We start from the raw sequence: 72,089 nt of genomic DNA, 5'->3' as shown, positions 1-72,089 counted from the left end.
TTTAGGGAATTTTAACAAACACTTGGTGGGCAAGGGTTTTAGGTAAAACAGATAAGAAAATCTTTAAGAATAGGTGACCTCTTGCAATAAAACACGATAATTGGAGTTCAAAACAACTCAATAATCCATTAAGAAGCACTATTTTAACCTACATTTTATAAAATCACCAAGTGGAAGGATTTTAGGTTTTACCTCTAAAGTGTTGAAATAGGCAAAATCTTCAAGCAAAGTTGAGCAAATCTTGTGGAAATAAAGTGTGAAGGTGGGGAAAGCCCAATATGAAGAAATTTGGAGAGGATTTGAGAGATTTTCGAAGAAAAATTAGGTTTTGAGTTTGTGTTTGAAAAACTAGTGTAGGTACCTAAAAACAGCCGTTGGTATCGATATTCCTGTATGAGTATTGATATTTCTATAAAAGTATCGATATTTTTAAAATGGTATTGATACCAATTTGTGATTTTGTTTTCCAAGTGCATTGAAAAATGAAAAAATCGAAATTTTTGAGTTTTTAAAGGCTCTAAGGGCCCTAAAATGACTTTCAGTATATTCCTCAATGTTTCATATGCATGGAAGTGCAAGATACAAGATGATGCATATAATCTATAAATCAAACTTAGATTTTAGAGAAAATGCCTAAATTAGTGAGAATATAACTAATTCAATGATACAAAAACAACATAAAAGCAATTCAAGCTAGAAAAATAAGGTTAAATGAGACCAAATTCTCACATAAAACTCTCCCTATCTTTTTGTATATAAGAGCCATGAACATCATACTTATCAAGCTTTCTGCACAAAAAAAAAGTAAATGGAAAAATTTAACACAAAGTCAAGGCAAGGTGGTCAAACCTAGTTCTCTCCTATGTGTCCAAAATCTTTCCTTATCTAAAGGTTTTGTAAAAATATCAGCTAATTGATTTAATGTGTCTACTATTATAGAACAATTTCACCTTTTGGAGATGATCTTTAATAAAATGATGTTTAATTTCAATATGTTTACTCCTATAATGTTGAATGGTATTTTTAGAGAGACAAATAGCAATAGTATTGTCACATTTGATAGGAACGGTAGCTACATTAATTCCATAGTCCTTAAGTGTTGTTTCATCCATAAAACTTGATCACAACAACTACCAGCAGAAATATATTTTGCTTTGATGGTGGACAATGCAACACTATTTTGTTTATTTGAAAAGCATGAAATTAGTATGTTACCTAGGAATTGGCAAATACCGAAGGTGATTTTCCTATCTAATTTGTAACCTCTAAAATTCGTATTTGAGTATGCATGCAAGCTAAAGGATAAGTCTCTTGAATACCGAAGTCTTAATTTTAAAGTGTCTATAAGGTATCTAAAGATTATCTTAAGGACTTGTAAATGTGATTCCTTAGGACAAGATTTATATCTAGCACACAAGCATACACTAAACATAATGTTGAGTCTACTTGCAGTAAGATAAAGCAAAGAACCAATCATTAACCTATATAATTTTAAATTAACACATTTACCTTCCTCATCTTTATCAAGCTTTATAGAAGAGATCATAGGAGTACCTTCCTCATATTTATCAAGCGTTTTCTTTTCTTGATTTGGAGTCCTAAAAAGAAATTTAGTTCTCCCATCATGCTCATCTCAAACTCACCTTGCATTAGTTTAGAAAATTCTTGACAAAAAAGATCAGTAGTAGAACCAAAAATGATATCATCAACATAAATTTAAACTACCAATAAATTTTTCTTTTCTTTTAATAAAAAGTGTCGTGTCAACTTTCCCTTTATAAAAACTTTTTTCAATAAGAAAATTTGATAATCTTTCATACCAAGCTCTACGAGCTTGTTTCAGACCATATAAAGCTTTCGAAAGTTTGAAAACATGGTTTGAAAATTTTGGATCTTCAAAAACTGGTGGTTGTTCAACATACACTTCTTCATTTATAAAACTATCTAAAAAAGAACTTCTTACATCCATTTGATATAATTTGAAACCATTAAAGAATGCAAAACCTAAAAGCATTCTAATGGCTTCCATCTTAGCTACAAGAGCATAAGTTTCATCATAATCTAGTCCTTCCTCTTGAGTGTAACCTTGAGCAACAAGTCTAGCCTTGTTCCTCACTATGTTACCACTCTCATCTAGTTTGTTCCTAAAAACTCATTTAGTACTTATAGTAGATTTATCACTAGGTCTATCAACTAGGGTCTATACTTTACTTCTCTCAAATTGATTTAACTTTTCTTGCATGGTCAATATCCAATATACATCATTTAATGCTTCTTTGATATTTTTAGGCTCAATGCATGAGATAAATGCAACATACTTACAAGTATTTCTAAGAAAAGATCTACTAATTACCCCTTAGGATGGATCTCCCAAAATCATACCATCCTTCACATAGTTGAACTCTCTTGGATGAGTGACTTCCTTTTCCTTAATTGAAAGTTCTTCTAGAGAATCTTGTGTTTGTTCTTGAATTTTGTCATTTGATGATTGATCCTCTTTATCATTGTTAAAAAATTATGCATTATCATAATCAACACAAGAATCCTTTCTAAGATAAAGATTGCAATCATCAAAAATAACATGTATAGACTCTTCTGCTACTAAAGTTATTTTGTTAAAAACTCGATAAGCTTTAGAATTTAAATAATAACCAAGAAAATTTTCTTCATCACTTTTTGCACCAAATTTACCAAGATTTTCTTTTTCATTATTTAAAACAAAACATTTGTATCTAAAGGGATGAAAATAGCTAATGTTAGACTTTTTATTTTTGAAAAGTTCATATGGAGTTTTCTTTAAAATAGGCCTAATCATTACTCTATTAACAATATAACAAGAATTGTTCGTATCTTCCACCCCAAAATATTTTGTTAAGTTATTTTCGCAAAGCATGGTTCTAGCCATTTCTTCTAAAGTTCTATTTTTCCTCTCAACAACACCATTTTGTTGAAGAGTTCTAGGTGCAAAAAATTATGGCTAATTCCATTTGAGTTGCAAAAATTTTTAAAACCAAGCTTTTGGAATTCGTTTCCATGGTCACTTCTAACACTAGGATGAGTAACTTTTTTCATTTTGATTTATTTTTGAAAATGTGATGAATTTTTCTAAAGCTTCATCTTTAATACTTAAGAAAAGAACCCAAATAAATCTAGAATAGTTATCAACACGCACAAATGCATAATGTTTTCCACCCAAGCTAGTTGTCCTAATTGGACCAAACAAGTCTATGTGAATTAGTTGAAGAACTCTACTAGCTGATACATCATTAATAGGTTTAAAAGAAACTCTTTTATGTTTACCCTTAACACATGCATCACAAATTTTATCCATATAAAAATCAATTCTAGGTAATCCTCTTACTAAGCCATTTTTAAATAATTTATGCAATATGCTTATGCTAGCATGTCCTAGTTTTCTATGCCATAACAAAGAGCTATTCTTATTTTTAGCAACAAGGCATAAGTTAGAGTTTTGCATATCATCTAAATTCACCATATATTTATATTATATCATATGTCCTACAAGCACAATCTTATTAGAAGTAATGTCAATAACTTTACAACCTTTAGACTCAAATATGACATTGAAACCTTTATCACATAGTTGACTAATACTTAGATATGCTTAAGACCATTGACATATAAGACATTCTCAATAATAATTGAAGATTTTTTACCAATAGAGCCTATTCTTTCAATTTATTTTGTAGAGTTGTCACCAAACGTAACTTCATTTCTACTTTTTGGCTTCAAATTGATAAAGTGACTCTTGTCACTAATCATGTGTCTTGAGCATCCACTATTGAGGTACCATAAGTTTTTCCTTAAATAATTCACCTCAAAGCAATGCTCCTTTTCCTACAAACATAGAATTAAAGTTTGATTTTTGGTACCCAAATTCTTTTGGGTCCATAAGCATTAGTTCCTATAATTTTAGTCCATTTAGGTATCCATGTTGAAATCAAGTTCTTATCTTGTTAAGTTATAAGTCATTTAAGGACCGATATACTTTTAATGATTTTTTTCTTGTAAAAGTTTTGGGAACCTCTAAGTTTATAGAAATTAAAGTTATTTTTAACAAAGTTTTTTTTTTTTTGAATTTTCTCTTTTTTTCTAAAACTTTGTTAGAGTGAGATTTTTCACTCTTAAGCAACTCAAGTTGCTTTTCATGATCATCATGAACTTTAGAAAGTAAATTATGCAAGTCTAAATTCTTTTCTCAAGCTCATTAATTATTTCTTGCATCTTGTTTTCTTTCTCTTCAAGTTGATGATTGGTTTCAGAAAGCAAGTCAATTTCATTTTTCAAATTTAAATTATTGTTCTTATGTTTTGAATTCATGACTTCAAATTCCAAACTCAATTCATTATAGGCATTTTCCAAGTCATCAAAAGATTATATAACTTGAAATAGATGAGTTTAAAGTTACCTTAGAATCATCAATGGCAATGAGACACAAGTTGGATACTTCTTGAGTTTCTTCATCAGATGAGTCCTTATCACTCCAAGTAGTAATATTGGCCTTGTGTTTTTGTTTGCTAAACCCTTTTTTCTTCCATTGAAGACAATCAAACTTGATGCGTCTCGGTTTCTTATAATCATAACAAATGATGGGATCGTTCTCCTTGGATGATTCAATTTTGAGTCATTCATTCTTTTAGAATTTTTTTCCTTTATTGGACCTCGAGAACCTCTTGAATCTTCTTGCAAACATTGCCATCTCTTAGTCATCATCATAATTACTAAAGTCTTCATCCTTCTCATAATTTATTGATTTGAAAGCAACTCCCACTTTAGAGCTTCTTTGATTTCTTGTGCATTATGGTTGATCTTCATTTCATATGTCAACAAGGAACCGATGAGCTCATCAAAGGAGAGTAAGTTGAGATCCTTTAATTCTTCTATTACCGTCACTTTAGCTTCCCAAGACATTGGGAGACTATTCAACATCTTCTGCACCATATCCTTGTTAGTATAGGTCTTCCCAAGGGCTTTGAGACCATTGCTGATGTGGGTGAAGCGATCGAACATCTCATTAATTCCTTCTTCCAATTTTGCCTTAAACAACTCATAATCAAGGGTGAGAAGACTTATCTTAGACTCCTTGACTCTACTTGTCCCTTCATGGGTGACTTCAAGCTTCTCTCGTATTTCTTTTGCATTATCACACAAGGAGACTCTATTGTACTCATTTGAACCAAGAGCACAAAATAGAATGTGCATAGCTTTTGTGTTTAATTATACCTTCTTGCTATCATTATCATCCCATTCACTCTTTTCCTTTGGGACAATAACACCTTCGACCCTCTTTATTGGAATGGATGACCCATTAGTAATTATCCTTCAAACTTCATAATCGTTAGCTTGGATGAATAGTTTCATTATTGTTCTCCAATTTAAGCAGTTGGTGTCATTGAATAAAGGAGGCATCATGGTGGAATGCCCTTTACCTGATATGGTGAAATTTTGCTCCAATGTTATGAAGTAAATTTCTTGACTTGTGGCTTCCATCTTGGATATCTTAAGGATATTCTCTCTTGGTGGTAAGACTGTCTCTAGAGTTCTAGCTCTGATACCAATTGTTAGCTCGATGGAACAAACTGAAAATGCCAAGAGGGGGTGAATTGGCCTTTAAAAATTTTGGTGAAAGCAAAGACAAAAATGAAACAATAAACACAAAGAATTTAGAGTGATTCGGCCCTAATTGCCTACTCCACTACCTTAACTTTCCACCACTAAGGATTTTTCTAAATTCACTAATTTGTTCAACATTTGAGGAGAATGTTTAACTTTACAACTCCTTAAGATTTCTACCCTAAATCTTAAGTTACAAACCCTTTTAAAGAGATACAAATAAGAAAACAAAAAATAATCCTTACAAGATTAAGTTGTTTGCAAAATCAAGCTCAAATACAATAAACTACATTTGAGAAAAAGAATAGAGATAAAACTCACAAGTGTATGTAAGAAGAATATGAAAGTATTAAGCTCTAAGATTGTTTGATTGATGATTTTTGCTTGAAAATTTTTTTCTTGATGTTGTAAGTCTTTGGAGGATGGTATTTATACCCCCTAATATATTTCCAACTGTTTTGGTGTAGTGAATATGGACGTTGGAAATGTAAAACCAAAGCATTTATTTCACCTACAACTGCAAGTATCGATACCAAATAAAAGAGTATCGATAATTTTTGTAATAAATGTTGATTCAGTGACAGTTGGGTTTTATTAATCGATACCAAAAGATATTTTATTGATACTTTTTGAAATAGGTATCAATATAGGATCGATACTTTGTAGGGTTTATAAGAAACATAATGCTATTTTGGTATTTTTTTTAAGAAAGGTATCGATTATTTTCAGAAAGTATTGATACCGGGAAAATGGCATCAATAATTTTTAGGGTTCTTGAAAACAGAATGCATGTTGGTCTCAATTTTTCTATGGGTATCGATAATTCCAAAAATATCGATACTTGGCCAAATGGTATCTATACTTTTGGCCTGCAGCAATTCTGACTTGTTTGAAAATCATTTTGATGTCTTAAAATGAATTTAACTTAATTGAAATCATTTTGACTTGGTTAAAATCATTTTCACTCGATTTTAAAATTGTTTCAAAATTTTCTAAGAGTTTAATGTAAATATTCAAAGTTTTATTTCTTAGACTTCAAACTTAAAAATCATTTTGTCAGTTTTAACTTATAATCAAAAACACTTCAATTTGTTATATCAAAATCTTTTATCAAAAAAAGCTTGATTTAACACAATCGACAATAGTAAATTTTGGGATATTTTTGTGACTTATGGAGAAAAACAATTAAAAGAGAATCGTGCTAATAACGTATTATAAAATAAATAGACAGGGAGTAAAGAACAAAGAAAATGAGAGAGCATATTTTATTGATCAATCAGAATCTTTACAAAGCTTCTCCAAAGTCTCTATTTATAGGCATAAGAAGTATAAATAAAGTCAAGATCTACTTCTAATGACTATTAGAATTTAAAGTACATCAAAACTTATCTTGATCTTGATGGACATTCACTTAATAAGATATTCACAACACTCCCCCTTGGATGTCCATTGGTAGAAAATGTGACTCGTTAGAACCTTACTAAAATAAAAACTCTGTGGCAAAAAATTCCTAGTGAAGGAAAAAGAGTACACATATCTATAATACGCATGATATGCTGCCTCATTAAAAACCTTACCAGGAAATCCAATAGGACAAAACCTCGGTTAAGGGAAAAAGAGTACAACCCATATTTACTCCCTCATTATGAAAACAATACATACTTTCTCATACTCTACGTATTCAATCTTGAATACTAGTTTTTCAAATAACTATTTGAACGTATTTGCTAAGCATTTATATTACCATTATTTTGAAAGTTATGAGTGAGGGAAATTTGGGAGGAAATATATTTTGATCTTTTCAGGAGTTTCAACAATAATCATAGCAAATTTTAATCATGATTCTTCTATAAAAACACAAATAGATATTTTGGATCATTTTATAATCCTCCTTAAACTACTATTTACCACATATATTCAAATTATTTCAATTCATATGCTTCTAGCATCCTAAATCCTTCAAGGATTTTTAATATAAACTTTACTATATAGTTGTTCATAAAACGTTGTAACAACAACCATTAGACACAAGTTAAATCTTTTATTAATTGTCAAAATAATATATCTAAAGGTTATTGCATCCACCACAAAAGAATATTATATCTTTTTATAATCAATGCCATGACTTAGCGAAAAACTTCATATTTTTATTCCGCTTTTGCAAAACTAGTTTATTTGCACCATCACTAACTTTATACCTTTAGATATTTGGACTATTGGTCCAAAACTCCACGAATTTAATTGTACTTGAGTTCCGTCTGTCAATTTTGATCAATTTATTCCATATCTATATTTCTTAATAGATTTATTCAAGTTCCTACTTTTATTTCATTATTTTAATAATAATATTACATGCAAAATCATTGTTGACCACTTTTATTATTCAGTTCCATATTTTCTTGAATTGACATAACTTATCGAGATCTTTTATTTTCATTATTTTTATCTTCAGTTTCAGATACCTGAATCTCTTCTGGTGTTTTACTTATTAATTATGTCTTAAGTCTCTTCTGGAGCACCCCTTCCACTATATGACCATCTAGAAGAATTTTCATCTTTGGAATCGATCAATCTATTATTTATTCTAACTGATTGCCCTACTGAGACTTTGATTCAAATTAAAGTATTAGATGGTATATAACACTTGGTTATTCTCATTAAGTTTGTAAATACATCTAACAGTTAATTTTTTAATGAGTTATCCTTGTTGAACTTTTGGTTCAAATTACTCTCCCCCTAACTCACTACAAGTTATTATTTCTCTCCCCCTAATGTCAGGAAAACTATCGAATCAAAATTATAATCACAAATCATGTCATAATTGAATATCCAATACATTCAAAACATCTAATAATACAAATAAACTTGTAATTAATATAAATTCCCAACTTTCGTTAAGGATTCACCTATCTTTTTTAGTTGTGGTGGAGCAATTGAAACATATAAACACATACAAAAAGTCAAAAATGAGAAATATTTAGCTTTTGATCAAAAACCAATTGTAATAGGGAGCATTTATAACTTATTGGCTTGATGCATACAACATGTAAATCAACATAATTTCATTTTGAAATAGGAAGTTTAGTTCTCATAAGTAATGGTTTAGACATTAATTAGAGACATTAATTAGAGGAATAATTTCTTTAAACTATTATGCGCATAAATAACAAACTTTTACAAAAGTTTTTTAAACTCAATCAATAAAAGACTGAGATACAAACTCATCAATATTAGCAAGATGAATTGTCTTAATTGCATGATCTAAAATTAATTATTTAAACAAGCAAATTTGCAAATGACAGGTTGCAAGTTGATAACACATATTTGATTATTTTTTAAATACATCTACCAAAATTATATAATATTAAAATCATCCACATGGTGGATGAATGGGCCCATATTCATTTCAGAAATGAAAGACATTAAATCTCAACTTTAGCTAGTGAGTTTCTAACAATCATTTTTTATTGAAAACAAGCAACAAATGAGAATTCCTTAATGAATGTCCATATGAATTCTCAATTAATTTTCGCATCATATATGATCTAGGATGGTCTAACTGGTCACGCCAAGTAGTAAATGCATTTGTAGCAGTAAACTTCTGGTTTACTTTAACATGCGTTTCAATTGTACTAAGTTGTAACAAATTGATAATTTTTCTATCATTTCTTTTACTTTGTATCTACATATAAGTGCTATTGTGGCATTTAGTACTGGAAATGTCTAAATCAATGTGAAACTTATAATGTCACTAAGTCAATAAATACAATTTCCAAATAATTATATGCAATATTCGTTTCAGGGAATATGTCAAAATCTTAAAACGCAGGGCATTTGGTCCAGTGGTATGATTCTCGCTTCAAATGCGAGAAGCCCCAAGTTCGATTCAAAATACTTTTAAAACTCTTTTAACAAGAGTTTTGCATAATCAGTTAACTACCAATAATAACTGCCTAAGTCATGTATAGAAACAAGTCTATACTAAATATATCAATAAACGTCACATCTCAAATATAAAAATATGACACAATGAAAAACTAGCAATTTTTTTCATAAACATGCATAAAATTTAATTCAAAATCCAACCATTCAAGCTCATAGAATGTAACACCCCTTAACCAAGTCTGAGACCAGAGCTGGGCACGAGGCATTACCTGACTTAAACGCATGCATTCAATCTTTCTGAAATGTAAAAACTAGGTCAAATTAAAACTTTCCTTTCATAGTCCGTTGATTCCTAATATGGGTCTACGAGGCCCAAATCATGCTTTGGAAACGGTGTGAGATTAATTTGATCGCTTATGAAAACTTTGAAAAATATCACTTGAAACAAGGCACGCGGCCGATCATTATAACATGGCCGTGTTAATGGCCCGTATAACACACACGACCTAAGCATCTAGGGACACGCCTGTGTCCCATACCCGTGTGAATTAAATTCCAAATTTGAACCTACAGGGGTTTCCACACGGCCTGACACATGCCCATGTCTATGGCCTGTGTCCCTCACACGGCCATGACATGCCCGTGTCCCAGCCCATGCCTAAAAACCTTGACATTTTGTTTCTGATGTCAGCATCCAAATTGAGGCACACGGCCAAGGCACACGCCCGTGGCCAGAGGCCGTGTCCTCTACACTACTGAGACATATGGTCGCGTCTTTGCCCGTGTGTTTGCTACCATGCATTATGACTTACAAATTTTATGTGCAGAGGACACACAACCGAATAATAGCTCGTAAGGCTGACCGTGTGTCACACACGGCCTAGACACATGCTCGTGTGTCTACCCGTGTGGACAATATAAGGCTATCTACCAAGCCTTCGCCACCCTGAAATAAAATCTAATGCCAACCAACATATCAAGGTCTAACTAAATATGATTTCTCAACCAAAAAACCATAGCTAAGACCCCTATACATTACATATAATCAACCATGCTAACAAGTTCACATTCATGAAAGGCTAGTTTGCATTCACATAATAACTTTCAATGTTAGCCATTTTTCATGTACAAAATGAATCAAATGCTATAGTAAGTCAACATATTTGGAAAATTAACAATGACACAAAACTCAAAAGTCAAGGTCCTATACATGCCATAATTAAAATAAAAGATCTAACTATACCAAGTGCTTCGGATGATAGTGTGACTGGCTTCTCCGATGTAAGCGATGATCCTCGAGCTACTTTGGCGGTACTATAAGAAAATAGAAAGGAAATAGGGTAAGTACAAAGCTTAGTAAGTTGCATGAAAGTAAACAACAACTACTTATCATAAAGCAATATGCTCATAATCTTTCATAGTAGATTCATGAATACCATAAATGAACGTAAGTACAACTTACTCATCACCATCCCATACTACTCATATAGCATACACTGAGCCCATATCTCATACATTTCAATTAGGTACCTGTACCACTCATCACATAATCATAACCTTTCTCATTTCGATATAAATCATAACTCTTTTGTTGAACCAATTGGAATACTACCGGACACTCGGTAACCCTAACATGGGTTAAGATGCTGTCCCAGACATGGTCTTACACTGGCTTTCATATAGTGAGGCCGATGCCATGTCCTAGACAGGTCTTACACTAGCTCTCATCTATCAGTGTCGATGCCATGTCCCAGACAAGTCTTACACTGACACACAACAAGCTGACGTCATGTCCCAGACAAGTCTTACACTAGCTTGTCTATCTCGAGGCCAATGCATGTCCCAGACATGTCTTACATTAGCTCTCGTCTCAACGCCGATGCATGTCCTAGACATGTCTTATACTAGCACACATATCTCCCAATATCAAGGTACCAATATCTCAGTTTATTCCAAATATTCAACGAAAGTCCTTACTATGTTAATTTCTCAACATGTATTCTCATACTCAAATCCAAAGCAATTTATGCCATATCAGTACAATTTCACGTCATAAAGATATAGTTGCATTATTAACATACAACTTACCTCAGTAATCAAAATGTAGGTGACTAGTCGGTTTCAGTCCGCTAGCTTTGTTTTTCCCCAGTCTAGGCCCAGATTGTGTAATTCTTGATCTAAAATGATCAAAATTCATAATTTTAATCATTTTATTGATCTAGGTACTCAAAAATTCATAATTGGGCAAAATGATCATTTTGCCCCTAGAATTTCACAAAATGACCATTTTACCCCTAGACTCGAAAATCGATTTTTATCCCATTTTCTCATTAACTAAGCCTAGACGAATACTTTTCATGCTAGGAGCAGCCTACAATTCTCATTATTTCACACATTTATCACATAGTTTACAACTTATGCAAAATGGTCCTTAGTTAGGGTTTCCATGAAAACTACTTCACAAAAGTAGTTTATTTCACAACTATAACTCATATTATTCCATAAAATTTCAGAAATAAACATGTCTACTATCATGGCAAGACCATATACTTTCAACCATTTTGCAAAATAGTCCCCTTGTTAGAAAGCACATGCTACAAGGACCTCAAAAGTACAAAAATATTCAAGAAAAACCCTCAAATCACTTACTTTCAAAGGCTTTAAGTTGCTGAAATTTTTCAAGCTTCCATTACCATTTTCTTGGAGAAAAATCGGTAGAGAGGAAAGAGAGAGATGAAAAAAACTGACAACTTTTACTATTTGTTTTATTTTATTCAATTTCAACACCTAATTTCACCAAATTTTTTATTTTTGACCACCTTTGTCTCTTATGGCCTGCCATGCTATTCTAAAGGGTCTAATTTCCCTTTAAAGACCTCCAATTTAGGTTCTTTAGCTATTTGACACCCTTAGCTATCAAAATAGGACTTTTGCACTTTATGCGATTTAGTCCTTTTTCACAATTAAGCATGCAATAACTAAAATTACTTCACCAAATTTTTCATGCACTAATATAAACATGTTATAACTTAAAATTAATAATAAAATACTTTCGTTGACTTCGAATTAGTGGTCCCGAAAATACTGTTCCGACTAGGCCCAAAATCGGACTGTTACATAGAAATTTTCATTGACAATTGCTCATATCATATCTCTAAATAATTAACACATGGAATAATATAAAACGTATGAATGACTACTTTAACAATTCTTTGAACTAAATCAAATCTGAATAACCATAAAATTATTGGTTTATTAACACAAATTTGCATCTTGAATATGTTTTAATCAAATATATTATTTAATTATAAAACCTACAATAGTGACATATATAAGTCGATTATATTCATTTTCATGAAAAATAAATGCTTAAAATAATATGTAATCCATGTAATCAAAACTTAAAAGAATATCATATCAAATCTTTAAACCATATATCAAGTTGATTTAATATTTAAAGACGTACCTTTTTTTCTTTTTCTTTTTTTTTTATTCTACGTTGAGTCTTGACGATAAGAAGTAAGCAAATTAAACTTCAGTAGTAGACTTTAAATCCAATCAAAATCTATTAATAGCAAACTTTGAGAGTGGATCTTATTTTCCAAGTGTACAATAGGTATATAACCAATGACTTTTCATAAATAAATTGTCTCTCTTCTTAAAAAGTTCTTGAAAATTCTTGTTCTTTTCTTATTTTCTTCATTTTTCCACTTTTGGTGGTGAGAAAATTTATTACGACAATCCCCCATGACTATTATTATAGTGCAATTTACTACATCCGCATTAAAGATTATGTCTTTTGAATTTATTACATATTGTTACATTCTCTTCAGAGAATGGTTAGGTTTCGTGGTTAAAATTTTTTGTTCAATCATAAGTAAATATTTTTTCATGATATTGCTACCGTAGGAGCACATTTGAATCATTAAAAGTTGAATAAGTTCTCTCTTGCAAGGTTCTCATCAGCAATATTTTTCCACGTAATTTTAATTGAAAACTTATTCTGAATATTGTATAGTTATATTCAAAGTTTTAAAAAACTTGCAACTTCAGGTGCATCCAACCATAACGAGTTTTAGATAGATTTAACATATTCCATTGCTCATAAGTAGATCTTCATAGTCAAATATTTCGCTTTCAACCCCTTAACGAGAATGATTACAAAAGAATATCACAAAGATAGTCATGATCAATTCAATTTATAACAAGAGTAATAAATATAAATCAATAACACAATCCTCTTTTGATTCATATGAAATATAATTTTTTCTTCATTCACAGTCCCAATATGATATCCATTATAATGAAAATCTTTTAAAAGTAATGTATTAACCATCACAAATTTTGTGCTTTTTAGATATTAATATTTTAGCTCTTCTGGAGCTTTCCACTAATTTTGTACTATCAAGTACTGGAATAATATTTGGTTGTCTCAGTACCAAATAAGATAAATATTTTCTATTTGAAATGATAGAATTCATTACTACAATCTCATATCATTTCTTAAAGAACATTAACAGAAACAAAATATTCAAGCATACGCCACATACATGGCCAATAATGTTTCACATGACATTGATAACATAGGTTATCTTTACACATGACATTGATAACATAGGTTATCTTTACCCTTTAAAGAGTTATCTTGAGAACTCTCATTGTTCTCTTATTTATTATCATGTTCCTACTTTTTTGGTTAATGAAAGCATAATTATTTAAATATAAAATTTTACTTTTTATTATTGTTAAATACATTCATCTAGTCTTTTAATAAAATCAAAATTAGTATATATAAGTATGATCAATTTTCTTTTAAAGTATTTTTAAAATTAATAATTTTAGTAAAATTAAAACTATTATTTATAATTGTGATAAATTTTATAAATAATAAAAATATTTAAAATGCCAAAGTTAGTAATATAATGAACAACAAAATTATATTGATGTGTTCAAAAAAATTTTAAACTCGTAATTATATATTTATTATAGATTACAAATAACTTAGTGAATATATTTTTATGATTTTTGTTTGAGAAATAATTTGGTCAACAAAAATAATTTGTTAATATATAAAAAATAAGTTTGTTCTTTTTTTTTTAGAAAGTGTCATTTTCTTTTTAAAAGATTTAAATCATTTTACTAAAAATAACATTTAATGAGTAACTTCATTTTCATATAAAATGGTTATAAATCAAGTCAAATATTATTATATTAATAAATTTTTATGTTTATTGTTAAAAATTTTAAAATATCTGTATAAAATATTCAATACTATTGAAAATAATATATAATAAATTATTTAATATTAGAATGTTAATTTAATAATAAAATTTAACATTAATTAATAATTTTAAAGTTTAAATAATATAATATTTTAATAATAAAATATATTACAATTTAAAAATATTTAGTAATAAATGTTTTATAGTAAAAATATGAATATCTCTATACTATATAAAAATGACCAACTGAGTTAGTATCACGAGTTAACTCGACACTAGCTCAATTGTAAAATTATTAAAATACCCTTATTTTTAAAGGGTATTTAATATTGTTTTAATGATTTTTTATCTTTTCATATTTTTATATAATATTTAAATAAAAGAATTGAAAAACATTATTGGGATCAAACACAAAACTAACAAATTTATATGAGAATCTCTTACCACTCGCCAATAATAATTTTTAAAATAATTTTATAAATATAATTTTAATAAAAATATTTTTATTCACCCATATTCCTTCTTAACTTCATTGATTATTTTTAACTCTAATATGCCACTATTCACTCCCAAATATATAATATAAGTAATATTAAATTAAGTTTTAATCGGATATTTATTATTATTATTATTATTATTATTATTATTATTATTATTATTAATTCTATATAAGATATTAGTTAATATAAAATAAATTTCAATCGTCATAAAGAACTACTTATATAATATTTTCTATCAAATATAATTTATGTTGTATTTATTTTACTGAAAACAACTTTTAAAGAAAATATTTTAGAAAATTCCAAACAATTTTCAAATAACTTATCTAATCTAAATTTTTTATTTAAGTCTTATGGGTAAAGAAAATATCATTAAACCAACTTTGGTCCAATTTTGAGAGTCCACCTTGCTCAAGTATGAATTTAATTAAGACACATTATGTCTACCAAATATTGAAACATCTTAAAAACACAAACCTTAAGTTATGATTTAACTTATTAATTATATACATTTTCCAACGTTACTTAATTTTTTTCACTTTACTAACTAAATTCAATTTACCCAAAAGGAAAAAAAATGATAGATAGTGCCTTAAATAAAAATATGAAATTGTTATAACTTTAGTGTATTTTTTATTTTATAAGTAATTTTAAAAATTTAACATGTGTTTTTTAAAAATTGTTTTACTATACTATTATCATACATCTATCAACTCCTTAATCCTACTTGTAAAGTCTAAAAACCCCACTAATAGTATACAAAACAATTTCCCTTTCAATAAATATTGGTAATTCTGAAGATAAAATGAAACAAAAATGATAATTAAGATGTTAAAATGAGATAAAATTTAATCATGAGACGTGTGGTGGTTGCTCATCTCATCTCTTAACCATGACCACGAGGTTTGGGGTTTGATCCTTGAGAATGGAGCACATTTTATGGTGACTCGTTTATCTTTTTGGAAAGCACCTGCGGTAAAAGGATTAGTCACTGTTACCAGTGGTGGACACCTTGGTTTTGGCAAAAAAAAAATACATAATGATTTATTTGGTCCTCCAACTTTACAAAAAGAGTTATTTTAACCCTTTATTTAATTTTTCGTCTTTTTTAGCTCTTAAACTTACATTTTTTGTCGAACCACCCAAAAATGAATGAAAAAGTTAACTTTTTTTTATAACTTTGTTTACAATGCATACACGTGGATGATACATTAGTGTTTAATTAACTTTTTAAAATTTAAAATTCAAAAAATTATAAAACTATTTTTAAAATTTAAAAATATTTTTATAAGTTTAGGGTTTAGGAAAAACTTATAAAAATATTTTTTAAATTTAAAAATTAATTAAATGATGATGTGTCATCTACATGGAGATCCATATGTATGCCACATCAACAAAGTTAATAGACGTTAACTTTTCATCCATTATGGGGTGATTTGATAAAAAATGCAAGTTTAAGGGATAAAATAGGTGAAAAATTAAATGGAGGACTAAAATGACTTTTTTATAAAGTAGAAGAACCAAAAATGTCATTATGCCAAAAAGAACATAATAAAAAAAAGATTTTTTTTTAAAATACAAAAAAGAAAAGAACATAATTCGGGGCCAAATGGTTAGTAGAGAAAAAAGCCCAAAGTTGAGGGACCATTGTGTGTTTCGGTGATCCGAGCAACATAAGTCACATATGTGAGAGTGAAGTGGGGCTGCTTTGAGGAGACTATTGGGGCATAGTTCTCTCAAACTCTTGCAAAACCAGAAGATGTTCACGGCTATATAAACATACCTATGAGAACTAAAACCTTACCAGGGAAGTAGTTGTTTGAGGTATATCATCGTTTATACAAACGATAGAACAGTTCAAAGACATAACATTTACTAGTAAGCTAGTAAAGTAAATATATTTTCACAAAGGGATGGTTCAAGGGTGGATGCTTAACTATTCTATATAACTATCGATCATAGATTCTATCACCACATCGAGTTAATGTTTTTCCGTTAAAACTATCAATTTTCATTCCTGCGAGAGATTGTTGGAAAAATTGTAATTTTTGGAAACTTTAAGGCATATTCTCGATTGGTAAAGGTAGTTGTTTGAGGTATATCATCGTTTATACAAACGACATAACAGTCAAAGACATCACATCTACTAGTTAGCTAGTAAAGTAAATATTTTTTCACAAGGGAAGGTTCAAGGGTGGATGCTTAACTATTCTATACAACTATCGATCATAGATTTTATCACCACATCAAGTTAATGTTTTTTCGTTAAAACTATCAATTTTCATTCATGTAGGGGATTGTTGGAAAAATTGTAATTTTTGGAAACTTTAAGGCATATTCTCGATTGGTAAAGGTGGAGAGTTGAAATGTAAAATTATGGTTTTATATTCTACTCTATGAGACCTTTACAATGGTATATCATATGTTCAAAATGATTGAGTGATGAATAAGAAATTGATGCTCAAAGTAAGCAACTTGTGAATATTTTTTGAGGAAAAGAAAAGTTTAGATCCTACATTGGTTAAATACCAAATGTGTGATGTGTTTATATATGAGAACTCACTTAAAAAATAATTGCATGACTAAGCTTGAAACACTGTCTCGAGCGTAAAGGTTTGTATATCCAAACCCATCAAGGTTTAGGGTACCCACACGACATGGGTGACGCGAAATGTCTGGACCAGTTGGGCCCAAAATAGGCCTGTAGATATTTTCGCTCAATATAAAATTTATTTTTCTCAGCAAATATAAATACAAAATCTGATTTAAAAAGACATATATCCTTTTTAGATTTTATATTCGAAGCCGGGTTGCAACAAAAAAAGGTGCGAGTGATATATTGATATCCATACGGGTATGCACTTTGAGTGAGAGCGACACCGATTACTAGTTACTAGGAATCCTTTTGTTATTGCCAAATAAATCGATCAATAATCAATTTGAAAATGAAAACAAAAAAGAGTCTTCTTTTTTGTTTTACTTTACTCTTTTTCTTTTCATTAAACTTTCAATTTAATGATCCTGATATGAATTTAGAACATTAACAAGGTCATAATTTATGGGAACAACTAAATAAATAGAACAAAATAAAAAACAAATAGCGGTAGGGATGGATATATCACAAAATTGGACTTTTTTATTCTTCCCTAATTTTTTTGTTTGGCTTTTTGGGAAAACAAAATACAAAAAAAAGGGCATTTTAGGTTATGGCAGATTAGCGAATTATTGGGTCGAGCTGGATTTGAACCAACGTAGTCATATTGCCAACGAATTTATAGTCTATCGCCATTAACCGCTTGGGCTGATTTATTTGATTACAAACAATTTGATTTGATTTTAATCAAATTGATTTAATTGCTCCTTTAATGCAGATTTTGTATCTTTATTTATGGATATTTCCAAAATTCCTCCATATTGAATGCATATAAAAGGCCTAAGAATTCTTCTGAATTTTTACACTTACAGACTCTCAAAAACTGAATTTATTTTTGCTCTCGAAAATTCTTCTCTTTTTCTCTCAATATTTTCCAACATTCCGGTGATAGAAGGAGGTAAGGCTTGTACATTATCACTGCAAAGGTGTTACTGCTTTGATTATCGTGTTGTTGTATCCTGGAGATAGTCAACCAACGTTTCTCCAAGTACTATAGGACCAGCCGAATCTGTCTTAAGGAAACTATGTAAAACAGGCATCAACATCTAGTAAAAGTCAATTTCTAGTTTTTATAATCTTATTTATTGATTTTTCGTATCGGATATTTTAAATACAAATTATTTAATTTAATTTATTTTATATAAATAGTTGTTAATTTATATATATTTTGTCCGCTAACATATTTTGTTCAATAATCTAAAAACCCTACTAGTAGTATACAAAATAATTTCTCTTTCAATAAATATTCGTAATTCTTAAGATAAAATGAAACAAAAATGATGATGAAGATGTTAAAATGAGATAAAATTTAATCACGAGGGGTGTGGTGGTTACTTATCTCATCCCTTAACAATAACCATGAGGTTGGAGGTTTGGTCCTTGAGAATGGAGTACATCTTAAGGTCAGTTGTTTTTTGTCCTTGAGAATGGAGTACATCTTAAGGTCAGTTGTTTCCCGTTTTAGAAAGCACCTGCGATAAAGGGATTAGTCACTGTTATCAGCGGTGGACACCTTGGTTTAGATAAAAAAAAAAGGCATAATAATTTATTTGGCCCTCTAACTTTGCAAAAAAATTCATTTTAACCATCCATTTAATTTTTCACCTTTTTTAGCACTTAAACTTACATTTTTCGTCAAACCACCCTAAAATGAATGAAAAAGTTAACGTTTTTTTATAACTTTGTTTGTAATATATACAGGTGGATGATACGCCAGTGTTTACTTAATTTTTTTAAAATTTAAAAATTTGAAAAAATTATAAAAAGTATTTTTATAAGTTTAAGGTTAAGGAAAAACTTACAAAAATATTTTTAAAATTTTAAAAAATTAATTAAATGATGATGTGTCATCTACATGGAGATCCACGTGTATGCCACTTTAACAAAGCTAATAGACATTAACTTTTTCATCCATTTTAGGGTGATTTGATAAAAATGTAAAATAGTTGAAAATTAAATAAAGGACTAAAATGAATTTTTGTAAAGTTGAAGAACAAAAAGGTCATTATGCCAAAAACATAATGCAAAATTAAAAGAAAAAGAAAAAAGTGTTATAGAAAATTAATAAAACAATAAATAAAAGAGGATAAAAATACGAGAGAATTTCATTATTTTATTTTCACTTACAAGGTGCTATTGATAAGCTCCTTTACATTCAATTAATAAAGGTATTACATTGAATGAATTAAAGTTTCTTAATTACTCTATTTAATAATCTCTTGATTATAAATTAAGTAAAGAGTTTTATCTCATTACTTTAATATGCTTAAAGGGGGTTATGACATCCATTTAATTTACAACACTCCCCCTTGGATGTCTTTTAAATAAGAATGTGCCTCATTAAAACCTTTATTAGGAAAAAACCTATGGGATAAAAACCTAATGAAGGAAAAAGAGTACACAATCTCCTATTACAAGTTGCCTCGTTAAAATCCTTTAACAGGAAAACCTAGTGGGACAAAACCTTGGTTAAAGGAAAAGAGTACAACATGTTTTAGACTCCCTCTAATGGCGACGTCACATTATATCTTTGAGTCGACGCATTCCAATCTTGTTTCGTAGTCTTTCAAATGTTGAAGTTGGCAATGCCTTGGTAAAAAGATCTACTAAATTATCACCAGAACAAATTTGTTGAACTTCTATGTCACCTTTCTTCTCAAGATCATGAGTGAAGAATAATTTTGGTGAAATATGTTTCGTTCTGTCACCTTTGATATAACCACCTTTTAATTGAGCTATACATGCTGCATTATCTTCGTATAAGATAGTTGGCATATTTTCCTGTAAAGGCAAATTACATATCTTCTAGATATGTTGGGTTAATAACCTTAGCCAAACACACTCTCGGCTTGCCTCATGCATTGCAATTATTTCAGCATGATTTGAAGAAGCAGCAGCTAATGTTTGCTTTGTCGAACGCCATGATAAGGCAGTACCTCCACATGTAAATAAATATCCCGTTTGAGATCGACCTTTATGTGGATCCGATACATATCCAGCATCAGCATAACCAACTAATAGGGATTTTGAATCATTTGAATAAAATAACCCCATATCAATGGTCCCTCTAAGATATCTAAATACATGTTTAATTCCATTCCAATGTCTATGTGTTGGTGAAGAACTAAATCTTGCTAACAAGTTTATAGCAAAAGCTATATCAGGTCTTGTGTTATTTGCAAGATACATCAATGCTCCTATGGAACTTAGATATGGTACTTCAGGACCAAGAAACTCTTCATCATTCTCACAAGGACGAAATTGATCTTTATTAACATCTAAAGATCGTACAACCATCGGGGTACTCAATGGATGTGCTTTATCCATATAAAATTTATTTAAGATCTTTTTCGTATAAGTTGACTGGTGGACATGAATTCTATCTTTTAAATGCTCGATCTGCAGGCCAAGATAAAATTTTGTTTTTCCGAGATCTTTCATCTCAAATTCTTTCTTTAAATAATTTACTGCATTTTGAAGCTCTTCAGGAGTTCCAATAATATTTAGATTATCAACATAAATAGCAATTATCACAAAGTTTGATTTAGACCTTTTTATAAAAACACATGGGCAGATTGGATCATTTTTATAACCTTCTTTTAACAAATATTCACTAAGACGATTGTACCACATACGCCCAGATTGTTTTAATCCATATAAACTTTTCTTTAATCTGATTGAGCAATTTTCCCGGGAAATTCTATATCCTTCAGGGATTTTAAATCCTTCTGGGATTTTCATATAAATTTTAGTATCAAGTGTACCATACAAACAAGCTGTAACAACACCCATTAGACGCATGTAAAGTTTTTCACGTACTGCTAAACTAATAAGGTATCTAAACGTGATTGCGTCCACCACAGGAGAATATGTCTCTTCATAATCAATGCCGGGCCTTTGCGAAAATTCTTGTGCTACAAGTTGTGATTTATATGTTACGACTTCATTTTTCTCATTTCGTTTTCGCACAAATATCCATTTATATCCTACTGGCTTTACGTATTTAGGTGTTTGGACTATAGGTCCAAAAACCTCACGTTTAGAAAGTGAATTTAATTCTGCTTGAATTACGTCTTTCCATTTTGGCCAATCTTTTCTATTTCTACATTCCTCAATAGACTTAGGCTCAGGATCCTCATTTTCTTTTTCTATTTCAATAGCAACATTATAAGCAAAATTGTTGTCGGCAACTATATTTTTTCGGTTCCATCTTTTTCCTGAAGTAACATAACTTATTGAGATTTCTTCGTTATCATCATTTTCAGGTACCTGAACCTCTTCTGGGGTTTTTTGATTAGTTATATCTTTGGACTCTTCTAGGGCACTTGCCTCCACAATATTACCATCTTGAATAATTGATCCTTTCCTTTTACGAGGATTTTTATCTTTAGAACCGATTGGCCTTCCACGCTTCAGGCGTGGATTACTTTCTTTTGCACTAACAATTTGCCTTATTGGGATATCAATTCGTATTGGAGCATTTTCAGCTGGTATGTGAGATTTTGTAATTCTCTTTAGGTCAATAAATGAATCTGGCAGTTGATTGGCAATGTTTTGCAAATGTATAATCCTTTGAACTTCTTGTTCACATTGACTTGTACGAGGATCTAATTGAGATAATGATGATCCATTCCATGTAATTTCTTTAACTAGTTGTATTTTCTCTCCCCTTAATGTTGGGAATGTTGTCTCATCAAAATGACAATCAATAAATCGTGCAGTAAATAAATCTCCAGTTAATGGTTCAACATATTTAATTATAGAAGGAGATTCATAACCAACATATATTCCCAACCTCCTTTGAGGACCCATCTTTGTGCGTTGTGGTGGGGCAATTGGAACATATACTGCACATCCAAAAATTCTAAGATGGGAAATATTTGGCTCCTGACCAAAAGCCAATTGTAATGGGGAGTACTTATTATAACTTGTTGGCCTTAAGCGCACAAGTGCTGTTGCATGCAAAATAGCATATCCCCAAGCTGTAATAGGGAGTTTTGTTCTCATAAGCAATGGCCGAGCTATTAGTTGGAGGCGTTTGATAAATGATTCAGCTAAAGCATTTTGTGTATGAACATGAGCTACAGGATGTTCAACTTTTATCCCAATTGACATACAATAATCATTAAAAGCTTGGGATGTAAACTCACCAGCATTATCAAGACGAATAGTTTTGATTGCATAATCTGGAAATTGTGCTTTTAATCGAATTATTTGAGCAAGTACTCTCGCAAACGCCAAGTTGCGAGTCGATAATAAGCATACATGTGACCACCTACTAGATGCATCTATTAATACCATAAAATATCTGAATGGTCCACATGGTGGATGACTGGGCCCACATATATCACCTTGAATACATTCCAGAAATGTTGGAGATTCAATCCCAACTTTAGCTGGTGATGGTCTAATAATCAATTTTCCTTGAGAACAAGCGATACAAGATAAATCCTTAAATTCAAGAATCTTTTGGTTCTTTAATGGGTGTCCAATTGAATTCTCGATGATTTTTCGCATCATAATAGATCCGAGATGGCCTAATCGGTCATGCCAAATAGTAAAAGTATGAGCTTCTACAAACTTCTGGTTTGTAGTAACATATGATTCAATCGCACTAATATGTGCATAATATAAACCTGATGAAAAAGCAAGTAGCCTTTCCAAAATATATTTCTTTCCACATTCAACATTTATAATATATAGATATTCAACAGTTTTCTCATTCATAGTCTCAATATGATATCCATTAAGATGAATATCTTTAAAACTCAATAAATTTCTTTGAGATTTGGTGGAATATAAAGCATCATCAATGATAAATTTTGTACTTTTAGGTAATAATATAATAGCACTTCCAGAGCCTTCAATAAGTTTTAAACTACCCGATATTGTATTAACATGGGCATTACTCATTGTCAAATGAGAAAAATATTTTTTATCTTTGAGTATCGTATGTGTTGTAGCACTATCTGCAAGACACATGTCTTCATTGATTTTGGGTCTATCGAAATTTTGTTGAATATTCATATTCTTCATAAAACAAACAAAATATAATATGATAAACATTACAAATATTTATTAAATATATCAATTATTTTTTTATGCAAGAAAATCAAATATACTTAAAAAAATGTCAAAATAACATCAATTTTTCTAATGATTCTCAAAGAAATCTGCCACATCTAGATGAGTTATATTATTAAGGTCGTTAAATTTATCATCCTTGTAGGCATGGTCAGTTTTATTATTATAGTGAATATCTTCATCTTTTGCCTCTATTTCATCATTTTGGGATATAAAATTTGTCTCCATATGCTTTCCCTTCCTTTTAATGGATGCTTGATAAAGTTTCACTAAATGCTCAAACGTACGACAGGTACGTGACCAATGCCCCTTCATACCACATCGGTAGCATATATTCTTAACAATCTTTGAAGGATTATTTTGACCACTTCTTTCTTGTCTTTCATTGTTATTATTTTTCTGGTGGTTAGAAGTATCATTGTTATGACCACCATGATAACGATTACTAATACGTCCTCGACCACGTCCCCTACTACGTCCACGACCTCGTACCGTGACTTCTATATTTTCTATTTTTATAATTATTGTGTCTTGCTACATTCACTTGAGGACCGTGCGAGAACCATGGGACGAATTCCATGATTTTTCATCAATAGCTCATTATTTTGCTCACCACCAAAAGGCATGAAATCAATTGAATACCTTTTAAAACCTTTTTCACGGTATTCTTTGCTGCAAGAGCACATTAGTAGCGTGAAAGGTTGAAAATGTTTTCTAACAAGTCCTTATCGCTTATGTTTTCTCCACATAATTTTAGTTGAGAACTAATTTTGAAAAGTTCGAATTGTATTCACTTACGCCTTAAAATCTTGCAACCGTAAGTGCATCCAATCATAACGAGCTTTAGGGAGTATCACAGTTTTCTGATGGTCATATCATTCTTTCAAATTTTTCCACAACTCAAGAGGGTCTTTCACTGTGAGATATTCCACTTTTAATCCTTCATGCAGATGATGACGGATGAAAATCATTGCTTTTGCCTTGTCTTGATTAGATGCTTCTTTATTTGCTAATATAGTATTTCCTAGACCTTTAGCATCTAGGTGAATTTCAGCATCTAACACCCATGACAAATAGTTCTTGCCTGAGATGTCTAAGGCCGCAAATTCAAGTTTGGCAAGATTTGACATTATAATCACTTGAATCAAAATAAAAAAATATTAGTAAATTAATAAGTATTCTCAATCGTAAAATAATTCAATTATATATACCAAATTTGCTAAATAATAATATGTATGTCAAATATTGGCATAAAGAGGAATAGTCATGATAATAACTTAACACAAATTAAATTAATTGAAATTTCTTTTAATAAAAAATGTATATATAATTATCATTATTAGATTTTAGTTGTAAAAATAAATATGTAAATGTTACCCAAAACAAATATTTCATCTAGAAAATAAAATAAAAGAATTATGAAAATACGATACCGTATATAGTTTAACGGAGTTATACGGGTAAATTATAAAAAGTCGAAATGACGTAAACTTCACTATGAATTAAGTAGAGAAAATACGAGAAAATTTCATTATTTTATTTTCACTTACAAGATACTATTTATAAGCTCCTTTACATTCAATTAATAAAGGTATTACATTAAATGAATTAAAATTTTTAATTACTTTATTTAATAATCTCTTAATTATAAATTAAATAAAGAGTTTTATTTCATTTCTTTAATATGCTTAAAGAGGGTTTACTACGCCCATTTAATTTACAACAAAAAGGAGATTTTTTTAAATACAAAATAGAAAAGAACATAATTGGGGGCCGAATGGTAAGTGCCCAAAGTCAAGAAAATGGAGGTGAAAATCGGAGCATATCAAACTCAATACAAAATAAATTATAATAAAGAAAACCTGGAAATCTTTCCCATCTTCATCATCAATCCCTCTCTCAGTTTATAACTACAAAGACCAATTAAGATCACTCTCTTGAATCCTCCACCGTCCATTCCGTTGACTTCCCTTAAACTTCCCGAAAAGTCTAACCTCTTCTCATAACTCCCACCCATACAGGGCCCTTCTCCTCCTTTGATCCCCCATTCCCCATTTCAACAACAGAAAATTACCCATAAAAGACTTATTTTCTTTTTGGGTTTTCTTTTGGTCTTCGGATTTAGGAAATAAGAAATTTTCAAAATTGAGAAGAAGTAGAAGAAACCCTAGTGTGTCATGATCAGATGTTATCGGGTGTAAGATAAGCGACACCATGATCAACACGGCCAACGGTACGATTTCGACCTCTTCGTCCTCGGCAAACGCTCAATCGCCGGGTTTGAAGACTTATTTTAAAACTCCAGAAGGTCGATATAAGCTTCACTATGAAAAGACTCACCCTTCTAGCCTTCTTCACTATGCTCATGGCAAAACTGTTACTCAGGTAACTTCAAATTCCTAGGGTTTCCTTTTTTTTCTTAAATTATTGAAAAGAAGACTATCTTTTGGGTTACTTATTTGGGTTTTGATCAAGACCAATCATCCGATTTCACTTTAAATTACTCTCTTTTGTTTTTCTTTATTTCTTTTTATTTTAGTGTGGGTTTTCCTTTTTGTGTTTTTGATACACTAATGTTATAATTAGATAATGAGAACATTTCCAATTTATTAGTGAGAAGAGGGGTTTTTACATGTACCCATCTGTTAGAAGAACTTGAAGAACATATTTTATTAGATCATTTTGTATCATCGGTGTTTAAGCATTATTGATTACAAGTTTAAGCTTCAAAGAGTTTGAATCAATGCCCTTACTTATAAAGTCAAATTTTGATCGTTTTGCTTATACTTATGTATTATTCGTTTGTTGAGATTGTATTGATTAAGTCCGGCTGTCAGGTTACCCTAGCACATTTGAAGGAGAAGCCAGCTCCATCAACTCCGACGTCTTCATCGTCCAGCTACAGTGCCAGCAGTGGGGTCAGATCAGCAGCAGCAAGGTGGCTAGGTGCTGGGAACGGGAGCCGCACGCTTGGATTTGCTGGAGGGAATGGTGGGAGTAAAAGTATTGGTAGTACTAGTAGGATTGGGTCATTGGGTGCTTCAAGTTCTAGTAATTCAATCAATAATATGAATTTTGATGGGAAAGGCACTTATTTAATCTTTAATGTTGGTGATGCTATCTTTATAAGTGATTTGAATTCTCAGGACAAGGTAATTTAGCATTTTTTTTTGTTATGGTTTTTGATGTAAGAGAAGCCATCTGTGGTTTTTGAGAATATTGGTGTTTAATGTAGGATCCAATAAAGTCTATCAATTTCAGTAATTCGAACCCTATCTGCCACGCATTTGATCAAGATGCCAAAGATGGCCATGATTTGCTTATCGGGTTGAATTCTGGTGATGGTAATTCTTCTTAGCTTATTCTAATTTGCAATTTTAGCTCAAGGGTTTAAACTCTGCAAATTTATCAGTTCTGTGTGTATTACTGTAGTTTACTCTGTGTCACTGAGACAGCAGTTACAGGATGTTGGAAAGAAGCTTGTTGGGGCGCAGCATTACAACAAAGATGGTTCTGTCAATAACAGGCAAGTTTTACATTACTACATCCATTATACATTTCCTAACCTTTCTTCGCCATTCGAGTATACTTTTTAAAAATTTCGAGTTTCAAATGTTTTGTCTTAGGTCTTCATGCATGTGATTTGTAGAATTTTGTGCTTTAGAGGCTAAACTAGTACATGATGGTGTAAAGATAAATTGTGGTACCCAATGGCTTGGAGCTGGATAATTTCTATGACATCTTATATAGATTTGTTTTTCTTTTAAATGATGCATATTAAGCTTACGCCACTTTATGATATCATTTTCTTGAATCTGTTTTGGTGTAAAGATAAATTGTGGTACCCAATGGCTTGGAGCTGGATAATTTCTATGACATCTTATATAGATTTGTTTTTCTTTTAAATGATGCATATTAAGCTTACGCCACTTTATGATATCATTTTCTTGAATCTGTTTTTGTTATTTTAATGGGGCAATATTGTCGCAATTTTTTTTCTATCCACCTAGAGACCTTGCTGCAGAGCGGCTTTGTTTGTTTTCTCTTTAACTTTCAATATTTTTAAGGTATCAATAGTACCAAATATAAGGCCAGCAAGAAAGCAACTGACTTGGTCTCTCGCTGGGTTGATTTTTAAACCCGCTAGCAATATTCAACTTGTCATCTGCTGCAACTTATAGAATTTGCTTTTCTCTCAGGCTTCCCCTTAGGATGATGAAAGGGGCACTGACTTTTGTTTCTAATTGACCTTTATGCTGAATTGATGTTTTAATTTGGTTGACTCAGCTGCCGATCTTATATATTCTTGTTATTTCCAGCAGTCGCTGTACTGGTATTGCATGGGTTCCCGGAGGTGATGGTGTTTTTATGGTGGCTCATGCTGATGGAAACATGTACGTGTATGAAAAGGCAAGTTTCTGATAATTAAAGAAGGATTTTATTTATTTTTTATATTTTTTAACTTCTGGAGGTATAACTTACAAATTTCATTATGTTCAATGCATCAAGCTTTTTTTTAAGCTTTTTTCTTTCTTTCTTTTTGTGTCATCTAGAACAAGGAAGGAGCTGGTGATTCTTCATTCCCTGTTGTAAAAGACCAAACTCAATTTTCAGTTTCACATGCACGTTACAGTAAGGTACTGGTCAGTGTTTTATTTTGGGGTAAAAAGAGCTATTTTAGGCTTTCTTATTTGTGTATGTTTCCTAAAATTGGTGGTGTTTACCTTTGTTGTATAATGTAAAGCCATTAATGATTCATGTGTAAATTTATAGTAGGTGCTGCATGGCTTCTCACTATTCTAGTTTCTAGCCAAACGGTTATCTGTTTAAATTAGATGATGCATGTGTTGCTGCATTTTGCATGATCTAGATTGTCAAAAATGGGATTTGACACCCAAATTTCTCAGAGAGCTGCAGGAAAGTTTGCACATGTCTTCTTTTCTTCCTTCCTTCCTAAACCTTTACTGAATGCATTTAGATGTGGTCTTGTGCTTGCCTTCTGGTTTATATGCCCATGGTTATATATATTTCCTTTTTTTGTTACAGTTAATGCCATGATATTCTTGATATCTGGCAAGATAGAGCATGCCTTAGCAACAGAAAATGTTTTTGGTCTGACTGTTCTTTGACATCAATGCGGAACCATATAATTTTTCTATTTTTCCTTGTTTTGGTTTTCATTTACTTGCCATTATTTCCTTGCAGAGTAACCCAATAGCAAGATGGCATGTTTGTCAAGGTTCAATTAATAGCATTGCTTTCTCCCATGATGGGGCATACTTAGCAACTGTTGGAAGAGATGGTATCAACTCAAATTAACATCATCTGCATTTTTCCGCTGTTTTTCTTTTCTAGCTTTTTTGAACTTTGAGTTTCTCTCTTTCTACTGGCTGAGTGCAGGCTATCTGCGAGTTTTTGACTATTCAAAAGAACAGCTCGTATGTGGTGGCAAAAGCTATTATGGTGCTCTACTATGTTGCGCTTGGAGGTGCTCTGTTCTCTTTTTCAAAGCTCTATTCTTTTGTCCAAACAAATTTGTGCATTCTTTTAAATATACTGTGTTTTCAATTTATCACCTTCTGTTCTTTGTATATGATATATAAGCCATCACCTTTGGAGAAAATAAATGTTGGTACTAACAACAATGTCCACTGAACAGTATGGATGGGAAATATATTCTGACCGGAGGTGAAGATGACTTGGTTCAAGTTTGGAGTATGGAAGATCGAAAGGTTGTGGCATGGGGTGAGGGGCACAACTCATGGGTACAATTCTTACCTTAGAAAGCTTCTGTTTATCTGTTGTGGATGAAGATGGCTGTGTACTCATTTCTTTCTACATGGTGCTGACAGGTTAGTGGAGTGGCATTTGATTCGTATTGGTCATCACCTAATTCTGATGGCACAGGGGAGACTGTGATGTACCGGTTTGGTTCTGTTGGTCAGGTATAAGGATGTTCTTAGCGTGGTAAAAATAATTATAGTCACTCTTATCAGACGCCCCTCTTTACCATTGCTCTTTCATGCTCATGTATTTTGATCTTTTATATGCATTTAACTGTTATGCTCCGCTAATTCTATCTTTACAAGTTATAAATGCTCACACTTACATTAATGTTGTAGCAACCTTTCTGGAGGTAGTGCTTCGCTCTTCTTTCAATGTATCGAGTGTAGACTATATAGGAAATCTTTTAATTGTAACTTTATGAAATTATAGGTTGTCCGGTTACTATATGTTGTCGGTTAGTTTAGGTTCTTGTTTAAATAGGATCTTGAACAGTTAATATGAGGGATATCATATATATTTAGCATATGAATGGGGAGAACTGAAGAATTACAATGAAAACTAAAACATGTTGGCAAAGAATCACGGAATACTTTGAGAATATTTTCTGATGAATAGCTTGCTTTTCATTTTTCATGGAATGACAACGAACTGTTGTTCATAAACATTTTGTGGTTAAGGAACATGGTTATAAAGTTAGTTATGATCATCCTTTGCCTTACCTGTTTTCTTCAACATGTGGGGAAAGGAGACCCCCGAAAATCAAGACACACGGACTGTAAAGGTTTAAAGATGGTTTTCTTTTTCCTCGGAGTATCACTTTTCTGTTAAAGGGGGACAACTAACTGCAGGTGTTAAGCTTAATACATTAGAATGAAATTAGGTAACCTTTTTGTTTACACTATTTCCTTTAAAGGGAAATGTGCTTCTTCCTTGCAGCAACTGCAATATCATTCACATCTCATTATTACCTTCTTCTGTATAGGACACACAGTTGTTATTGTGGGACCTAGAAATGGATGAGATTGTAGTGCCATTGCGTCGATGCCCTCCTGGTGGGTCTCCCACTTACAGCACTGGGAGCCAGTCTTCCCACTGGGACAACATAAGCCCATTGGGTACCCTGCAACCTGCCCCAAGTATCCGAGATGTTCCAAAAGTTTCTCCACTGGTTGCTCATCGTGTTCACAACGAACCACTCTCGGGCTTGATTTTTACCCAGGAATCAGTACTTACTGTTTGTCGAGAGGGAAACATAAAAATCTGGATGAGACCCGGTGTTGGGGAAAGCCACTCAAGCAACAGTGAAACAGTGCTAAGTAACAGTTTGAAGGACAAGCCGTTTGTATCCAGCAAGATTGGGAGTTCTAGCTACAAACAATGAGCAGACCATCATGAAAAGAGGCAAAAGACAAAACAAAGATTAATATATTTTTCTCTGCATTTCTATTTGCTAGTGTGGCCGTTCATCTCTTTATGAAGTTGGGTTTTCTCAAAAAGTACACAAGTGTTTGATGGGAACTGAATTGGAATGAGATTTAACCATCTGAATCCGTTGTATATCGAGGAACAAAAAATGGCAGTGACAGCACAAAAAAGAGGTCTGGAGGAAGAAACAAATCTCCATTGTAATTACAAACGGCTTTTCTTAGAAAATACATAAAAGAAAAAAAAACAGTGACAGTGACAGTGACAGTGACAGGAATAACCTGAAATTGCTCCTTTGAGATGTGTGTAAATCTTTTAAGAGGTGCAGTTGAGATATTGATGATGGCATCATTGCGGTTAATATATAAGTGTGTTTTTTGATGGATCGTCCAAAGACTTGTTTGAAACTTGCCCGAGCTCTTCAAAGATCAATCTGATTCACACGTGTGCTTTAAAATGAGTTAATATATTTGTTTGGTCAAGAGTCATAAATATATTCAAGTGCATATATATAGAGGTGGTCATGGGTTGGGCCAGGTTTGGGCCGGGTTTAAATAAAATTTTAGGTCCGTTTATTAGGCCCGGGCCCGGATTCGGGCCTGGCCCGAAAAATAGACTTAAAATTTTGTCCAAGTCTGACCCGAAATAAAATTACTAAGCTCGGCCCGGCCTAGCCCGCCCATATTAATTTTTTTTTCTTATTTCATTAAATAAAAAATTTAAAAATATAATAAATTAAATATATTTAAAAACATAAAATAAATAGTAAAACAAATAAAATAATACTAAAACAATTCTTAAAACAATACACAAATTAACAATATAATAAAAATAGTTATATTAAAAATTTAAAATAATTAAAATAAAATAAAAATATATTAATATATAATTCGGGCGGGCGGGCCGAGTCCGGCTAAAAACTCTTACTCGAGACCCGGCCTGTTTTTTAAACGGGCCTCATTTTTTTGCCCAAGCCCATTTTTCGGGCCTATATTTTTATCCAAACCCTCCTATTTTTCGGGCGGGCCTTCGGACAGGGCCGGGCCGCTCAACCCATGATCAGCTCTATATATATATATATATATATATAGGAGTGATTTTAGCAGAAATAAAAGAATTGAACTCTTAAAATAACTTACATATTTACGGTCATTCTCTACCTATAAATTACACCCTTCAGCGGCTATTGTTTTTGTTTATTTCAATTTTAGTAATAGAAAATCCAGCACTCCATGTTTATTTTAATTTTATTCAAGAATTTATTGTTTTAGTTTTGCAATAGAAGCTGATTCATCCACAAAAAGAACAATGCAAAATAAATAAGGAAGTGGAAATAAACACTATTTTCATGAAGGCGTATTGACATGAACTGGCTCAAGCGAAACAAAATCATAGGATAAAAAAGTCTTTTGCTACGTCTTTGATACATCTAATGTTATCTCTATAAAATTTTACTATCATAATTTTAAATCTTTTATCAATTTGCGCCTTATTTATTTTTTAGTTAAATTTAACCATTAAATTTTTAGAAAAAGATTAATTTAATTATCAATCTTTTAAAAGAATCTAATTATTGTTTTTTAATTGAGATATTGACTAAAATGTTAGATTTTTAAATATCTCAGCTTGCATGATAATCTGCATGCACTTCATGCTTCTTCTTCTTTTCTTTAAATTGAACTTTTATCATTTTTAAATTTTTTTATTTTTGAATGTTTTAATAATTTTAAATTATTTATTGATGGCATATAAGATAAATAGTATTATGTCAAGATAAAGTAAATATGGAGTAGTATGCGGGTTGCCATGCCACATCATTAGAAATTAATGTTTTAGTCAACATTTTCATTAAAAAAGTGATTTGATTCTTTTTGAAAAGTTGAGGTCAAATTAGTAAAAGATACAAAAGTTGAGAGTAAAATTTAACATTATACATTTTTAAATTGTCTGAATAAAGGTTTTTATTTAATTTTTTATTACTCTTATATGGCTTCAATACATTTAATTATATAAAATTTAAAATTTCTATACATATTCTACTTTTTATTAGCATAAATAAATTTTAGTTTATAATAAAAGAAATTTATTATATCTTTAATATATTTAACAATTGATTCATGAGTCAATCAACTATCAAATGACTAAATGTCATATTCTTTTTATAAAGTAATAAATATAATTATGAGGTATTTTTTAAAAATATTTTTATATAATTTAAACCAAAATAGAATTAGAATAATAATGACAATTTAATTATTTAGGGTACCCACAATCCTAAAATAAAACATATATTCAATGTTATAAAATTGTTAATTTTTTTTATTCTCTTTATTAGTGAGTGTTTTATCTTATGGCTCTTCTTCCCCTACCTACTAACTATTATGCTTCCTTGTCCACCTTTGTTCTTGTCTACATAAAGTATGTTTTCAAGTCTTTCACTATGCTATTAACTATTATGCTTCTTTGTCCACTTTAAGTGCTTATAAACTTTGTACATTATTTTTAAGCAACAAACATTTTAATAAAGAAGTTTGTATTTTTAAGTGTTGATAGGTGTCTTATCTCATTCTATCATCTTTTTAACATAATGTCTAATAACTGTCTTTACTTTGTTTGCTCTATCCATTGAAGTTCTTTAAGAGATAAACTAGTAATTAACTTAATGTCAAACTTATTGACAAATTTCACTGTTTTCAATTCACCTTATAATTCTCAATTTCTTTGATAACTCTTTAATTTTAGAATAGTTTTGTAACATCCCTTGCTCGACCCGATCATCGGATCTGAGCTACAAGATGACACATTCATTGCCGGAACAACTACCTTCAAGTTTGCAGTAAAACAATCATTTATAAATTCTAATACGTGTCAATTACCTTTACATTATGATAAACAATCAAATCTGAGTCTCAATCGAGCTTACGGAAGCTCTTTCTATAACTCGGACACGAAATAGGACCAAATTGCAAAATTTTAAAACTTTAAGTCTGATGTCGTGGCATCACTTTCTCCATGTCATGACGTCTTCAAAACAGTATGTCATGTTGTGACTTTAGGCCACTCAACATCGCGATGTGACTCACTGTTTTGGTCGACGTTGCAACGAGCTAAGTTACACATCAAGACGTGGACTTTATTTTTGATAAAATTTGAGCAATTTGATACGTTTTCAAGCTTCCACACAAACTTATCATTCTATGCACAAACGACTAACTCCACCTATAGCAAAACACTTCAAAACACATACCAAAACAAGTACAAATAACACAATCAACCTCCTATCAATTTATATTACCTAATCGACCATTCCATTAGACATATCATCTAATTACCATGGCATATATATATCAAACAATCACCTAAATACCAACTTGTCAAGACCAAATTATATCCAAATATGCCAACTCAATTGCCACATACACATCTCAAACCATTTACCAAAACATACTATTTCATCAAGACATTAACATTGCCAAAATTGCTCATTAGGTAGATTTTAGCTATGTTCAACATTCAAAGTTAACATGTACAAAAACATCTATGTACATGCTACAAATCCAAACTTAAAACAATAAAAAAACTACCAGTTCAAAAACAAGATAGTGTGTGCAACAACCCATTTTTTAATAGTGTTGGAAACACTGATTTCAGAACCCTACTTCCGATGATTGAAACTGTAAATATTAAATATTAATATTTACAAGGTTGGCATGAAGTTTAATTAAAATTTGATTCTTCATTTATTTTTAATTAGATAGTTAATTAATGTAAGTGTAATGACCTTCTAGTAAGTAGTGTTGGAAAATGAGGTATCGAAACTTCATTTCCGTAAACCGAACACATAAATATTTTTATTAAATATTTATGGAGTTATTATGTAAGTAAATTGAATTTTGAAAGTAATTTTTCCGAATAAGTGAGTAATTAAGGTACGAAAACTAAATCGTAAAAGTGAAAAAAGTTAATCGCTATTAATTTTTATTTGTTAAAAGGGTTAAATAATATTATACCAAGGGTCAACGTGGCATTTAGACCATTTTCAATAGCAGTGGATGGTAAAGTATGATTTTCTTTAGTAAATAATATTAAATTATAATAAAATTATAATTTAAAAGAATATAATAAGTTATAATTTAGAAGATTATAATAAGTACTATATCATTAAAATATAAGTTAGAAAGCCATTTTCCTTCTTTCGTGAAGATGGGGTTTGAGCTTCAAGCATTCGGCTCTCAATTTGATCGGGATTTAAAGTACTAAGAGGATATTCGCGAAAAAAGGAATATTTGGGGCCCAGAAGGACTGGAAAAAGAGACATGTTTGAGCTGAGCTGAGTTGTAAGCTGGCGGAAAGCACTGCCGGGATGATGAATCTGCCAACAGAAAATTCCGAGTCATCAGGTGGTTATAAAAGGTCTAAATTCTAGAAGAATGTCAGCTGCCAATGGTGTTTAGGCCGCTATTTGTAAATTCAAGAATCAATGTCATCCATACTAGTTATACAGCTACTTACGTAATACTATAATGAACAAAAGTAAATTCTTCTTTATCATTCAAACATAAGAATAGAGTAGAACACACAAAAAAAAAAATTTTGATGTTCATCTACAAGATGGCACCTATTTGTCTGAATATAGTTTGTGTCGAATTCCGGCATTTCGTTCATATCATGTACTGTATAATTGATTATAACTTCCTGTTTGATTATTAGAAAGGCATGACATAATGATAACAACAAAGTACTATACAGGAAGATAGTTCAACAAACATGTTGTCATCTCATTCATCAGGGCCATTGTTGACCTTTATCTCCAAAAGCCTCTCAACCGGTTGCCTACAGATTGGGCACCGATTTGTCTGGCATCTCAAAACCTTTGCACAAGAGCTGCACATGCACTGCATTATGAACCAAAAGATATTTACATCAGCAACCACTATAATCTTATGTCGACCACTTAAGTGAGAGGAAAGATTCTCTGTTACTTAAAGCATTTTCACTACTGTAACCAAAGGTGATACTTTCAGCTAAATATTTATTCAAATCTCTGCAACCTATTAAGTTATTACTGCAGTATTTCCCTTTGCTTTCTGGTCTACTAGATCAATATTGCAAAAGACCAAACAATGGAAAATAAATGAAATGAACTTATGAAGAGAAAAGAACAAGTGGCTGCTTTTACCATGTGCCTGCAGGGAAGAACAGTAGTGTCCCGAGGTTCTGAAAGGCAAATAACGCATTCTTTTCCACTATCATTTGGATCAACATCATTGTCAACTGAATTTCCGATCCCATATATTTCTTGCAGCTCATACCTCTTCCCATTCACCCACAGAATCTGTTTCACTACTCTGGTCTGGTATTCACCCTTCTCCTTCTCAAACACCGCCTGAGTTATCTGAGAATTCATGGCTCCTGACTCCTGGTTTCCATCTGACACATTTTGGTTGAGAGGCAATGCCTCTGCTTTCACAGCCAGATGATAGATATCCACTTCATCTACTTTCAGTAATTCCGACTCCTCAAACATAGAGAAATCGATCCCTGTTCCAGACGGCAGTCTAAACTTCTGTCCTAGACCTTGTTCGAAAGGCACAATTACTGGGGGTAGAATACTTTCCTTCATTGCTGTCAGATTGCAGTCTTCACCTTCTTTTGCAAAGAAAATAACGGTAATCCTGTTTGCAGCACAAACCAAATCATCTTGTTAAGAAATAATATCGGATTCACATAAGAACTCGCAAATCTGAACTTCATATAAGATGCAACATAACCTCAACACTGAAAATTGATGCTAAGAAGAAAAAGAAAAGGCTTGTGTTTAAGGGTTACATGTACATGCTCCATTAAATAACTATTACTTTCTCATGATGCCAGAGAAATGAAAAAAACACAGCAAATAATATATTGTTAGATAGATGAAGCAAAGTACAGCACTGCCCGTACTATTGATAAAAACGAATGCACACAGGAAATTGATGATATGAATATCAAATACAGTAGAACATTTTTACAAGATACTCAGCCACCAACATGCATGCATCGTAAGTTGTATTTAACTTCAACAAATCATGCAGTCTTTTCTTTACCTATACTTACAAACTCCCTAAAACTAAAGCGCAGAACTCTCTTTTCCGATCATTTTACCCTAGCTCAGAAGTCATTATATCTATGATGTGTAAATTTAAAAGGATAACAAAAAATCACCATCATTCTAGCCTTTGTCACGGTAAACCTATTGCCATTTTCTCTATCAAGTAGAAACATAAAATCCGGGACCTCAAAACACACCTCTAATGATTGCATTCAAACCCCATTCAAGCAAGGTAACCATAAAACCTTCAAATATACAAATCGATACTTAAATAAACCCCCCAAAAAAACCAATAATCATTCATTGGATTCCAAATCATTTGCTAAACTTTTATGCCTCTAAACATGCATCTCTCCAAGTATAATACACCAATCATATAATTAGACAGAATTTATATCTCAAGCTTTCAAAACAAGTGTAACAATAATCATCATATAAATTATATCCGAGGAGTAAAATTTTAATCAAAAGCAACTCATGTTCTAAGCTACAATCATTAGATTCTCACAGATTTCAAAAAATTTAAAATTTTTAAACAAAGAGATTGAAGTTCGATACCTTCCAGCAACAGTAGCATCAAATGTGAAAGAAACCAAGAACTTCCCAGGATTCAGCTCATCAGCTTCGAATTTCAAAGTTTCCTTCTTCAAATTTACATCATTTTTTATAGTAACCGCCTTTTGATGCTCTATATACGGCGGCGGTGGAGGCATCATCGGTCCACAAGCATATCTACTCCAATTGGCGGGCTCTATGTGGGGTCCACCTCGATGATGGTGATGATGATCGTAAGGCGCCGGAAGCGGCAAAGGCACAGGCGGCTGGTGGGGGTAGTACCCTGGGTACTGGTAGTACTGGGGCGGGTTGGTATTCGGGTATTGTGGCGGGTAAGGCGTTGCGGCGGCAAAGACGTAACGGTTGGCGGAGATTTCAGGTTGAGGCTGAACTGGAGGAGGTGGATGTGGTGGCGGAGGATGATTTCGCCTGCTTCCGTGCCTTCTCCTGCCACTTACTCCGCTACTTCCGATGTTCCCCATGAATTTTTCCCGGTTCTTGGAGTGCAAAAGGAAAATAAACCGGAAATTTTGCAAAGATTTATAAAGGAAAGACTTTATAACCAAGTTCGATCCAGTTTCAAGTAAAAATTTCTGGCATTTTTCCCTCAAAAACCCAAAAAAATGAAAAGAAAAAAAAACTTATTTGGAATCGAAAGGAGTTTAGAAGAGAAAAAAATTTACTCGGTCTTTCCTTTCATTTCTCTATCAAAAGAAAAAGAAAAATAAAAATAAAAGAAAGAATATTTGGTTGGGTGAATATTGGGTTTGCGTAAAGCTCCACCGAAACCACCATTGATGAAGAGACGAAAATTGTGCTAAAGTGAACAGCTTCTCTCTTTTTCTCTCTCTTTTTTTTTCTTTTGTTTTTTGTTATTTGATGACAAAAATACCCAAACTTTGGCCGGTAATTGATTAAAGTCTGAATTTTTTTAATTAATTACAATTTAGTTTTATATTAAAGATTGATGTTTGTCAACAAAGCAATGCAAGCTTGAATCTTTTTTTTTTTCTTAAAAGATGTAATTTAAATTTTAAATTATATGTTTTTGGGTAAATTCAAAGTCCAAGGCAGTCAATTTATGTTGAAAAAAATGAATTAGTTTTTTTTTTTTTTAATGCTTTACAGGTATTCTCCACCACCACCATTTTCTGCTTATCTCATAACATGGCTTGTTCCACCAATTGGACAATGCAATTTGCAAAGGCAATCAAAAGTTTAAATCTAGTAGTTGCCAAGAATCAGGATTTTCTTGGCTTTATTTTCCTGAATTTTATGATTATTTTTGAGAAATGACAATCTTTGTGAAGCCATTCATATAATAATATCAAAATCAAATTAATAATTGAAGTTTGTGTATATAATGGTCAACCATATGTCCTTTGATGATGATTATAATGGGGGAATTGGATGATGCCTGAAATAAATGAAGGAAACTTTAAAATAATCCATTATTTATGCAAAACTATTTTTTTTTAAAAGTATTCTTTATTCAAATTCGGTCATATGAGAAATTGAGAGGCTGCTGCTGATTGCTTTGGTCACGAGAATTTGGCCAATCAGGGTTCTTTTTTTAAAAGAAAAATAATTTAAAATTTTCTCCACTAAATTAACCATATATGTCAGTTTTTTTTTAATTAGGCTTAAAAGTCGTACTTTTTTAAATTTAGGTAAATAAATTGTTTTTGGAGAGAGAAATGAAAAATGCGCACAGCTAGACGCGTTTTCTCTCAACAGTCAAACCTAACATCTTCAAACGTTGGTCGTGCAACGGTAGAAAAATTTAAGAAAGGGGCAACAGTCATTTTTTTACCTATAAATACCCCTCAAATTTATCTTTTTCACTCACATCCTATTCTTTCAATTCTTTCTAATCTCCTAACTCTCTCAATTTTCTCAGGTCCTTGTTCTAAATTTTTCGATATTCCTGTTTAAAAATATTAATTTTTTTAATTATTCCGTATTTAATTCGTACGGATTAAGTTTTCACGAATGACAACCTCTCTAATTCGTTTCGACGAAATCACATTTTCGCGCTCAAGCAGTAATGGTAAGACGAAAATTTAATTTTCGTTATTTTTTATTATATTAATTTTAAATTATTTTTTAAAAATTAAAATAAATTTTTCTGTCATTATAAATAGGTGGATGATCATGTTTTAAAGGCTTTCATGCATAATTTGGCAAAACCTTCGATCACTGAAATTCATGGTTACTTGCAAAAGGTGAGATTCTTGCATACGTCTCGTATGCTCGGGGGTTGCAAACTCAATCCTAGACTCATCAACGCATTGGTGGAAAGGCGGAGGCTTGAGACACACACTTTCCATCTTCCATGCGACAAGTGTACAATCACACTGGAGGACGTGGCATTACAACTAGATTTGTTGGTAGGTAGGCCAATTGTCACGGGAGAAGCAATCATTCTCGATAAAGAGGATCTATGCGCAACATTATTAGAGAAGGTCTCGAACAAGTTTGATGGTGATCGGATATTGATAAATTGGTTGGCAAAAATTTTTGAAAAGCTTCTTCCACACGCGATTAAGGTTGTTAAAAAACAATATGCCCAGGAATTCATCCTTCAATTAATCGGAGGCATTTTAATGCTCGGGAAATCTCAAAATTTAGTGCACGTAAGGTGGCTACTACACTTAATAGACTTCAAAGAATACAGACAACTTAATTAGGTATTAGCCATATTGGTCACATTATACTAGGAGTTGTATTGGGTCGCCGAACTAGATATGATGTCAACCGATGGTTGTCTGCTTTTGCTGCTGTCGTAGGCATGGTGGTGACTACTATTTTTATGTCCCCAAGTGAACAACCCATATATGTTTCCGATGGTGACAATGTAAAAATAATTTATTAATCAATACGTAGTTTGTATAGTAAATATTTTTATTTATTAGATGTCTAAACTAACATATAGCTTTTACAAGTGAAACCATGGGCTGAGTTACGTGGGACTACCCAAAGAGTTGAAAATTATTAGGCTACTGTTAGATTAATTCTCGAAAGTCGATATTAGTTACTTATTATTTCGAATCTATATTAATTATGCAATGATTTGTAAAATAAAATTTCATAATGTACAAAATTTACAATTATGCATTTCAATTTGAATGGATGTCATACGCCAACATCGATATCCTATCTTATATCCTATCAAAAATGTTGGCCAACCGGGAGATGTGGGACTCGAAAATGTTGATAGTGTACGCGATGGTGGAAATGCATGAATCGGACCAGGTGATTCGACAGTTAGGATGGAGACAACAAATTCTGCCACCACCGCGAGACTTGAAAGAGCTGCACAAGTTGGACAAGTGGAGGAAGAACAATGAGAATTGGCGAGAGGTTCACAAGGACTACATTGAGGCTTAGGATCATGGATAAAATTTTTACCCATCCGCGAACCATTTTTCTTAGCGGACACAGCGGCCTATTTGGAGTACTTGATGTGGTTCAGAGTCACTAGCAAGCCGTATCTACTATTAGTGGAGATGAGGAGTAGGCAACTTTGTCAGAAGTGGCAATGACGATCGTCCCAGCAACAGTGTAAGGTTCGACGCGGTCATATGACCGGTTTGTCATCAGCTTCGTTCGAAGAAGTGTTGCCTATGTCTACGCAATATCTAGACTAGTTCAATCCATTTATTCATGTTCGTTTCACTAACCCCGTGTTTTTTCCACAAGTATTGTATTACGTACTACCACCATATGTGCCTAATTTTTCTGTTCCTACAAGTACATATTTTGGGCCACTGACGTCCTTGCATATTACACCTCCACCGATGTCGATGCCGACTCAAATGTCGGGCCAGATGCCAACACATGCACCATCATTGATGACAACACCAATACAGATGTTGATTCAACAATCGAGGTCAATATCGATGTCCGGGTTAATACCAACATATCCAGGTTTTATAGCACCTTACGGTTACACGCTGATAGTGACCAAACATTGCCTGCATCATTGTTTTATCGGGATGGGTCATCGATGCAACCGTTTGTCAGTGGAGTAAAGGATACACAATAGAAGGGTAGGACAACACCGCACTTGAGCACAGAGGAAGGAGAAAATGAACACGAAGACAAAGACGAAAACCAAGATGAACACGATGACGACGGTGGAGACGGAAATAAGCAAGAGGGTAGGGTGAAGGTAATGAGAATGAGGATGATAGCAGCGATCAAGTTTATAGGTTCGCATATCTGGTTGTGCGCAGAAATTCTCTTCGCGTCTGTCATCCATCACCCTATAGTACACATTCTCTCCAATGACACAATTAATGTATTTTTTTATTACTACTGCGATGTAAATATATATGACATAAATAAAGAAACCGTAAATTTTCATTCTAACATTATATTTGTCTTCATTACATTTTAAAGTGAGTTATGCGTAAGTTAATAAGAAATAACAAATTTCGAACACTAGAATAATAGAAACATTATAATGAATATATTCTCTGAAAGAAAATAATGCTATTGACATTGAGGCTCCAAAGTACCCCTCATCGTAGAACATGTTGCTTTTGTATACCCTGGGTTCCTACAGTACCTACATAACCGTTGTTGTCGTTCCTCTCCCAAATATCTATACTATTCCATATCAGGGTGGTATTTGGGCAACTTTTCTGAATGCAACGCAGGTTTATGTTTGGTGCCAACTCGTACAATGCGCTAGACACTGGTAGCCATGTACTCTCATCAAGGACGGATGAGAATTCAAGACTTCATACTCTTTGCATGCATTCTAGACTGCACACATTGTTAATGTAGGGCGTGTACTCAATTCTTAGGTTCCCATATGCAACAATTACATCTACAAATGGGAATCGAAGTGTTTAGAACCTCTCATAGTTGCAAGTCCTTCCTGTTAGGTCGACACAATATAATGCCCCTTACATGTCTTAGTTCGGCCTAGCATGCTCTGTGACTCAAAATTTCAAGTTCGATGCAAGTGACACACTACATACATAGTGTTCACTTTCACTGTATTTCGACTGATTTCTTTCATTACATCCTCTTTGGAAATAATGCAGCCAAGCGAAAGTATGTTTCTTTCACAACCGAGATTATTGGCAAATGACGTATCTTATTTAGTACGAAATTAATATACTCGACTAAGTTTGATGTCATGTGCCCATACTGTAAACCCTCGTCATAGGATTGTGCCTATTGTTCCAAGGGTATGTTGGTGAGGTATGTCGTACCGTAGTTGTTGATGGCGCTCGAGTTGTTTAACATTTCATAGAAACGATGTTAGACAAGCTTGTAACCTTTCGAGAAAAACATACTCATGAATACAATCAATAAATGAAATAGGGTATAGCATGACTGTACTTGTAGTGCTAATTACATACCTATGTTGGTGACTGTATCTTACTCACTTTTCAAAAGCAATTTTGTATGGTAGTTGGATTCAGCATGTCGTAAGCAGTACCTATGATGGGTGCGATCCCAAAGGCTACCATGTTGCTCAATCGCGGACAAGATTATGGTTCCCCTATCAGATATGACATATTTGTTGAGCTGCGAGCAAATGCGGTGACACAATTGACTCAAGAATAAATCCTCATTATCAGTCATTTCTTCAAGAGTTATTGCAAACATAATCAGTAGAATCCTCTAATTATCGTCCTGAGCAACATAATCAACAATCGATGCTGATACCTTTCGTACAACCAGGTGTTGTCAATTTGTACCAATGGCTTGTAGTGCCAGAAAGCTTTTCTACATTGCTCAAAGGTCCAAAAGAATTAATGGAATACTCTTTTCCCAGGGACCAATCGATCGTTGAAGTATGCTGGGTGTGTTTCCAGATCGGTTATGGAACCTAGAACGTATCGATTCAACATTTGACACTATTGCCATAGATAGTTGTACGAATTATCCCAACCATGATGCAACTTATTAATAACCTTCTATTTTTCAACCCACGCTTTGTAGTATAATAGTGTGTAGTCGTATTGACTATAGATATTCACAATCAACACCAAGACAAGAATCCTCGGACTCACCTTCATTATCAGTAGTAAAATGTCAGAAATAATATCCGAGTCTAGTCTAGGATAATTCTGACTTGTACCTACCACAACACAGGTATGTGGACTGGAATACTTTTTTATCATCCACAACCCGGTCTTCTTTCATAAAGATACCATGATTTTTCACTTGTATCTCCCATCACGAACTGCGCACTTTCCCTCTAATTTCTCGGAACGAGACTTCGTGATGTGGTAGTTGACGCTATTCTTGAAACTATACCGCTTCAGTACAGAAAGAAAAGTATCTTTGTTTGGGTATTTCATTCTAATATCTTTGTTTGGGTATTTCATTCTAACTTCTAGTACTCATACATCACGCGATATGCTTACATGGCAAGGTGTTCTGTGCGGTAGACGTGAAAACTTTAAACCACCCTTGGCCGATAGGTCGATGTTAGTTATATGGGGCAAAGGTTCATAAGCTCTATATCGTAGATCTGGATATAGAGCATTGTCCGAGTCATCATCATTAGACCCGTAAGGTTCTATCTCTGTTGGGACCATCTCCAATTCAAAAAATACTGTCACCTCTAAACCATCCAGATTATACTACCTGATTAGCTCAAGGCCTGACTCTTCCCCATCAACTGCATTCGTTGTCCTTTGTTCATCACCTGTATCTTCTTCCTGATCTACGTCTTCACTGTCCCCTTTAAGTAAGGGGTTTAGTGTACCCTTGTTAATCCCCGTCGAAAGGAGCAAATCTTCTGTAATCTATGTGCCCGCAAAAATCTGCACCAGTTTGGTGTCTAGTGTACATCGATGAACCCCCAGTATAAGTGCTTTTAACCCATAACATTAAGCCTGCATCGAAGTCGAAATTGAACACACTGATTAAATGTCGAGATTTGGGTTATGCTCATACCCCGACTAGTACTGGCCAACGAAGTTTAGATTCATACTAGAGACCAACGAGTGTCTACCCATAAATGTTTCAGGGATATTGTAGTAGAAGCTTTGTAACAAGCTAGTAAACCCATCACACAATCGTGTAGTAGGACTTTCTACTTCAACTTTGATTCCAACATTAGCTTAAATAGTAGCAGAAGATGGGCCAGATCTATCAACCATGACAAACTCGACATATAACTCCATTACAGTATTTCTGCTTGAGGCATGTGATGATATAACTATCTCGAGCTGTAGCTCGCTATTCACATCAAATAAGTCATACCTATAGGGGTCAACGAAATCAAGATATCTACATTGTAACCTCAAAATTCTTCCCCGGGTTGATACTTCGACTTTTCTTTTGATTCTAGGCTACAACTCATACAATTGAATAGTACAATTGAACGCCAATTCCACGGACTATACTCCTACAAATACTACCCCAACCTCTATATTACATATTTGACCATTATAGTAAATATCAGATTTCATTCGTCGACTCATTTTAATATCGATTACAAATTGGATTAACAAAAACCAAAAAATAAGTAGTAGGTTGTCAAAAGTACACCCGACTTCCGTAACTCAACAATTCAATTTTTTTATATTAATTTACTGCGTGTCTAAGTTATGCAAATTACATCCCTTTAATAGGAAAATAAGCCAACGAAAGAAGGTATACATACTTTGAAATTCGTTTATCAATACACACATTCATCAAACAATGATGATGAAATGTAAAGTGTTATTTGGAAACGCATTCCTAAAATTATATAATTTCATCAAAATAGAGTTTCCTAGAGTATTCGATGCCTCAAAATGTGCATCAATTATTCCTAAAAGTACTTGTCCGTCTTATTTTTTAACTGATTTTAAGCACGTTTTGAATATATTCCTAAAAGATGCTAGTCTTACAACGTGTTTGGGCCGCAGTAAATTTCTACATTACAATCCAACCCTTTCCTCACGCTTTTAAAAGGGGTCTTCCACCATATACTTCATCGTCCTTCAAACATCCTCTCCCACAGCCTCTCTATCCCTCTTCTATAAAACACTTCTCGGTGTTAAAAATTTGTCGCTAAATTTCTTTTGTTAATGTTTGAGGTATTATTGAATTGTCAGTGATGCGATATCGCTTTGAGTTATACACATTTCATATATTATGTTGCGATGAGACCATTATCTCCGAAGCCTATCTTGGGGAAGTTAGGTTTCGAGGTGATTTTGTTTTGTACGATCACGGGTGGAAGTATACGTAGAGGTCTCAATCGATGACCGTTATGCGATCATGAATCGAGGTATAATAGGGAGTTAGTTGACAGTCGTTACGTGGCAACAAGCTCAAACTTATTAGATACTGGAAAATATTGCCTTATAAATAACATACAAAAGTTTGAGGGCATAATTAATAAGGAAAAATTGTGGGCCTTCCCATTATAATCGGCATATTTTTTTCTCCATTTCTAGGTAGCTGGTACCTTTAACCTTCATTCTTATCCGAAGGCCGGCACCGTCATGGACGCAGGAAGACTCTCAAGTGTGAAGCAACTATTTCGGTGGAGTAAATGTGATGCTCCTTTCAAACTGACAATGGTTGCCATTATTAAACAACCTACTAATAACTACAACCATTATTGCACTGACCCGAGTTCGACCTCTACTTCTACCAAAACATTCGCTCTCTCTATGAGAGTTCTCTTGTTTCCACCTCGGTGTCAGCCTTCGAATGAAAAGTTAAAGATACCGATTGCATGAAAATAGAGAAAAAAAATTTCATTGATTACACTAAAAAATCCCTTCATTTTCCCCTATGATTATGACATCAATCTTATGTATGATATATATAATGGATCATTTGCGAGGTATCAAAAAAGCTTGAACTCTTGATTGCGTAATGACCGTCAACTGGCCCCTGATTATACTCAAAGGCCACTGATTGGGACCTCCACTTAGACTTCAACCCCTGATCTTATCAAGCACAATCACCTCGAAACTAAATTTCCCCAGAATGGATTTTAGTTTCAAGGCCATGGTCCTATCTCGCCACGACATATGAAATGTATGTGTTAGAGGTGCATTATTACATCCCGACTCCTCAAAACTGCCTATGAAATTCTGAAGTTTCCGTTGAAAACTCAAAACCCTTTTTAAAAACCCTAAACCTAAAAATATTAAACCCTAAATCTAAAAATATTTAAAATCCTAACTCTAGGAGCTTTTCATTTCTCTCTCCAAAATGACTTATTTCCCTAAATTTAAAAAAAAACGATTTATAAGCCTAATTAGAAAAAAAACTGGCATATATGCCAAAATTGCTAGTTATTTCCCAAAACCTTCATAAGTTATTTAGTCTATTCTTTTTTATTTTTAAAATATTTTATTTTAGCAACAAAGGATATAATTTTTTAAATATATTTAAAAAAAATTGAAAAAAAAATCATATCAAACACCTACACTAAATTTGTACTCCTTGAAGTGGCTTGGGTCTATAGCTAATGGAATTCCATGCAATGGTGAATGAAACAGAGGGTATGTTAGTGAAGAACATGGCATCAGTAGGTGTTCGACAAGGAAATGCGATGTTTGCAGTTATTGGAAATAATCAGGTGTCAACTTTGACTTAGAACATGGTGAATATTACCCGGTTGTATGTTGTTGAAAGTAACTCCAGAATCCAACATTGATGTGAAAAAGAAAAAACTATAGCTTTCAATTACCTATTTTCAGCATATACACATACATATTCTTGACTTGCTGGGCTTATTATTCTTCTTGGGTGATGATGGGGTCTCAACAGTGAAAGATAAAAAGGGTAGGAATCATTTTTATTGATCACTTTTTATTAGTTCCCCTAGGGAAACAACCAATGATTCTTTTGAGGTACTATTCAAACAGTTCCATTGCTGTCCTGAAAATGATCTGCAAATTGTGTATTCTTTTTCCAGGTCAAAATAAGAGTACTGTAGTTTGCATACTTGAGAAATGTTAAGAGAAAGAAGAAAAGGAAGTGTGTGTGTGTGTAAAATGAAGATTAAAAAAGAGGGAGATATCTAATTGAATCAAGCTGTAGTCAGTCACAGTCAAGTTGGCTTCAAGCTGACTATGCTCCCAGACTACTTTTCCCCCTTTGTTTCCCTTGCTTTCCCAGACTACTTTTCCCCCTTTGTTTCCCTTGCTTTTGTGTTGTCAAATTTGGCATATAGCTAAACACAAGCTCCAGGCAGAGAATTCAACCTGAAAAAGGTCACTTCTTTTCCAACTTTTTCTGTCTTTAAACTTGGTGAAGGTAGCAGGGTTTTTGAATGACATGGAAAGAGTAAGAAAGAAGCTCAATGAATGTAACACAAAGCTCAATGAGCCACATTGTTTGGTGTTTGGGATCCTTTTTTCCTCTTTTTAGATCATAAAGCAAGGGTTCTTTTGCACTTCTGAAAATAATTGTTCTAGGAGTGCTTGGATGACTTGGATTCCCAAAACCATACACCTGCTGCTCCAAACCAATTGTCTCAAAGGAATTTAGTTTCAAAACTATGTTATAATTGCAAAATCATGTATATGCATGAGAATCTGATCTTTAGCCATTAAGTTTAGGTTCAGAATGCAAAAAATATTGACATTATTAAAACTTTATTGCTCTTTTCCCCAGCATAAATAGATAGGCACACAATTTGTCCTACATGTTCTCAAACTGATGTATCTGATAAAAAGGGTCTAATTTACTCACCAGAGTCTAAACCAGGTGAGGGCAACAAAGCAAATATTACATCATGCAGGGGAACAACAGTAACATATATTGAATGTTTGCCATCTCAAGGGGCCTAATTCTTTACAGTTGTTACATGCTTGAGAAGCATTTGGACAACATCATCTGATATTCTTGCAGCCTCATTTTTCAGGTGGTCAATCTTTGCTTCAGTCTCTTTCTCAAGGCGTTTCACATTAGCACCCGAATCCCCGCTGCTCTGTTTGATGAACACGAGACAGGCATCAGAAAGAGAGTTAAGAAATATATGCTTAAGAGAATGAATTGATGCTACTATTATGCAAGGCAACCCTCATTAACAAACTTGAGAGATAACGAGACACTTTACAAGCTAAATGAAGAAGGGCCAGATGCTTATCCTAGTTAAACAACAAGAAATATTTACCTCGGCAAGTTTCCTCTGAAACTCCTTCTCCACTTGAGCTCGATATTCAGCAATCTCCTTTTCAGCCTCTTCCTTGGCTTGTTTCAGCCTAGCCATCTTGGCTAAAGATACAAATTCAAAAAATATTAAGAAATGAGACAAATTACTTTAGAGCTAAAAATACAAAGTTATAATAATGAACCAAAACAAACCCCAAGGACTACTTTGAGAATACAAAAAATAATAATGCATGCAGAAGCAATTCCATGCATATCAGGACACAATGCGAATGACCACATGCATACACACATGCAAACACAAGAAAAATATGAGAGAAAATGACAAAGCCAACTCCTCCATCGAGTTCATGAAGAAGATAACTTTTCTTTTCTCCTTATTCTCACCAATTCTTGCAGGCATACACAGACACAAACATAGATATCAGTCTATAAGAATAAATCTAGACAAATGGCTTTAAAGGGTTTAATCTATAAATCTGTTGAACACAACAAATAGAGTAGTTACCATTTCTGGCAGTATTGACAATATGCTGAGCTTCTTGTTCTGCAGCAAGCAACTGCTGGATTCCACCTTGACCCCTACTCGATTCCATGTTTTCCTACAATGCCGAAACCAGTATCCATGAACACCATTGATTGTAAGTTTATAAAGCAATCACACTTCTAACTGCTGAATTATGAAGTCTGAAATAATTTGGAATTTAGAGCACATGACATGAATACCAAACAGGTTTAAGTAAATGTGAAGTCCAAAGTTTAATGAGTATAGTCTTGATCCCAAAAACAAAAGAAAAAAAAACGTTACCGCTTTATTAGGCTAGCTGATCACATAGAGATAAACTACTATGGAACAAGGCCAATTACACCATTAAACTATACTTCATCACACTTAATGGTTAATGCTAAGCTCTCAAGAGAAATGGAATGATCAATTCAATTGTCCCACAAATTCTAATGCAAATTCAAACTTGATTCTGCTAGAAATTTTCTTGGCCAGCCCGGAAACTTCATTTCAATGAAAGATCTGTAGCTACTTTTTGCAAAAGGTTCCTGAGCAAGGTGAAAACTACAACCCCAAACAGTTATAATTCAAATAATCATAAAAAAAAAACAGCATAAAAATCAAAAGTAGTTGCTAAATACCAAGAAAAAGAGTTCATATTAAAAATCTTTCCTCAAATCCCATCAATATCTTATATTCTATTATAGTACTATTAGTAGCAAATAGGGCTTTTAAAGAAATTCTCAGTAATTCAAATACAAGAATAAAAGACATTAAAGTGAGATCTAAAGTTAACTAACCAACCAAAACTATAAGAAGTTAAGAACTAAAACCGCAAAGACTTTCTTCTTAAAAGAAAAGGTCTTTCTTTTTTTCTGTTTTGTTGATTTGATCCTTCACAGAATCTATTCTCTCCAAAGAACAAACAGAAGACAAAGCTTTGATCTTTTGAGAGAAAATTAATAACCCATATGAATTATAATGGAGATACTACAAAAATCAAGTGAAGGAGAGAAATTTTGGGGTTACCTTGACAGAAAATCTGAGGATTTTTTTTCCCTTTTTTTTTCTGGTTCTAAGGTTTCGATTGAAGAACGCTTATTTGGCTAATCTTGAAAGAGGAAAAGAAAAATTATTATTATTACACAGGGAAAATACAAACGATGTCGTTTCTGTTTGTCTATTAAAGCTGAGTTGGAAAAAGTTAAGTGGATTTCCTTTCCTTATGGATTGAGTTTGAATATAGGGGTGTAAAATTTGATTTCATTAGAAAAAATTAAAAAAATTTAATATCAAGTTAATCGAATTAGATTATTTAAGTTAACACGTATAAGTAATTTGAATTTTAAGTTCAAATTGAGTTAAATTTTACAATTCAATATCTCGAATAATTCAATAATAAATTACTGTAAATATGCATTTATTCTTTTCAATTTTGAAAATGAGTAAATTGATCTCTTTTAACAAAATTACAAAAAATCAAAATAATTTTTAAATTTTCAAAATAAAATTATAATTTAAAATATTTATAAAATTCTAAATTTTATATTGTTAAAAAATTATAATAATTTTATAATTCTCTCAAGAATATATAAAGAAAGTTAAAATTTTAAAAAATTTCTAAAATAATAATTTTGGGACCTAAATAAGCTAATTAGTGATTCAAGTTTATCATACTAAAGTTTTTTTTTTTTTTGCTTTGAAAAAGTTTTTAAATATATATGGTTTCAAATTTAGGTGCTCTAACATGAAATTAATTATCTTGTAACAAGATTTTAATTTGATATGTTTAACTTTTTTTAATTTTACTCGAATAATTTTACTCAATTAGATTAGATTCGACTCAAATTTCATTTTATTCAATTTGAAAAAATTTCAAATTGAGTTAGAATGATAAAATAAGACTCGTCAACTCGAAAATTTTGACTCGATTCAACTTGATTTGATTGAACACTCACCCTTAAATTTGAATTCTAGAACCATATATCGAGATCTATGATTATAAAAAAATGTCACAAGTTAAATTATTTCATTTATTAGAATTTTCATGTTTTAAGCAATTTCTTCATACATTATAAATTATTTAAAATTTCAAAATAATTATTTTGTAATTAACACTTTAATGTTTTTAATAATTATCATATATTACGAATTACTCAAATTTTAAAAATTTCAATGTTTTGAGTAATTTTATGTATTATAAATTACTAAATTTTTCAAAACATTTCTCATGTTTTAAATATTGATTTCATTGTTGACTAAATCTTAGCTCACCCAGATAAACATTATTGCTAGTTTTTAAAAATTTCAATGTTTTGAGTAAATTTATGCATTATAAATTACTAAATTTTTCAAAAATTTCTCATGTTTTAAATAGTGATTTCATTGTTGACTCAATCTTAACTTAGCCGGTATAAACATTATTGCTAGTTTAACATTTTTGTTTAAAAATAAAATAAGTTAAATGCTCATTTTATATTAAATATTGTAATTATTTTGTCAAATTAAACTAAAAATGTTACTAAGTTTATCATAAAATTTATGAATTTTAAAAAGAAATCAAATTAAAAGAAACTTTGGAAAACTTTGAGAGGTCAAATACAAATTTATCCTATTTTTAAGTATTAATTATAAGGTTAAAATAAAACTTCTAAAACTTGTTGAGTAATATTTTCTCATGTTGTATTAATGGAAAGGTGTATTTATACACATTTCTACTATTACAATTACAGCTCACAATAGGGCCAATTGTTTTGTCTTGCCCTTTGGGCCAAGGGCACTAACATTCCTTAATACTGGTGTTAACATTCTTTAAGCCTCATTTGACTTATTGGACGCTTGCCTATGAAGCACGCGGTCCTTTTTGACCCTGGAATTGACTCTCTCAGCGAACATCGCATATGCCAGTCACGAGCAGGGGCTCTTTTCGCAGACATGGCTTGTGATCTCGTCCCTGTGAGGTTTACGCGAGCTACCTGTTGTGGCCTTACTTGTGCGAGGTTTACGCGAGCTCTCCCACGCGAGCTATCTTTGCGAATATCTTACATTCCCATTAGGTTCTCAGCTGGTTGTGCCTATAGGCGAACATTCTTATTTTACGTCGGGTTATCCGAGTCGAAGGTCCATATCCTATCAGTCATTTGGACTATCGGTTCTCAAATCCTAACAATCCAATCCCCTATTAGTGGGCTTAAGAGACGTTATAAAGTGGTGGGCCTTAGGTCCATTTCAGACGTAGCTTTCTTGTTACGTCGTGGGGCCATAGTGTATGACAACTACCTTGCCACGTACAAATCCAGGTATTGAGAGCGCATATCCAATCGTTGAGACATGAATCATTTTTCTGTTCTCACATCTGGGTGGTTGGTTCATTTCTGGTTACCCGAACTGTTTCAGGGATCTCTCTTTAAAAGGGGAAGGTCGGGGTTTTAGGTTTCCCCATTGTTTTGCTTTTCTGCAAATCGAAATTGAGGTAAATCTCTCGAATTTTTCTGTTTCTTAACTCTGATATCTATTTTCTTTATTCTTTTACTTGCAATATGGTAAGAATGAGAGGAACTCATAGCCAAATTGTCTCGACTCGTCCGCTTCCAATCATCGTGACCAAAAAAACCCTATGCCTGCACCACAACGCTGGAGAAGATGAAGTGGGTTCTGGCCGTACGGGGAATCAAGCTTCCTCACTTCTCTTATAACTTTTCCATTCCCTCGGGGTTGCGCCGCATGTGTGAGGTGACAGATGACAACTTCATTCTTCCGTTGCATGTCCTGGAAGCGAGCTTCCACCTTCCTCTGTTACCCTTCTTTTGTAGTCTCCTCAACGACTACAGGCTCACTCCCGGCCAACTTTCTGATTTTTTCTGGTGGCTCATCATGGCTTATTTCCTTGACTACCGCTAGTGAGGCGAGGTTCCTATGCTTTCCATCTTCCAGCATCTGTATCAGTTGAAAGGGACCGATGTGGGGGAGTCTATAGGGTTCTACTATTTTCCTCCCGTTGGAAGGTGTGAACAATAATAAAAAAACTAGTGCAAGAATTTTTGCCTGAAGAAAGGAAAATACATTCAAGTTCGCAGCTTACTTGGTGAGGCCTTTAGGTTCCCCACCAGATAGTTCTCCCCCAGCGAGGATATGCGCACTTTCCAAAGGAGCCTCACCACTGATGAGGTTGTCGCGTAGTATCAGAGATTGCGCATTGGTTGCATACTGGCTCTGGAAGAGGTTCTAACTACTAGAAATGTTTTTAGATTCTATTTGGAGGATCTTAGCCCAAATAGTTGGAGGGCTAGTGACAATCAGGAAGTTACGCGATCGGTTGGTGGGCGACCAGTGAGGGGCACTTGGCCCCATGATTCCTTTGATCAGTTGGGGATGATATTAACGGAGTGCTTGAGGGAACCTGCTAACTTCTTCTACCATTATTACGGGAATAGGACAGGAAGTAGCTCAAGCAACATTGACAGTAACAACATCTCATGTGAGCTTAATGAATCCATTGACATCGATGCTTTAATAAGTAGTGGACTTCGACTAGGACAGCACGTGTCAACCCTTCCAGCGAAGAGGAAAGGGATAGTCTTCAACTAGAATGCCGCTAAAAGAAAAGTATTGATAGCAGAGGCCCTGCTGTTGCAGTCACCCCCATCCGTTCTTCCCATCTGGCAAACTTGCCAACTGTTATCTGGGCAAGCTCACCCATTAATATCACTAAGGACACTTCCCCTTCCCCTACTCGTGAGGACTCTCAAGTGGCTCTCGTAGCTGAAAGAGTGTTTACTGAGGTTATGGAAGACTTCCCCTCATCTTTGTACCACCTATTATCTGAGGTTGGCATTCTCGGCCTAAGGTATGTAGAGGCCCATGATAAGGAGCTCATTGATACTCAAGCTGAGTTAGACAACATACGTGAGCTGTACAACAAGGTAAAGGAAGAGAATGAAATAATAAATGAGCAACAGGAGGTCCTCATCGAGTGCCTGGCGATGATGGAGACTAAAGTGGAGAAGTGTAGAGCTAAGCTCTCCACCAAAAAGGAGAAGTACATAATTGCATAGGCAGAGCTGAAGAAGGTCAGTGCAAGGCATTCCGTTGAGCTGGAAAAGATCATTAGTGAATGTCAAGAGTAGGTGGATACTGCCCTTTGGAAGTAGGGGAGGTGTTGGCAACTTTCAAGCAGCAAAATTCCCAAAACATCTTGGGCTCCCTTCAAAGGTTCACGGAGAACTTGCTCTTGCATACCCAGGTCACCTGCGACCCCTTTGATGTCTACAATGTTGATTTCGATGCACTTGTAGACATGGATGTGAGCAGCCTGGGCTTTGATGTCTTTAACCCTTCTAGGTCTACTTGGGATTCTTTCACAGCCACCTAAAAGAGAGAGCTTTTTGTAGAGGAGGGGGGTTCTGGTACTGCAGACCTGGCTTTATCTACTGCTGGGGATGTTATGACTTTAATTCGTCCTTCGATGACTGAGGATGTTTGGTTGCAACTCCAACTGTTGAGAAGGTCGTCTCACCCATTGCAGTGTGGGGCGTGGTTCATAATGCCTATAAGATTCCTGATAGCTCTTCCAACTAAACCCTTTTCAGTTCACCTACTTTCTTCTTGAGCGCGGTTAGAATTTTCTTGTTTATAGCCTCTACTTGGCCATTGGTTTGTGGGGTTTTCACCGAGTTTTTAGCAAAGGATATCTGGAGGTCCGTGCAAAATTTCATGAACTTTTTTTGGAACTGTGTGCCATTGTCCTTGATAATCGTGCAAAGTATCCCAAGCCTGCAGATAATCAACTTCCACATAAATGACTCTACCTACTTCTCTGTTATGGTTGCTATAGCTTCTGCCTTGATTCATTTCGTGAAGTAGTCAATAGCTACTATAATGAACTTATTCTATGCCATGGCTATGGGGAATGGCCGAGGATGTCGACCCCCTATGTCGCAAAAAGCCAAGGCCATGTCATGATTTGGAGAGGTTCTGTTTGTTGCTGTATTTTGGTGTTTCTTTGGTAGAGGTCATATTTTCGAACCATGTATCGAACGTCCTCGTAGATAGCAGGCCAAAAATATCCTTGTCTGAGTATTTACTGTGCTAGCAACATGCCTCCCAGATGATCACCGCAGATGTCCTCATAGATTACTTTCATGATATACTCAGCTTTCGATGGAGAGAGGCATCACAGTAGTGGGTTTGAGAACCCTTTTCTGTACAGACACCCTCTAGGAGGGTGTATCACATTACCTTGCATTGCTGTTTTGCGAGCACTTTTCGATCTTACTTTCCTCTTTACCCTAGAGTGTGTGGATTATAGGTGTCATCCACGTTTCTTCCTGGGTTGTGAAGAGCACTTGGGAAACATCATAGCTCAGCATTTTCTTATGTTCGAGCAGAATTTTTCCTCTCTACTTAATGGTGATGGAAGATGCTAGCTTGGATAGAGCATCTATACACGTGTTGTTGTTTCTTGGAAGCTGTCTAACCTCAACTTTATCGTATCTCTCCAGCAATTGAATTACTGTTATATAACATCGTTTTAGTGTTGGTTCTTTGGCCTCATATTCACCGTGTATTTGCTTTTCCACGAGCTGTGAATTGGTTTGTATGGTTAAGTTTCTGGCATCCAGTTGGCGCACTAATTGTAGTCCCAATATTAGTGCTTCGTATTCAACAGTGTCGTTTGATGTTTGGAATCCAAATGACAGTCCATATTGCCACCCGTTACCCTCTAGTTCTATCACAGGTATGCCTGCTTCGGATCCCGTTCTGGTTACGGAGCCGTCGATGTAAACTGTCTAATCTTTTGGTTTATCTATTGTACGTACATTTCCTAGTGTGTTTAATATTGGTAATGTTCAACAATGAAAAGAAGTTTTAGTAAAAAATGTAAAGTGAGTATTATTTCTCCACAAAGTGTGAGAATCGTTAGAGTGGTTGTATTCACATATTACATTATGTCTGCGAGGTACTTCACTATTTGATGTTTCAACTTACATTCTATGTTACCTGTTGTGTCTTCATTTCTTTCGAACGATATTCTACCATGAAATCTGCCAACACTTGCCCTTTTATTATTGTCCGTGGGGTAAAATTTATCTTGAATTTTTTGAGTTCGATGTTCCATTTTGCTATCCTCCCTAGGGTGTCTACCTTGGCGAGCACTTACTTCATTGGTTGGTTAGTTAGCACGATGATCAGATGGGCTTGAAAGTATGGGCATAACTTGTGAGTTGTAACGATTAGAGCATAGATGCAGTTTTCTATATTTGTGTACCTGAGCTCGCCATGTTGAATGACCTTGCTAGCATAATACACTGAAAATTGGAGGGTAGCTTTGAATTTGACCAAGACAGTTGCGATTGTTTCTTCTGAGGCTGCTAAGTACAGATGAAGCGTTTCTCCTGTTTAAGGCAACCTTAGAAGTAGGAGGGGGAAGTGAGTTACTACTTTAGTTGTTCGAAGATGGTTTGACATTCTTCGGTCCATAAAATGGTTTCCTCAAAGCCCTAAAAAAATGGTAGGTACTTGTATACCATCCTAGAGATAAATATGTTCAACACCACCATCCTGCCCGTGAGACGCTGGATTTCTTTTATAGTTCACAGTGGGGCATCTCCACGATAGCTTGAATTTTTTCTGGGTTCGACTCTATTTCCCTCTTTGATATCATAAAACCCAAGAACTTGCTAGCTCGCAAATTGAAGGCACATTTTTTGGAGTTAAGTTTCATGTTGTGGCCCTTCAACATCGAGAACGTATCAGATAGCTTCCGCACATGCTCATCCATGGATTCAAAAGTTTACAAGCATATCATCTACATATACCTCTAGACTGCAGTCTATCTACTATTTGAATATCTTGTTTACCAACCTTTGGTAAGTTGCACTCGAATTTTTTAGTCTAAATGGCATAACCTAGTAACAAAAAAGACCTTACTCAATGATGAAAGTTTTTCTCCTGATCGCCTCAGTCTAGTAGTATTGGTTGGTTGTAGCCCGATAAGGCATCCATGAAGCTCATGAACCTTTGTCCGTTGGAAACGTCCTGTAACAGCTCGGTTTTAGCTAAGTCAGAATAGTAGTTTCAGAACCATAAATTCGATGTCAGAAAATTATTTTAATATTATTTTATGTGTTTATAGCATGTTATTGGATATTCGTGAAAATTTCGTGATCTAATTTTATTGTTTAATAACTCAATTTAAGAAAAAAGGATTAAATCGCGTAAAATGTAAAAGTTGTATTCTATTAGTTAAAAGTGTCAATTTACTTTGGTTTTTTAATATGATGGCCTTAAGTGGTAATTATACCATTTTAAAGGTTAATGGACATTAATGGACATCCATTATATGTTTTTAAAGATTAATTAGTAAGGTTGAAATGGTAAAATGATTATTAAAGGTTAATAAATAAAAACAAAAATGAATTTAGTCTATCTTTCTTTCTTTCTTGGTCGAATGTTGATGAAGAAGAAGGCCATAGATTGAGTTTTAGGGTTCAACATCTTCTTAGCTCAATTGGTAAGTGCTTTTAGCTCGGTTTTTTTTATGATTTTTACGTTTTTGAAATCGTTGCTTTGTATTCTAGCTAGCCCATGCCTTAATTTGAAGTTGTTAAAGATTTTGTGAAGTGCTATTGATGAATGCTTGAGATTTTGAATTTTTTATGATGAAAAATGAATATTTGTTTATAGTTATACAATTTTTGTTAAGTGATTTTGAGTAAAAATGTCTATTAGGGGTTTAATTGTGAAAATGTAAATTGAAGGGTTGAAATGTCAAATAAATAAAAGTGTGGGGCTGCTAGAGACCTATGTGAAATTCGGCTAGGCTTGGGTTTAATGAAATTTTATGAATTTTGTATATTTGTGAAATAGGGACTAAATTGTAAAAATGTGGAACTTTAGGGGCTAAAGTGTAAAAATTCCTAAATATGTGTTTGTGAACTGAGTTGAATGATTTGATGAATAAATGAGTTAATTTTGAATGTATATAGATTAAGAACGAAAGAAATCAGATTTAGATCGGAGAAAATCAAAGGTTATCGAATAGTCGATCCAGTCCGTTTATTCTGAATACAAGGTAAATTCATATGCAAATAAATTTATTTAAATTGAATTACATATATTTAGTTGTTATTGAACTATTATGAATGTTGAATGATCAAATACGAGCAAGAATCGACAGGGTTACAATATCTGAAAGTCTCGTACGAACCATAGGAATAGTATAGGATACGAATGTTATGACATTAGGATTAACGAGATGTGACTATGTGTAAGACCATGTCGGGACATTGGCATCATATGTGATTACGTGTAAGACCATGTCTGGGACATTGGCATCGTTATTTGATTTCGTGTAAGACCATAGCTGGGCTATCGGCATCGATATATGATAACATGTAATACCATATCTGAGATATGACATTATAAGAGCTATATGTGATTTCCGAGTATCCTTAATAATTCCAAAAAGTTCAACGGGAAAAGTCAAGTCAAGAAAGAATGTGTGAATGAGTTAAGTGACTCAGATACATATGAGATTCATACAAATATTGAAAAGAGAAATATTTGATGAATTCATTCATAGTATTGAATGTGTATACATTGGGAAAGGTTTGTGAGCTTATATGTGCTTACTCATAGTTTACCTATTGATGAAAATAATGTTGATTCATATGGTAATTTTATTTGTATATGGCTTACTAAGCTTTTTAAAGCTTACTTTGTGTGTTCTTTCCTTTTTTTTTAGATAATCGAAGCTAGCTCAGACTCGAGGATTATCAGGAACACCATCACACTATCGATCAACTTGTTGACAGTTTTGATGCTTTGTAATTATGGTATATGGCATGTATAGGCTAGTGATATTATGATATGTTTGTGTTATGAAAATTAGCCATGAGAGTTGGCTTGTAAATGATGTAAATGTTTGGTATGTTTTTAGCCATGTAAGGTGGTTTATAATGCCTTATGTTTTGGTAAGCTTGGTATGGTTTTTATGATGGCTAGATAGTTAAATTATTTTGGTTAATTATCAATGATATGTCATGGTTGAAAGGGATTTGGCATATTTGTGTATTGGTTGATGAACTTTGGCTGTATTTTGTGACTTAAAATGGTACCATATGAACATGTGTAGGTATGTGCAAAAAGGGTGGCAAATTGGCTTTGAAAAATGACCTATTTTTGTCCACACAGACAGAGACACGAGCGTATGTCTCAGCCATGTATGACACACGGTCATGCTATATGGTCGTATATCCCCTAATGTTGAAATTGAATTGAAGTCAGTATGCTCCACACAGCTTCACACACGGGCGTGTGACTGGCCGTATGACATAAGTTAGTATACCCCCTAAATGGTACACAGTTTAGCACATGGGCGTGTGTGACCATTTCATAGGGCACACGGATTGGACACACGGGCGTGTGGTTGGTCATGTGACCCAAATCAGAATACCCTCTAGTTTTCACACGGCCTGGTACACGGGCGTGTCATCGGCCGTGTGATACAAATCAATATGTATGTCCTGTTTCCATACAGCTTATGACACGGGTGTGTTTAGTGACCATGTGAAGCACACGGCCTGTTTACAGGGGCTTGTGATCCCTGTATGCATGAAAATTTTATAAGTTTCCTAAAGTTTTTAAATGTTATTGGTTTAGTCCTGAATCTCTTTCAGGCATGTTTTAAGGTCTCGTAGAGCCTTATAAGGGACAATGTGACTATGTTGGATTGATGTTTATGTATTAATGGATTCTTGGATGAGAAATGTATGTTGTATGTTGTGATTTGATAGGTAATGCCTCGTAACCTTATTCTGATGACGGATACAGGTTAGGGGTGTTACATGTCCACCAGGCGATCTATTGATTGCAAGGGGAAACTATCTTTGAGGCTTGCCTTGTTTAGATTGGTGAAGTCAAAACACATCTTCCACTTGCCTGTCACCTTTTCTACCATTACCATATTTGAAATCCAATTCGGGTACTCCACTTCTCTGTTAAAGTCGGTGGCCAACAGCTTGGCGACTCCTGCCTTACTGCTTCGATTACATGTGGTGCAAACTTTCTCTTTTTCTACTTCACGGGTTTTGCCTTTAGGAGTACATTTAACCTGTGCACTATTACTCATAGGTCTACGCCTAGCATATCCGTTGCGAACCATGCGAAGACGTCCGAATTCCCCCTCAGGCATTCGACTAGTAAAATCATTTCTTCTCCACTTACCGTTGATGAAATTCTAAGTGTTATTTCTTTATTGCCGCAAAATAGTTGTAGGGTCTCTATGTGCTCCTCTACCTTGGGTTTTATTTCTCAATATTCTTCCTTCACATCTAGGTCATTTAAGTTGATGGCTTTGCTTGGCGAACTCTGCTTCTCGGTCAGAGGTTGCTTCGTCTGTTTCACAGACAGCATGTGACACTGCGTCGCCATGTGTTGGTTGGATCGCAAGAAGCCGACGCTAGTACTTGTCAAGAACTTGATGTTCATACAATAGGTTTTCATCACTATATTTATCATTCGAATGATTGGTCTACCAAAGATGGCATTATATGCCATCGGGTGATCGACCACATAGAACTGGACACATTCTATGGTTGTATGTTTGACATCGCCTAGAGTGACTGCCAACGTGATAGTGCCCCTTACTTCGACAGGATAGTTCACGAAACCGTATAAAGGGCTGGCTGCAAGTAAGGATTGCCTTTTCAAGCTCATTTCCTTGTATGCTTCCCAAGATAAGACTTCTACTATGCTACCGCTATTGACAAGTATTCTCTTAACCTCAATCCCTGCGATCTCAGCTAAAACCATCATTGGTTATTTCCGTCCTCGTCACAGATTAGCTCATCGTCACCTCTTCTAAACTTTACACTCTACTGTTCCTGGTTTCATGGTTTCTTCAAGGTACTAAGCAACATCACACTAGTCATGTGAGCTCACATCTTGGTGCTTGACTGCATCCATTCATCACTTGTGCCTACTATTACAAGAATGGTTCCCCGTACCTTTGACTTCCCTTGGGGTCCGGTCCATGCAAACTCTGGCCCTCTTGCGGACCTTCCTAATTTTGAACTCAATAAGTTCTCCATTTCGAATAGCTTTTTTTATGGCGTCCTTTAACGTGAAATAGTTTTCGGTCTTATGTATTATATCATCATGGAAGGTGCACCGATCCCTAAAGTTCACCCTTCTAGTTGTACTTCGCATCAGAGGCAATTTAGGAAGAATGCCTAGGCTCTTTAACTAGTTAAGGATGTAAGCTCACGTGGCATTTAATGGGGTATATGCTTCGAAGTTACCTTGGAGGGTGTAATGCCTCACGTGCTCTTGTTGGTGCCTCTGTGGGTTTCTAAATGCATCACCTTGGGCTGAGGTCCTGTGTGGCCTATTGGTCCTGACCCGCAAAGACTGGTTGCTAAAGGATTGCTTAGCGCACTTTCCTTCTATGCTGCTGGATTGTCTATCCTCTATTTGAAAATTGACTCGTAAAGTCCTCTTAATCTGTTCCACCTCCATGAATTTATGATCCCGTTCGGATATGTCAACTAGACTCTATGACTTGTTGTCCGTGAATGAGTACTGCACATGGTCGTTCTACACCCCTTTGATCAAGGCATCTATTGCCTATCCGTTTCCTATGTTATTTATATTGAGTATGTAGTTTTAGAGTGACTCATATTCTCGTTGCTTCACTGACATTAGCCCCGTGAGTGTATTCATGATTGCTTGATAGGCCTAGAATCTTCCCAAGAATATTTTGCCCTAATTGTGAGAAGTTGCGAGCTGAGTCTTATGGAAGAAAAAGATACCAATCATTGGTGCTTGTTTTTAGCGTCGTAGAAAAGGCTTTGCATTTGGCAGTGTCTGATGCTCCCAATAGGTTTATGTAATCATTATATTGCATTAAATAGGCTTGTGGATCCCTTTTTCTTTCACACATGTCTTTAGGAACTTTGAAGTCACGAGGCAGGCCTACTATTGCAATCTTGGGTGCTAGCGGGTTGTTAGAATAGAACAACCAGTCCATGTCTTGTGACTTCGGGTGTAAGGCCCACACGTCGCAACGAAGTTCATCCATCTCATTCAACCACTCCTTCACCTGAGTCTTCGGGGGTTCATCTTAGGCAGTAGTGTTTCTCTGGGATCCCAAGTTATCAACATGTGCCTTTCAATGTAGTTCATCATTCTTCTTTAGCAACTATTGCTGACAGGTTTGTTGTTCTACAAATCATGCCTCTTGCGTCGCCATCTATTCCCTTATGAATTTCATTTGCTCCTGGAGTATCTGGAGATGCGGCGGAGTTGGTTCTTGGTTGAGGGAAGAGGGCATTCCCTGACCAGATAAGAGATTAAGGTCTAAGAAAGGAAAAGGCCACTGATAAATCGCGTTGTCGAGGTTTTTGGGCCTGTTAGTGAACCAGGCAGCAAACAAGTCCATTTTGTCACTTCAAGGATCGGGATCCGATACTTCTATCTAACTGAAGGAGGGGATGAAGGGAGAGGCCTCGTCGGGGTGAGTCATTTTATTTTACTTTAGGCTGAAGAGAAATAAATCAAGTTAAATAAAATTTGTTGGTTGGAAGTAGTCCACGTTCACCGCACCAATTGTTGAGTAATATTTTCTTATGTTGTATTAAGGGAAACATAGAGGGTATTTATACACATTCCTATTGCTACTATTACAGCTCACAATAGGGCCCACTGTTTTGTCTTGGCCATTGGGCCGAGTGCACTAACATTCTCTGTCCTTGGTGCTGACATTCTCTAGGCCTTATTTGGCTTATTGGATGCTTACCTGTGGAGCACACGGTCCTTTCTGACCCTGGGACTGACTTTCCCAGCGAACCTCGCACTTGCCTGTCATGAGCGAGGGTCCTCTTCGTAGACATGGCTCGCGACCTCGTCCTTGCAAGGTTTACACAAGTTCACTCTTGCAAAGGTTTACACAAGCTCACTCTTGCAACCTTACCTGTGCAAGGCTTACGCGAGCTCTTCCACGTGAGTTATCTTTGTGAACATCTTGCATTCTCATGAGGTCCTCAGCCAGCTATGCCTGTAGGTGAACATTCTTCTTCCAGGTTGGGTTTATTCGGGTCGGAGGTCTAGATCTTATCGGTCATTTGGACTACCGGTTCCCAAATCCTAACAAGACTTAAATTAAAATAGCTGAATTAAAATTTCATAAAATTTAGGAGGACGAAACTCCTGCCATCCCCTAAATTCATTCCATTACTTTTTCATCCATTAGTATCTAAAAGTAACGGAGTGGAGTTAAATCCCCTAATTTGCCATAAATTATTTCATTATTTAATAGTAATGCTTTTAGGTTTTAAATAATTTTTGCATATACTGACGTATTACTTAAATTCTTTTAACTTTGTCATATTTTAAATAATTTTTATGTGTTACAAATATTTTAAAATATTTTTAATTTTTAAGTATTTTTAAAATTTATTGCGAATTGTTGTTTTCATGTAGTATCCGGATAAAACAAATTCTTTTAAATTGTAAGTTGTATATTTTGTTTCATCAACAATTTAGATCAAATGGTTTTGATATAATGATTCATATTCTTCCAACATGGCTCTTTTTTAGAAACTTCCAGATTTAAAGGTTTACAAATAGCCACAAGATCCTTGTAGTTAGTAATTTAATCATTGTACTAGAAATTCAACAAACGAAAAAGTTAGTGTTAAATATTTTCTTTAATACATGACACATGTTTAACTATTGATTGAGTTCTAAAATATATATTGAAAATTTTAAATTTTGTAGAAATTAAAAACTGGAAAGATTAATAAGTTTTTGAAAATATTTTTAAAAATGGTAAAAGTTTTATGAAGACCTTTGTATTAAGTGTCAGATTGTATTTTTGCTCCTATAATAAAAAGGGCAAAATAGTCCTTCTACATTAGATTAAATAGTAAATTGGTCATTTATTTTAAAAAATTTATCCCTTTGTACTATTAAAAACTAGCATGGCTGATAGAATAACTAAACAATGATACGTGACACGTTAAGTGTGCCTCATGATAATGAACATGGACAAATTTTTAATAGTAAAAATGGATGAAATTTTTACTAAGACTAATTTGCTCTTTAATCTAACGTACAAGAACAAATTTGCCTATTTTTGAATATAAGGACCAAAATGTAATCCAACTTCTAATATAAGGGACTCCATGATACATTTATCAAAAAAAAATTCTATTATGTAATTTGGAGTATTATTTTTTAACATTTTGACAAATATTTTGCAAAAATTATTTAAATTTAAAGAATAAGTTTTCAAGAAGAAAAAAAAAACTCAATTGAGTGAGAGTCTGCAAGTTCTCATTATGTTAAATTTTGTTATTAGTCTCTGTACTTTATTAAAGTTGTGGATTTAGTCTACATATTTTAATTTGATCAATTTTAGTCCATGTATTTTTTAAATTTTGAATTTTTTTTATCCTATCCAAAATAATAGCAGTTAATTTTGTCTAATTAAATTCAATTATTAATCCTATACTCTACGAACAGTTGCAGATATAATCTGTATTCTCCAATTGGATTATTCTAATTCCTTATACTTTTTGAAATTTGAAATTTCTATATTAACACAAATGATTAATCCATCAACTGGGTTTTTAGTTGGTAACTAATTTTCTTTCCCGTCCAATGCAAAAATATCTCTGTGTAAAATTATTTAGAATATAGTATGTCTGTAATATTTTAAATATGAAAAAAGATTGTATGAAATAGTGACGCCACATCATCTCTATCCATTTTGCAATAGTTTAATGCCATATCAGTATTTTCATCCTGAAAAAAAATCAAATCTAACTAAAAATCCTAAAATTCAGGATGAAATTACTGATGTGGTGTTAAACTATTGGAAATGGATAATATCCCTATTTCATACTGTAACACCCCCTACCCGTGTCTGACGCTGGGACCAAATACGAGGTATTACCGAACTTAAACATGCATACAAACGAAAGCCGGCCCTAAAATTTCATTTAATTCAAAACTATTCAGACACATGCATAACGTCCCTTATTTGGGTCTACGAAGCCTAAAACATACTTTGGAACGGTTTCGGGACTAAACCGAGAACTTACGAAAACCTAGAAAATTTCATGCGACAACAAGTCTTTCATTTTAAATATATTTCACTTTAACCAACATCCATGACTATCAACCTCAACACAAGATATTAGCACATACATGAGTTCAATAACATTCAATATCATCTATTTTAATACCAACGTATCATTTGCCTACCATCATGTATGTAATGTACATTCTTACATTAACTAGAACTAGATATGCCAAATCTTATTCTCGTTTAATACCATCTTACTGTGGTTACCAATTTGTCCATTAAACATTCATGTTCAAGGCATTGTTACTTATTTACATTTAATTCATAATCCATAGGTATGCATTCAACTTACCTAATGTATCACCAATCATGCACAACAAATAAAGCTAACTACCTCATCACACCAAAAACATAGAACATGACATGATTAATTAAGCTTACAAACCATAGTGAATATGGGCCACATCCCATGGCCATATACGATAACTCAACGTAGATCAATATGTTAGGCCAAATCATAATAATAATACATGTCATAAAACTAGCTTCCTATACATGCCACTCACTTGATATTTCTAATATTTGAATTAATTCTCCGAAAAGTGATAGCTTGATAGTATGATTCTGCCTCCGATGATCGCCAACCCCGAGCCGACCTGCCAATACTAAAGAAATGGAGAGGAGGGGTAAGCTTTACGCTTAGTAAGTCCATATGAAATTAATAAGCAATTACTAACATGCTTTTCAAGATACTAAATCATTTATATCTGGATCTACGAAACTCCAAATTAAGTTCCGTTAATTTTCCTTGAAACTAGACTCATATACCTTTCTCCCATAAAATTTTTAGAATTTGTGACTTAGCCAATTAATACAGTTTATTCATTAAAGTTTCCCCTATTTCAGTGTTCGGCTACTCTGACCTCAGTTCACTACGAATCAATTTTCTCTCTGTACAGAATTCAAAGGGCTATGCTGTTTATTTTTCTAAAAATAGACTCAATAAGGAATCTATACATGTAAATTATAACTCCTAATTATTTTTTCACAATTTTTAGTGAATTTCTAAAATAGGAACAGAGGATCTCGAAGTCATTCAGACTCTGTCTCACAACAATTTAAATATCTCATAAACTCATTGAGCTTTAATCTCATATTTTATTCAACCCCTAACTCAATTTCCATAGTTTATGGTGAATTTCCAAAGTTGCATCACTGCAGTAACCCAAAACTGCCAAGGCTAAATTTACTCAAGCACAACTATTATTCACTAAATCCATACAATATCATTTCATCCATCATGGAAAGAACACATAATTATGCTTCATAGGCATAGTTCCGTAATCTCAATGTCATCAAGTATCAATACTTATTCCTCATCATGTCATTTTCATAGTATTCACCAATACTATATACATCATATATCAAGGCATCACACATAAGTTTAGTGTACATACCTGTACAACTTGTAATTTAACTTAAGAACATACTCACCAATGGCTTGTCTCATTGGGACCATTATCGAATACTCCGTCAAATTACCTATTGAACACTCAGAATATAATCGGATACATGGAAGCCCGCAGCTAGACAAACTCAATAGCCTGCGGTTTATGTAGCAAAGCTACCATAATCTCACCCATAATAAACTTGGAACGCAACTCAACGAGCTCGGGTGTTCGCATCCATAATGAACTCGGAACACAACTCAACGAGTTCGGATGCTTCCATCCATAGGTGAACTCAAAATGCAACTCAACGAGTTCGGATGCCTCATAATTCTCATGAACTCGGACCACAACTCAACGAGTTCGGATCTCAATTTCCTAGTGACATGTCACTTGTATCCTAACCTATTCCTAAGGTTCAAACGGGTTCTTTCCTCGATCATACGCCTTTGCCATCTTTCTCGTGATGTCAATTTCGATACTCCGGTGGCAACTCATATTTTTCAAGTATTCCACATAATTTGTATAATAATTCAACAATAATCATAGCATGCAACAATTCGTAAATGATAATCATCATACCATTATAAAGACATCAACAACATATAGTAATGTTACATCATTTACATAATATCAAATTATTCACATATATGTATACTTACAATTCATATAATATCATAACATTAACATTAAAATACACATTGCATTATTAAAATCATATGAACTTACCTCATATGCGAAAATGGTCATTTTTACCATTTTATCCACAACTTGGTATTTTACTGATTTTAGCCCGAATTTCGATTTTCCTTGCTCTATCATTTCAAATATAGCCTAATTAGGACTCATATTATTCTAATCAACCCAAAATCATATTTTATGAAAATTACAATTTTGCCCTTAAACTTTCACATATTTACACTTTTGCCCCAAATCTCGTAAATTAAACTTCACCCTATTTTCTTATGTTTTATGACATTTTGATCATTTTTCCCTTCTATAGCAACATCCAATTCTCACTCTAACATGTATTTATGAACATTAGATATTTTTACCAATTATGTCATTTTACTCGTTTTCACGTAAAATCGCTTAGCAAAAGTCGTTTATCTAACACCCAACCTTCATTTTCTATCATTAGACATCAAAATACATGCATATAATTCATGGGTAAATTTTTAGACATGAACCTTAGCTCAAATTAATGGTAGAAATAAGTAGAACAATTTATCGGGATTTAAAAAATGTAAAGAACTTTAAAAACGGGGAAAAGATGGACTTACAATCAAGCTTGGAAGTTTTAAAAACCCTAGCCATGTCTTCCATCTCCATATACGGTTATGGCATGAGAAAAATGAAGAAAATGACATCTTTTTCTTAATTATTTTAGCTTTATTTACCAATTTACTAAAATACCCTTAATGAAAAATAAATAAAAACATACCATGCCATGTCCATCTTTGTCCACTAATTACAAAATGGGCTATTTACCATTTAAGGACCCTCAATTTAAAAACCCATTACTCACAAGTATTTAGTACCTTTGTAAACTAGAATACACATTTTGTAACTTTTACAATTTAGTCCTTTTGACTAAATTGAGTGCCCGAACGTCAAAATTTTCGAACGAGGTTTTCGCGAAGTTATTCTGTAAAATCGTAGACCATAAAAATATAATAAAAATAAAATTTTATTCATCGAATTTGTGGCCCCGAAACCACTATTCCGACTAGGCCCAAAATCGAGATATTACATATACAATCCATTCTCTTTAAATATATTACATGCATAAAGGTTGTGAAATATAAATATTAATATTAATCAAATTAAATATGCATATATGAAACTATAAACTTATAAACTTGTCTTTTTATGTCTAAACTTTATTGTATATGATATGTATGATGTATATGATATGAATAATTTAAATAAAACTTGATACATTTTAGAATTAGTTAGAAATATTTAATAATGAATAAATATAATTACTTTCGATATTTTTCGAGAATGAATAAATAATGCTAATGTTATGAAAAAGTAAAATTAATCTGTGAAAACATTAAATAACAACAAATCATTTTCTATTAAAAAGTCATATAGCTTCTATGATGATCCCACCTCCATTTTTTTTTTGTGAAAAGAAAAAGCATTACAAAGAATTAGAAATAAACTAGAGAAGAAACTACATATAATTGTAAGCCTTCTTCCCTATCAAAAGTTAATTTGGTAATTTGATCAGCTTTCATTTTATCTTCTTTATGAACATATTCTATGGACCAATTCTCCTCTTTTTGTAGGAGTTGTATAATGCACCTGATTAAAGCAGAATTTGATCCCTTCAATAAGGACTCTTTGATAACCCCAATAACTTCCATATTATTGGTCTATATCAAGATTCTATCATGAAGTCTTCTTTGTACCAATGTCACACCATTGAGAATACCCCACAATTTAGCTTCAAAAACATAACATATCCCTAATATGCAATTGAACCCTTTGGTCTATTAAAACTCCAGCTGCAGAAACACAACCTGTGTTGATTTTAACAACTCCATCAGACCTTATACAAATCCACCTTTCTGTTTCCACCATTTCCTCCCTTGATACGTTTCTCATAGAACTCCCTCCCGTGCGAGTAGAAATGTATTGTTTAGCCCAACTATACGCGCCTTTGACAATCTTCTCTATACTCCACGACACCCCTTGAAAAGTGCATATATTCCGGTTTTTCCAAATCTGCCAAGCAACAAGGCCAAAAAATCATAGCCAATCAACATTCCTCCGGTCGATATTAAGACAATTTTCCAAATTGGACTCAAGCCACTCTTGCAAATTACCTAAAAGAAAGCGATTAGTTTATGAGATGGAATGATTCGGTGCCATACTTTCTTTGCTGCATCGCAATCCTTTATAGCATGAAGAACATCCTCTATTTTATGGCCACATATTGAACATCTTGTGTCACTACTCACATCACGCCTTAGCCACTCTTCTTGAGTAAGCAACCTTTGTTTGAAAGCCAACCAGAGGAAAATCCGAACCCTTTGAGGGCCCTCAATATTCCATGGCAATTTCCAAGCATCATTCCTAGGATTCCACAACCTCTCATTAATCTTACGATAATCACTTTTAATAGAGAAACAACCTAATGAGGTTCCTATCCAAGCAATTTTGTCAGGACCTGTTAAAGGATGTGAAGCCCACCTCTATTTTTTAGCAAGAAGAATATTAATATATGTTTTTTCTTCTCACTTTATGTCCTTAATTGTTTATCTCTTTTTTATATTGGTTAGGAGCTTTTTCAATGGAAAATATTGTAAATCTTTAACTAGTAAAAATTGTAAAATGAAATCGTAAAGAATGTTTTATTAATGAAAATCTGTGTATTCTTTGATTATATCCCTAAATAGTAGGGAATAATAATTGAAGAAATTTTATATTTCATTCTTTTACTTCTAAATCATAGCATAATTTTTTATGAAACCATTTTTATAGTAACCTATTAGATTTTTTTATTGTTGATTTTTTCATTTTAATATGTTAAAATAGAATTTTCTTTGTCGCCATCATATTAATCACGAAAAGAAAATGATCTACTTACTTTCAATAGGAAAGTAAATTCTCTCTATAAAAACCGATAATGATCGTAATTCCCATAAAATAGAATTTATTCTAAGTAAATAAATTTTTATTACTTTAAAGCAGAATAACGATAACTCTAATAATGTATGCAGTGTACTTTTAGGTCAAATGGTGCTCTCTATTTATAAGGAAAGATATAAGAATCTTGGTTGAACAAGCCCTTGAAAAATAATACTATTTAAATAGAAAATACACCCCTACTCTAACAAGAATAGGGATGTAACACCCCAAACCCGACCTAGACGTTATGGCCAAATCCGGAAGTGTCACAAGGTAGGAGTTTTGAAAACAGAGTTGTTTCGTTAGAACATTCACATTTTTAATTGAAAACACCATTAAATTAGTCCATTTGCCAAAACTTATTACTGCGGAAGCCTTAAAATAGTTATAATTTGAAAAAGCAGTTGTGTTTTAGAAAAACCTTTGTTTAAATATAAATTGTGATTTTTAAAGAAAAACATTTTTTTAATCATCAGTTTAACAACATATAAAACCAAAATCAGCAATTATAAAACCTAAAAAGTCCAAAAAGTCCCAGAATTTACAAAATCTCAAAATATAACCAAATTCATGAATAACCCATAAGTAATTAAGTTTTATCAATTTATGTTTGAGTAGTCATTGCTGAGTTTCTACTGTACTGATCCGCCTAAGTCTATGGATTACTTAACAAAATAGACAAACATATTTGAGTCTACATAAACTCAGTGTGTAACTAAACAAAATTAACCATGTCAACATACAGAATCATAAGCTTAGTCCGATACAGATACAGATTCAGTTTTAGATTCAGATAAGCAAAATCCTACCTCTATCATCTACACACCAACTCCGACCATCCCATCACACCATGTGGGGTTAAAAACACCCACCCATCATTGCACACCACATTGTACCAATAAGACACATATCAAATAATATGCAGCCAAGCTGCCAGAATAAAGGCGATTAATGCTGAACAGAATACTTCCTTCGCATATACATATCCCACCCCAATTATAGATATAGAAATTCAGATACAGATATAACAAAGCAAACATGCTCAACATGCTTTTTTGCAAATAACGAATATACATACATCAGTATAGTTAGGCATACATTTAATACCCTACTCAGATCAGTCTATCAGAATATCATAGCATGCAAATCAGGGTCTAACTAGCCCTTACCGACCTTACATTAAGCCCATAGTTGATCGAAGCGACTCGTGCGACCCTAGGGAAATTTTTAAAATTATGGGCCCACACGCCCAGATTGGCCTTTGCCCTTGTGGCCCATACGGCCTGGCCCAAAACCCACACGCTAGTGTGATATGCCCGTGTGGGCCCATATGCCCAACTTGGCCTATCACATATGGCCCACACGGTTAAAATTTGGCCACCACACAATCGTGTCTCACACACGACCAACCACACGGATGGCCACACGCTCGTGTGGCGTCTACAGTAAGGATTTTTTACTTTTATCGAAA

The 72,089-nt window shown here is 33.4% G+C and overlaps 3 protein-coding genes across 3 annotated transcripts; 1 reads left to right on the top strand and 2 right to left on the bottom strand.

The window, feature by feature from the left end:
* Positions 1-25,725: 25,725 nt before the first annotated feature.
* LOC108460668 (uncharacterized) lies at positions 25,726-31,571 on the top strand. The gene is made up of 11 exons (XM_017760254.2): positions 25,726-26,363; positions 26,816-27,130; positions 27,214-27,322; positions 27,411-27,504; positions 28,301-28,388; positions 28,532-28,615; positions 29,184-29,280; positions 29,379-29,466; positions 29,638-29,743; positions 29,831-29,923; positions 30,748-31,571. Exons 1-11 carry the CDS (start codon positions 26,193-26,195, stop codon positions 31,144-31,146), a joined length of 1,644 nt encoding a protein of 547 aa, XP_017615743.1. The 5' UTR covers positions 25,726-26,192; the 3' UTR covers positions 31,147-31,571.
* A 4,143-nt stretch (positions 31,572-35,714) lies between these two features.
* Positions 35,715-38,765, bottom strand: LOC108460959 (probable E3 ubiquitin-protein ligase LOG2). Its single transcript, XM_017760683.2, has 3 exons — positions 37,840-38,765; positions 36,370-36,865; positions 35,715-36,085 (listed from the first exon to the last, which is right to left on the bottom strand). Exons 1-3 carry the CDS (start codon positions 38,316-38,318, stop codon positions 35,969-35,971), a joined length of 1,092 nt encoding a protein of 363 aa, XP_017616172.1. The 5' UTR covers positions 38,319-38,765; the 3' UTR covers positions 35,715-35,968.
* Positions 38,766-48,399: 9,634 nt separating this feature from the next.
* Positions 48,400-50,624, bottom strand: LOC108458204 (V-type proton ATPase subunit G1-like). Its single transcript, XM_017757507.2, has 4 exons — positions 50,468-50,624; positions 49,442-49,535; positions 48,938-49,038; positions 48,400-48,751 (listed from the first exon to the last, which is right to left on the bottom strand). Exons 2-4 carry the CDS (start codon positions 49,527-49,529, stop codon positions 48,608-48,610), a joined length of 333 nt encoding a protein of 110 aa, XP_017612996.1. The 5' UTR covers positions 49,530-49,535; positions 50,468-50,624; the 3' UTR covers positions 48,400-48,607.
* Positions 50,625-72,089: the final 21,465 nt, after the last annotated feature.

Source organism: Gossypium arboreum, chromosome 4 (genome assembly GCF_025698485.1).
Source record: "Gossypium arboreum isolate Shixiya-1 chromosome 4, ASM2569848v2, whole genome shotgun sequence".
Classification (NCBI taxonomy): Eukaryota; Viridiplantae; Streptophyta; class Magnoliopsida; order Malvales; family Malvaceae; genus Gossypium; species Gossypium arboreum.
The sequence above is the reverse complement of the archived record's forward strand: the minus strand, read 5'-3'. Positions and strand labels throughout refer to the sequence as shown.

Excerpts from the sequence above, each read along its gene's own strand:
- LOC108458204 (XM_017757507.2), bottom strand. The coding sequence starts at position 49,529 with ATGGAATCGAGTAGGGGTCAAGGTGGAATCCAGCAGTTGCTTGCTGCA. Across the intron at positions 49,039-49,441 it reads TGTCAATACTGCCAGAAATG|CCAAGATGGCTAGGCTGAAA; the intron begins GTAACTACTCTA and ends TTGTATCTTTAG. Across the intron at positions 48,752-48,937 it reads TTCAGAGGAAACTTGCCGAG|AGCAGCGGGGATTCGGGTGC; the intron begins GTAAATATTTCT and ends TTCATCAAACAG.
- LOC108460959 (XM_017760683.2), bottom strand. The coding sequence starts at position 38,318 with ATGGGGAACATCGGAAGTAGCGGAGTAAGTGGCAGGAGAAGGCACGGA. Across the intron at positions 36,866-37,839 it reads GATGCTACTGTTGCTGGAAG|GATTACCGTTATTTTCTTTG; the intron begins GTATCGAACTTC and ends TGCTGCAAACAG. Across the intron at positions 36,086-36,369 it reads TTCTTCCCTGCAGGCACATG|TGCATGTGCAGCTCTTGTGC; the intron begins GTAAAAGCAGCC and ends TTCATAATGCAG.
- LOC108460668 (XM_017760254.2), top strand. The coding sequence starts at position 26,193 with ATGATCAACACGGCCAACGGTACGATTTCGACCTCTTCGTCCTCGGCA. Across the intron at positions 28,616-29,183 it reads CACATGCACGTTACAGTAAG|AGTAACCCAATAGCAAGATG; the intron begins GTACTGGTCAGT and ends ATTTCCTTGCAG. Across the intron at positions 29,924-30,747 it reads GGTTTGGTTCTGTTGGTCAG|GACACACAGTTGTTATTGTG; the intron begins GTATAAGGATGT and ends TCTTCTGTATAG.